Raw genomic sequence first — 72089 nt, forward strand, 5'->3', positions numbered from 1 at the left:
TTCCTACTGAAATGGGCCTTTGTTCCTGAAAAAGGCTCCTCAAGGCATGGGATCCACAGAACAATGTTGACTCTAATTTGTTCACTCCACCCACACATACACTTAACATACACATCCTTAACACACTTGCAGATACTGATACAGGATGATATATGAAAGAAAGTTATTAGAACTTAATGCTATTAGTGTGAGTAAGGGGGAGAAACCAGAAAAGGATGGAGGGGGGAAAGAAAGAAAAGCAAAAGTTAAATGGGTGTCTTTTACTCTGTAGTACATTGTAATGCACATTTGCCAAGTGAAGGAGGTGATAGGGAAGAGTGGGTTTTCAAGTCATTGCTACTTTTCAGCAGAATCCCTTGTTTCCCAGGGGCAGGCCAGAGGCAGCAACCCAGCTGTGTTCAAGCACTGGATAGAGCAGTCCATGGGAAACATGGCTCGGCACTGACTTGATGAGTCCAGCATTGGAGATGTTCTGTCAACTGTGCTCCTTGCAATAGACAAAATGAAAGGCTCATTCCCTCAACCAACATGCACACATTGCTCCAATTGTGATTTAGGCTCCTATTTAGAGTCATATTATATAAAATAAAACTTGCTTTAGAAGTGTTTTGTCATGATTATGCAACTCTACAATTACTGTCAACAGAAATATTTTGTACTCTTACTTTCCCATTGGTCCACAAAGCAGATGAATCTATCTATGGACTGAGTCAAATGACACAAGCAGGAAATGATAACTACGCTTCCTGCTAAAACTCCTCCAGAGCTTTAGCTCACCATCCTGAATGGATCTTTAATTAGGGATCATACTTCTGTGGAGGCAAACCTCACTTGTAGTGCACAAGCCTTTAGCATAAAATTTAGCATAAAATTTGCCTTTAGCATAAAATTTGAGAAATTTTGACAATTATCATGTCAAACCAACATCTCACCTCCAGAATCAGACCAGTTCAGGAAGTTTCTTCATGCTTCCTTTCAATTACTTAATCTTCCAATAAGGTTAAATAAGTCTGGCTTTTGTTTTTTAACAAGACAGTATTTCTGAGATTCACCCATGTTACTGTAAATGTGGTCAGTATTACATTTTTATACCTGAATAGTATTATATTATAAGGATATATTCCAATTTGTTTACTCATTCGCTCATTGATAATCTTTTGAATTTTTTTTACCAATTTGAGAATACTGCGAATAAAACTGCTCTGAACATTCATGTACACATTTTGGTGTGGCTATATGTGCTCCTTTTGTTAGATCAATGTAAATTATAAAGTATCCTTGTAAGGGAAGAGGTTTCCAGTATTTGTATCATTGCATATTCCATAATTGCTGGACTTTTATATCAGGTAATGTTAATTATTTTCTCAAATCACCACTTTTAAGTAAAAGATTAACCCTGGCACTACAAAGAAAAATAAATAATTCAATTATCTTTTTCTTGCAGCCAAAGCATTAAGATGCTCTAATGCCTCACATTTCTGGTAGGAAATCAGAGTTCAATAAATAATGAAAACTGTGGTCATTTTTGCATAACTTTCAATTGCTCTTTGGGGTGCCTGCATTCCATGTAAGAGCTCTTGGGTTAAAGTCCTGGCTCCCCTCACAATTTCAGTTACTGCTGCTTTGTATCCTGGGAGGCAGCAGCTCAATCTTTCAATCTTTCTTTCTTCCTAACATTCCAGCTCAGTACCAGGTTCTCTATACCCACATCAGAGACCCAAACTGAGTTCCTGTCTTCTAGCTTTGAACTGATCAAGGACCATCTTTTACAGGCATCTGGGAAGCAAAGAAGCAGATGGATGATTCTAATTCTCCTCTCTCTCTATCTCTCCCCCATTTAATTAATTTAAAATAAATAATTTTTTAGCATTTCTCAGTCAAACCTCTGATAATTACCATCAGGATTCAAACTCAGGTCTACTTTTTCTATTGCAAAACCAATGGCCTTTCCTCTAAACCAACTTTCAATACACAGCACTCACACTGAAGTAACTCTAGCTTTACCCAATCACAAGAGGCCAGAGGCTAAGACAGGAAATGCATAACACAATTCCAATCTCTTCCCTATTTCCCACAGAAAGAAAGGCTGAAGCCACTTGATTTCCCTTACAGAACCTTTCAAGGCCTATTCTCCAATCACGTCCACATTTTGTTAATCAGTCACTCCTTAGCTACCTTCCTGGGAAAACTGAAAGGTGTTTTCTATTTCCTGATTCTTCCCTTTTCCTGGTCCTGACTCCAAGAGATCATTATTATTATTATTACTATAGTTGTTGTTACTAATTGAAAGATGAGGAAGTAGCATAGGTCACACAATTTTCTCAGAATCACACAAATGAGTAAGTATTTTCATCCTTTACTTTTAAGCTCCTTGGAAACATAGACTGCCATTGTTCTACTTCAATATCTTTGCTGTCAAGTACATCACAGACTAATGACTCAGCAAACAGCTGGCAGTGAATGACTAAGTGAATGAATCCCAACCGCATCTTATGGCTTCAAGTTCAGAGGTCTTTTCATTAAGCAGTATATTCTAGATTATTACATTCCTCATTTTTAAAGTTAAAAGGCTAGACAAGATGACCTCCAAGATGTTCAATTCAGAAACGCTAACATTCCACGTGTCTGCACTTGGTAAGAGCCTAGAAAGAAATGAAATAGGATTTTTTTTCTCTGACAGTGCCTTAAATTACCAAAGAGAGAGAGGGAGAGATCTGAGTCCTTGAATGCAGAATGGGAATCTTCTGTGACTAATGAGTAAAAGGTCCCATGGGATGAAGTCTGTCAAGGAACTAAGAGCTAATCAAAAGGTGACTTTGAACACATTCTCCTTCTCAAATAGCACAGGCTTGAAAAACATATTTCTTCGTAGAGAAATGGTTAAAAGTTCATAAAAATTATAAGCAATTTATAATCATACATGACAACAGAATTCTAGGAAGAACAGAAGATAAAAATACACATTTGCTTATAGAACAGGAAGAGAAAAAACTATGTACCACATATATATAATATATGCTCTGAGTAAGAAAGGGCAGTCATTGCTTGGTAGACGATGCAATTCCCACGTCCTCCTAACAGGACCAGGCTCTCCCCTCTCATTATTTGCCAATCTCATCACTACAATGTTCTTGCTTTAAAAAAAATCCAAGGTTCTGGTGCCTTAAGATGATAATATTCAACAGGCAATCCTCATGACAGCTAGTTGGCTCAAGATGTCATTTAATCTTGGAGCTGGCATTGGGGAACAATGGGATAAGCTACCGCCTGTGACATCAGCTTCCTTTGAGCATCAGTTTCAGTACCAGCTACTCCATTTCCAATACAGATCTCTGCTAATGAGCCTTGGAAAAGCAGCAGAAGATGTCTAGAGGAAAGAAGCTCCTGTTACAGGGCTCGGTGCAGCAGCGTAGCAGCTAAAGTCCTCACCTTGAACGCCCGGGATCCCATATATGCACTGGTTCTACTCCCGATGGCCCCGCTTCCCATCCAACTCCCTGCTTGTAGCCTGGGAAAGCAGTCAAGAACAGCCCAAAGCTTTGGGTTCCTGCACCCACGTGGGAGACCCGGATGAAGCTCCAGGCTCCTGGCTTCAGATTGGCTCAGCTCTGGCCACTGCAACCACTTGAGGAGTGAATCAACGGACAGAAGATCTTCCCCTCTGTCTCTCCTCCTCTCTGTATATCTGACTTTCCAATAAACATTAATAAGTCTTAAAAAAAAAAAGAAGAAGAAGAAGTTCCTGGCACTCACGTGAGAGACCTAGATATGGATGCAGGCACTTGTCTTTGCTCTGATCCAATCTTGACCATTGTGGCTAATTAGCGGATAGACCAGCAGAGAGAAGATCTCTGTCTCTGCCCCTCTTTCCTCATTCCCTTTCCTTTATCTATATCTGTGCTTTTCCAGCAAATAAAATAAATATTTCAAAAAGTTTTTTAAAAGTATTATGCACTATAAATGCATGCTAGGATGCTATTAAACAAAAATGAGCAAATCTATAGGCAGCATTGTGATGCATGGAGCCAAGGATTTCCTGCCTCCTTTTCTGAGTTACCATTAAAGTAATTGTTTTGAGCTTCACATATCATATTAATACTACACCTGGAGGTGTTGCTTCTGACTTGGTTACACTGCCTTACTTCCTTCTGAAATATCCATGTCCTATACATTCAGTATTTTCACACCAAAAAGAAAATATAAAGTCAAAAAGGTAAGATTTCAGGGGCAAGCAGAGAATATAAGACATGATTTGTGTTTTTCACAGAGAATCACTCCTTGTAGATTATTTTCTACTCTTCAGTAAAACAGATTAGACCTAGCCTACCTAGGCTCCTCAGGTCCGCTTCCCTTCCAGCTCCCTGCCTGTGGCCCGGGAAAGCAGTCAAGGACGGCCCAAAGCTTTGGGACCCTGCACCCGCGTGGGAGACCCGGAAGAGGCTCCTGGCTTCGGATCGGCATAGCATTGGCCGTTGCGCTCACTTGGGGAGTGAATCATCGGACGGAAGATCTTCCTCTCTGTCTCTCCTCCCTGTATATCTGCCTTTCCAATAAAAATAAAATAAAATCTTTAAAAAAAAAAAGCAAAGAGGGAATTTACTGGTCCTAAATAAGAAGAGAAGTAAGAGCAAAGTATGGCTTCCTTCACAGGTTTCTAAATGCTTCATTTCAATTCCCAAGCTTGGAGCAACAATAGTGCTGAAAACATTTTTGAATATGAGATTGAGATTTTGTTTAAAAGAAAGGATCTTGTATTTTCGAACAAATAATCGAGCTAAACATTGGGGGGTCTTGATATAGAATCACCAAACCAATATTGATATGAGTTCTCCACTGCCCAACAAAGTAGTGGGTTCCTTTTTTCTTCTCTTCTTTTAGACCAACATTGATTTGATTTCACTGTAAATCCTGGAAGTATTCTCCTCCATTGTTTTTACTCAGAGAAACATTTCTTTATATGTTACAATTACCCATACTCGGGAAATTTCTGTCAAAAGGGCTTTTTAATGTTGTTTATGTAGATTCTATTTTAAAGCTTTGAATTTTTTGAATCAATATGCGTTTTGAACACTGTGTGCCAGAGATGCATTACTGATCACCAAACACCTATATATTTCATCTCATGGAGTGGGAAAGATAATATTTATCCAAAAAATCATATATTTATTAAAATTATTACTTTGATAATTATAACAAAGAACCCATCTTAAAGTGAGATTGGGTATGTGAGCTAAGCATTTAATCATGGAGTTGAAATCTAAAGGAAGAATGGAGCATCCTGAAGCAGGCAGAGGATGATGTGTATGTGAAGGCGGAGGTGAGGATAGGTATCAGCGTGTCAGAGGTCCCTATGGAAGCTGGAAGCAAGGCCTATCACTGCAATGTGACCCCGGGCAGTCAGAGAAAGTGTGTAAGTCCCACAAAGCTAGGAGGGGAGAGTGAGAGGCCCTTGAGAGGAGATGCTGACGAGCTCATGAGGTAGCCAGGGGCGGGGCAACAGCCTTTGTGTTTTTGTTGCTTTAATTCTAACAATTGTGAAAATACATTGGCATAATTAATAAGGGGATTTGGAGGTGGAGGATCCATTTTAAATGGTGTGATTTCTCTTTGGCTTATTTTCTCAGTTCAAGTTAATACTTGTTAGAAAATTAACTGTAAGATTTCCTATTATTACATACAATGCAGCACACTAAAGCGCTCCAAGGAGAACTATCACAGACATAAAAATAGGGTCAATTTTTCTCTCCATGGGAGCAAAAGTGTTCTCTTTTCAGAAACAACAGGATTCTGAATTGAACAATGAATGCACAATTTGTACCTACTGAAACCTTCCTCAGAGCAGAAATAAAAACAGCTTATTCCAAAGATATTAATTACTCACCTAAAGGACCTTTGAGGTCTTTTCTTCATCATCTTGTATAAGAGCATTCACCTTGATGTGGTATCTAAGAAAACACTTTTAAGATGGTAATACTATATTCCCAGTGGATTGAGAGCTGCAGTTTCCATTAAATTATGTAAAATGACTTATCAGATAAGCTGACTGTTCAGGCTGATCTGTATCCATAGATTAAATTTTATGGGCTTTTGTGCAATAGAGTAAAGGGATAAAATAATGAATCACTGATATTTTACACATGAAGAAAGCTAAGCTGGAAATTTATGTCTAAGCTGGAAATATAAATATGGATTGAAAACTCAGGATTGGCATGATTTTTATTTTATGAGAAAGTGGAAAGTTTTACTTATTTGAGTGTGTCTTTAAAAAATATATATTTTGATTGTATTAGGAACAGCCATCCTCTTTAATGACTGATGAGATACAAAACACAGTTGCTAATGCTCAGAAGCACTGGGGTAGGAAATGGGGAAGGAAGCTTGCGGGATAGGACAAACTGCTGCTTGGGACACACTTCCCATGTAGAGGGCTGGTTTCAGTTCTAGCTGCTCTGTTCTCTCTCTCTCTCTCTCTCTCACTCTGTCTCCCTCTCTCATTTTTTCTCTCACTCTCTCTCTCCCTCTCTCTTTGTCTCTCTCTCTCCCTTTATCCTTCTCCTTCTCCCTCTCCGATTCTGGAATGATTTAATCAAATCTAGAAGTGAATCTTGAATTTAGTACACTTCACGGAATACAAAAGGTTGAGCAATAAAAGTAAATAGTTTAAAAAGGTTGAGAATTTTGAAATATATATGAACAAAATCTTACTTGGTAATCATAAACACTGTCTAAAGATTTCTACCCAGAAATGTTCATATGGCAAGCTTTCATTCTCTTATGATTTGAATGCATCTTATTTTCATTTTCCAAGTTCTGCTGTTCCTTTTCTGTGGTTTATTACTTGCAGTAGACTATTGTGATAAACAACTCACAGATTGCAGTAGTTTAAAGTAACAACAGCATCTTTCTGTGCAGGTCACAATCAATACAGATGATGCAGGTGGAGGGATGATCTATTTCATCTGGTTGCTGAAAGGCCACACATCCTACAACCAGTGGCCCTGCTGAGCTCTATGGAGTTCTTCATTACAGCAGATTTGGATCTGTTAAAGAACTGTATCTACAAGACTGCCAGACCTTCATAAGACAGATACTGATCATTCTAGAATTTGACAGGTGCTCCTTTAATCCACATCCTATCAGCCAAAACTTGGTCACATGCAAGGAATTTGGGATACTAAAAAAAAAAAAATCCTATGAAAGAAAATTTGAAATAGCTAGCCAGTTTCTGTCACAATGGTCACGTGTCATGGCCTGATGCTGGGCCATTGTGAGACATTACCTTTTTCATAAAGAATATCATATTTAATCTCCGTTTGTGAAATTTCTGAAAACCGAATCTACTTATAAGTATATTTTCATTCTTAAGATTATTTTCTCTAATCAGTGAATTCTGTAAAATGCTTGCTACCAGCTACTTAATAATCAGAAATGTCTCCTCTAATTCATCCTCTGCTGTGAGCTTATACCTGGTGCTTTCCCATTCTGCTCTGAGTACAGGATGCTTGAAACACACCCTTAGCAGAAAGGGAGCCAAATACGGCCTGTGTCCCCACTGAGTAGAAAAATCTATCTCAACTATATCCTCAATCAGAACAATCACAAGTATGCCCTCCTAATCCTTTTATCCTTGTCCTACAACTATTAACGATTATTTACATGTTGGTTTACTTTTCTCTAAGACATCATAGGAACCCTTTACTTACATCTAAAGCATGATTCTTCTTTCCTGGTTTCCCAGGCTCCATAGAATGATCTGAAATGAACCTGTTTTTCCCAGATAAATTGCTCCAGCATCTTGAAAAAGTCCCCTCACATTTATGTGTATTCAGCTTTGGGAGGGTGGTTAACTGAAAACTGTACTTTTTTCCAACCAGAGAAATAAGAAAAGAATTGAACTTTAATTTCATTTCAATGATAAGAAAATGAAAGTTGTTTTATGTTAAAAACCCTAATACAGCCTGGAAATCTCAACATTTCTTTTTATCATCTGAAATGACTGTAATGGATATTCTCTAGTATTCCATTATTACACATCCATTTTGTTTTATTGAGGTCAAACTGCATTCCCTTTTGTCTCGGTCCCTAGGAGAAGGAAATTAAGTAAAAATTAGCTCACTGTGGTTGTATTTGCTTTATATTGATGCATAAAAGAGAGTGCTAACTACAAGTCAAGTTAGTACCTTGCAAAGATCAAGCAATTTGTTTTAGGTTGAAGTGCTGTGAAGTAAGGAGAATGATAAGAAAGTAGTAAAAACTATCTGTAAACAAAAGAGTCAGCGAACTATGGAAAGTAGAGGCTACTGTCCTCTGGAAACTTTTCTATAATAATTGGCATATGATTTAGGTATAACTATATTAGTTATTAAACTACACAGTCAATTTAAATAACTAATTTCCTCACAATCTTTTTTAGTGAAAAGTAGTACCTACTACAATGTGATTGCTATTTTTCTAAGAGATTTAAGCTCACCTTACAATTTTAGTTGTAATTTCATTACATTCTGCAATAGAGTATATACATATAGCACAATTTTTATTTATATGGTACAAATAAATCAATGATGCATAGAATGGTAGAAATATATAAACAAACATGCACAAGCACTATTCAAGTACACAGGATACTAGAAGTTAATTTTCTCAAGCTCCAGCCTACACTCACCAAAGGTGGAGGGACTCCAAGGCTTAAATACATGCATTTAGACTCCTTTGACTCTAAGTTTCTTTAGGCAAATTAGATAATGCCCATTGGAGGTACCTGAGCAAGATTTGGTAAACAAAGCAATAAAGACAATCCTTTTCTTTTAATTAGTCTCTATGATATACAACATCCTGGAAATGGACATTGCTATTGCCAATGATCTGCAGTGATCCAGATCTATTTGTTAGCTACCTAGGGGTTAGGAGATGATAGTGTCAGCTTCTGTCTTTTGACTTTTTGATCTTTGAATCACAGTAACAGATCCATTTTCAGAAGTCTTAAAGATGCGAGAAAGGCCCTTGCTTCATCTTAGATGGACCACAGTGGTAGGGTATGTCCTTAAGCTCACAGCAGCACCACTTGCAGTGTCAGAGGAACACATATTTTTTTTTCTTCTAAGTTTTAAGAACCACCCTTCATGTATCGGATTCATGCCTAACTGAAAGATATGAATGTTTTGCTTCTTGAACACTAACGGATGTGATAGCTGACATGTTACATAAGTTTTCACTGTATTCAACTGTTCTCTATGTGGCCCTTTTGTCTATATCTAGGCTGACTGCCTCAGGTGAGTCCTTACAGCCTCCTAAGGTTCTGCTTGCATTTTTCCTGAGGGTAATTCATTTGCCCTTGAATCTTCTACAACCAATGTTCTCTTGTCTAAAGTTTTTAATGGTGTGTTTGGTAAAGGGCTTGTTTTCCTGCATTTTTGTAATTTGAATTTAGACTCACATATTGCTAGATCATTCTCCAAAGCCAGGAGTCTGGAACTCCATCCATGTCTCCTTCATGGATTCAAGTTTTCAGACCATCAGCCATTGCTTTCCCAGGAACTTGACTAGGGAGCTGAATCAGAAGAGGAGCATCTGGGACTGGACACTCCAAAATGGAATGTCAGTATTGCCAGTGGTGTCTTAACTCACTGTGCCACAATGCTAGCCCCTAGATTCCTTCTTACATCCCTTTTCTGTATCAACACCACTTTGATGCTCAAGATATTTAGTGGTACAGGTTTTTGGCATTGTTAATAAGGCTGTATTTTCCCTCTTTGATGATGACCGAATACAAAATTTACAGTAAATTCTTCTGCTTTAGATTTATGAAGAAAGAACAGTAACAACAAGCATCAAAATCAGAGTTCTTCAATATGATCTATATTTCCTACTGGGATAAAATAATCTATCAATTTGGTAAAGCAATGATCCAGAATTAGATCCATGAAAATCTAAAAAAGGGAGGAAGTTGCATTTGTATTTTCGTACTTGGGATGTTTTCAATGGTGCCAACACATGAGCTGAGAATCTTAGGGCAAGGAAAGCTTCTGGCACCTCATATCCCAGGCACAAAAAGCAGAGCTCTCAGCCTGGCGACCCTCAAAGAACACAAAATCTATCTCCCAGGAGCAATGATGGGGTAGAGGTGCATTACTGTTGTCCCCCTGTCATTTTTGGTAAGTATCTATTTTTCTTATTGTGGAGAAAATACTCCTTTCTTTAAGGAACTGTCTTCCCATTATATAGTAACCTGTTGGCAGTATCATTGACAATATTCCAACATAGCCAATTAACAAGATTATCTTTCATTTAAGTTAAACCAGTCACCATCTCTCTTCCAAGTGTGGCGTGGAGACCCACTGGGACTGAACAGATACAAATTGGGACATCCACGTCAGGACTCATCAAGCTCATATGTGTCTCTGTACTTTCTTCTAGAGCTGGTTGTTTTGTGAATATTTCCTTGTGAGCCCCCTAATATGTGTTTAACAAACTCCCTTTTGTTTGAGCCAACTGAATTGTATTTCTGTTCAATTACAGGACCTTAACTATGTTTTCCTTCCTCTAACTCATTATTCATGACCTGTGTTCTTTGCATTTCAGTTTGTTTTTTTGTTGACAAGCAGCCAGGTAATGTTAAATATATAAAAACATCCTAAATGTATTCATTCAACAAATGTAGACTGAGATTTTATTAATTCCCTGAGCAAGGTAGATTTTTGGTAATGCATAAAACAATACCAAGATTTAAGGAAAAATTATCAGAGGAAGGAATTTTACCAGGTGCTAATAAAGCAGGAAATGCAGTCCAGGAAAAGAAAGAGACTTGGATAAGAGTAACTTTGGGTATACTAGACAAGTATAGGATTCCAGATTAAATTGGAAAGTGACAGGAAATGGGACAGAAATGGGAAAAGGAGTTAAACTGTGAAGGCCACATTATTTTCTCAGAAACCTAAGGAGAGATAAAAACAAACACTGCTTGGTATCTTCTCCCCATATTCCTTCTGCTTTCTGATAGCCTAAGCATTTGCAATTTTAAACCAAATACATGAATAAGTAGAATAAAAAGATGCATTCTCAGCTTCTCTTAAAAGCTAGATGTAGCCATGTGACCAAATTATGGCCACCTGTGAATACATTGAAACCTTACATAAAATGTCATACATCATATCCACCAGTGTTCAGGGAAAAAAAAAAACAAAGAAAAATCCATACATTTTAGTTAAGCAGAGATCTAGTACATGAGATTTGGGGTTTATACATTATTAGAAGAAAAGAAGATGTGAGATCTAGCATATTTTTAGATCTAACATACCTCAAGAAGCATCTACCTTTGACACTGTAAGTGGCCTTATTAGTTTAAAGCATATCCTATAACTGCGATCTCAAGATTAAAGAAACATCAGGGAGTGGTAGTATTCTAAAGCTGTTTAGACAGTGCAATTAATATAACTGCGACATGTCATTCCCATCAGAGTTGTTGATGTGATGGTAGAATATAAAATATCACTTTCCCAAAAAGCCTGTGTGTATGATAAACTGCTATGTTAGAATAATTACTCCTTTCAAAGCTGACACTGTCAATTCTCTATTAGGAATTCACCAATGAACATTCAAATCCATTATTCTATTAGGTCCTCCAAGCTTTACCAATATTTATGCTCATCCTTGATGTTTAAATTCAGACTTGATCCTTGGCAGAAACCTCCCCTACTTTATGTGACGGAGTTTCTGAAATACCCCCACCCTTCTCACACATAAGTGGCTGAATAGCTGACACTCATCTGCAAAAAGCTTTGTCAGTGGCATTTGTATTTTAGACTTCAAGAAATTGTTCCTTCCTTCACATTTAATATTAATTGCCAGAAATATTTGATATCTATGGGAAACCAGAACCACATGAAAATTAAGTTTATCAACATATATGTCCTTCTACTCTTTTATGAACAACATGAAAATCAGTACACAAATTGACATTTTGGGGATTGGTGTTGCGGTGCAGCATGTTAAGCCTCACCACTTTGATTATTAGCTGCTGTGCTTCCAATCCAGCTCTCTGCTAATGCATCTGGGAAAGCAAGCACAAGCAGTTGAGTTATGGTCACCCCTGTGGGAGACCCAGACGGAGTTCCAGGCTCTTGGCTTCAGTCCAACCTACTCAGTTCCAGCTATTGGTGAGTAACCGGTGGATGGAAGATCTTTTCTTCCTTTTTCCTATCACTTTACCTTTCAAGTACATTTTAAAAAATCATTTTAAAAAGGAATTGGTATTTTTATCCTGCCATTTGAGATCAGTCTGTAAGATACCATATTAAGACCTGCTAATTAATGGTAAAATAAAAACCACAAGCCTTTCCCCTGCCTATTGCGGCTCTGATGTGTGATTTACACCCACATGACTTTGAAATTGGAATAGAATAGTGTTTAAAGCTCACCTGAGACGGTGTGTACATTACTGCCAGTTGCTCATCATTTACTCATCCATGAGACAGCTTTTAGGACATTCCTATCATGTTCCAAGAGGGTCTGTCAGACACCGGCAATACCAGAGAGAGAGTGCTTCTTTTCTTAGAGAGGATATGGTTTAGTGAGGGATCCAATAAGCAGAATGTTATAGAACAGGGCATGGCGTGCTGAGCTATGGAATTGGGCAGTGGATAAAGAGGAAAGAAACACTGAGATCAGACTTGGGGAGGTGGGAGAAGGACTCAAGTTGAAGGTAACATCTAAACTGAAGATTGGAATCCAAGTAAGAGCGATATGATAGTAAGAAGTGTGAGGAAGGGGAAAACACAGTCACTGATAGAGAAGAGAGTCAGAACGAATAGTCGTGTATCACAGTGTAGTGTGGTTGTAGCATACCATTGGATGAGATGGGTCACTCTTCCATCTTCTTCCCCATTATCTTCCAAAAAAGGTGCTATTTTTTGCAGTTGTTGCCTTTGGTTTAGCACACTCTTCCAGCTTCCATATATCCTAGCATTCTAATAAATCAAAGCCACGTCAAACAGCTGAAAATTAAAATGTGATGAGAGTATGTGTAGATAAGTCACATGGACTGAGGGTTCCTAGTAATATTCAGGACCTCTGTTTCCTGACTCTTTCCTTGTGAGACACCAGTTCATGTGTCTAGTTTTCCCTGATATATCCACTCCTACTTATTGCCTGTTCAGTCACTGTCTGTCACTGGCACTAAACAATATCACACTGGCATACCCAAACTAGCACTACTTGGGGTAGACAGGAAATTAGTTTCCTGACCTCTCTAGCCTGTTGTATGCACCATAACAAGTGGAGAGAAGAAACAAATTTGAAATTGTTTCATCGTTATTATTCATGCTATAAGCAGGGGTATTTTATCCTGACTTTTTGATAAAACTATGCCTTGAATTTTCCCTTGGAACTAAGTGGCTCTCTCCATAAGCCATATATCCAGGGTTTGACTTCTATAATACAGAAGGAAATTTAAATCATCATTTTTTTAAATTAGTAAGCCATAGTAATAGGAAACTAACCTAGTTTATTTAATCACATTTCCGATGCTGTATCCAACTTGAAAGAAAAACATTACATCACAGTTACAAACATTTTGTTTGACCCTTTTTCCTTTATTGTAACATTTAAATATTCTGCTTCCTTCTCCTACCTATGGTACAATGATATGTATTGTTCCTGAATGATATTTTCCAAAACAAGCAGAGGAAAAAACATAAATTAAGAATTTCCTCACCAAGAATTCAAAAGTAACAGAACATTTACTGAAAATTGGTTCATGTTTATAAGTACCCTGGCAAGCTTAATTTTGGAAGCTATTCACAGCATGAGAAATAATGCTGCTGACTTTTTGTTGAACTTTCTCAGCAGCCACCAATTAAATACCATTTTCATTTGATGGATAGGTGAGCTCAGACCTCAGTGAGTTGATGTGGAAAAGAACAGAGCTTCCTTCTCTTAATAGTTTGAGACAACCTAGGTGTAACTAATCAAAACAAATATTCATGAAACTTTCAAGTGGCATCTTTATTTGAGAGTACCAAGGTGACTCACAGTGGAGAATGAATATAAATGTATTCATTCCTACATGGGAAGAATTAGAATCCAACTGAGCTACCAACCAAAAAAGGGTGGGAGTGATTAAATATAGGTATTGCTAAGTTAGTAAACACAAAATTTGCAATTACTTTGAGATCATTGATCTGAACGTAAAACTGAGAGGGTAGTCCTCATTTGTCAATAAAAATAACCTAAATGGCATCTTCCACATGTCGCCTTCTACTCATAAAACCAAACACAAGGTTTGGGACACACTGCATGTCTCTTAAATAAACAGAAAGTAAGTATAGCAAAAGCATATTAAAACACTTGTGTGATTTTAGTAGATAAATTATAATGCTTTATAAAACTGACACTCCACAAGTCAATCAATTTAGATTTAGATGAGAATAATAATTACATACATTCATTTTGCTATGAAAAGAAAAAATACAAGTACAGTTAAAGGCACATACACACACACGGAGTCATGATCCCATAACTGTGATATTTTAAAATAAAAACTAAACACATTCCAGAAATAGAAACTTTTTAGCAGAAGGACAAATCAGGATTTTAGGATATTTTAATTAATGTGTTTTCATTTGTTTTAGGTACAACAGGATATTTTTTATAGTATACTATGTATTTAAAATTATTAAAATTTGATGTTTTATAAGCAGTGCTAATAAGATGCTTAAAATTACAATAACATAAGTCATTTGTTGAATCTGTATTGTAAATTATTATGAATAACAATTTCCTTAATATGTTTTTGTAGATTATAAGCCCATCTATTTGTATGGATATTTATAGTGTTCAAACGCTTTCACCTACATGTTCTCACTTAATTCTCACATTAATGCTGTGAGACATTTAATTTTCTCTCATTTTTACAGAAACAAAAACAGAGACCAGTATTTAAGAAGCTAGCCTAAGGCCACACACACAGAGAAAAGTGACAGAATCAATATAAAAATCCATTTCTTCTTAATATATAACCCTTTCACTAATGAAACAAAGTATTAGCTCAGTTGGGAACAAAGTTATCACCAATTCTCAATTAGCTGAATGAGGTAATGAGGTTTCACTGGATCATTCACAATTTATGAATGCCTCTCTAAAGCACACAGAAAAATGACACGCTATAGCCATGGTAATACATGCCGAGTACATTCTTGATTTAGAATCTGGAAGTTTACTCTTATTTTAAGAAAAGTATAACATTTTGAAAATCTGGTTGAATTATAAGACCTCCAAACACTTCAGAAGTGATAAACCTAACTCAGTGACTTGGATTCTAGTAATTTCTATCTTCATTACACACTCCTGCTGGAAGCATGAAAATTGTAACTCTTAGGCATTTCTAATTGAGGCATTCTGCTCTTCAGTTAAACATTTCTAACCTCTCCCATTTGTTGTTCAGTTATTTCTACTATGATCCTTTAACCCTCCTTCGGCTTTCAGTCATTTTCATGTTTTCCTTCCTTTATCTGAGCATTACTGGAGAAAATTATTCAGCAGAGCAATATGTACCTGCCTAACATCACAATTACCATTTTCAAATTGACGTCAATACTGCCTGAAATTGTTTTGATTTTTCTAGGTATACTACTCATCTCCACTCATCCGCAAACCTAGAAATATCAGTGATTTTCCTTCCATTGTTCTCAGGAGATGACCTTCCTTTTCCCTTGGAGGAAAAAATAGAATCTAGCAGAAGAAACACTTTCTACCTCCTTCTTTCAAATGCCTGCAAACATTCCTGAAGTCTTTCCTTCTGCACATTTCCAGAATGCTACCACCCCCCAGGTACTATCTGCAAAACAAAAATTATAATTGTGAACATGAAAATGTCCTTCTGTCCCTAAGGTGACCTGCAGGTAAACAAAATAAGATCATTTTATAGAGGTAAAAGTGCTATGAAGAACAAGACATAATGGGCTGGGCAGTGACAGAAGATGACAACAAACTGAGACTCAAGGAAACTCTCAGGAGGTGATCTTGGAGTCAAGGCTTAGCTATGACAAGCTCAATAGAGAAACCAAAAATTGAGGTCTTGAAGAACAAGATTTCTAGGTGTTAAAGGAACTGAACATAAATAAAAGTTAAATATTGCTGGTGCACACAGATCAAGAGAAGAGCCATATGAAATACAGTTCACTCAGGCCTGAAGATGCAGGAGCAAAGTTGATCTGAATGCAGTCTTTCCATGTGGGCTTTGTCACTTAAGTCCTTTGCTTTTCCAAGAACACAATCACTTCTGATTAAAGAGGTTATGTTTGTCTCCTGCTTATTCTTATTTGGTCAGGTCACTGTTTAAAACATGCTCTTCAAACATCTCTATTTTCTGTGACAGATTTAAACTTAAAAAGGCGTTGTTTACACTTACTCCCTTTTTTTCTCATCACTCCTCAATACACTCCAATCTGTTTTCATCTCAATCTTTGACTTTCCCTAGAATGACTTTAACATCAAAATGATTCTAATTCACTGGATTCCCCACAACTATTTATTGCTGACCTTGAACTTCTCCCAGCTCTAATGACCTCACAGACTCTTGGTTTTTCTTTTACCATCTGATAGGTGGCTCAATCTTAATATCATTAGAGATGTGTCCTTCCCACCACTATCAGTGATTATCAGATGTCTGTGTGCTTTGGAAATACCCCAAGAATTTTTGTCAGGCATGTTACTGAGCCCCAGTAGTGGAGTTTCTGATACAGTAAGTTTATTGGAACTGCAACAGGTTCCAGTTGATTCTCATGCTGCCAGACTGAGAGACTGGTTATACAGTATTATGAATATCATTGTAATATATATTATACTTCCTCATGGCTTACTCAGAGCTATCTTTTTCTACTGTTTCCACTGAAACATGTTAACCTAACACTTTTGGTTAGCAGCTTTTATTTCAGTAACACACAAAGTTACTTATCTGTATCAGCCATACTTCTTGTCTTGAATCCAGGCAAACTAGAGTCAAAGACCTTCATTCATGAGCATCAAAGTGACGTCAGACTCAATGTGTGAACCAAAGTAAATTTGCAATAAACCAGTTATTTCTCCAAGATTTGTTGTCCAAGGGAATCATTGCTCATCTGCCTTTTAACAGAAGTTAGAACCTAGGAGTCACACTTTCCACTTATTTACCCCATCTAAAGCTTGATTAATTCCTGGATATTTTATACTTCAAGTATCTCCCCATGAACTGTTCATGATCTTTTTGCAAATTATTATTATCCCTGGCTAAAATGGCATCATCTTTCCCACATCACTTGTGAGGAGTGACTCAAACACTAGCCCTGAAGACCTGTGTCATTTTGGACTTGGTACTATTTTAAATATCTGCTTCCCCTAGGTCTTGGCTTCCTCAAGACTCACATGTCCTTTAGGTTCACATTTTGTTGTTTGCCAGTCCGCTATAACCTCATAAGCCCTTCCCCATCAATGTGCTGTAACCTCATGGTGCCAACCCCTCATGGCTCTTCCCTCTAATCCCCGCCAACTGCCACACCCACCAAATCCCCTGAAGCTCCAACAATCCCATCCACCAATTCCTCACAGCCTGTGACACCTGCCCCCAACCACCACAAAACAAGCACACTCCCACGGCATGCTCCCCTTCCAGTGCTGACCCTTCCCTCACCCTCCATTGGCCTGGCTCCCCCTTCCCTGGGAGCTCTCCTGTCATCTCCCTTTCTCTGTCTGCCATCTCCACTCCCATCCTGTGGCCTCTACCTTGCTGGAATAAAGGACCTCCTATGTGTCTTTCTGCCACTGGTGTTTTGGCTTGTTGTAGCAATCTTATCCCAAAGAGAACTTAGTTACACTGAAAAGACCTAACATCACTGGCTATAGCAATCTTGTTGTTTTTTTCTGATTGATTATTTATACATTACCCAGAACAATTGCTTCAACGTGCTATGACATGGCTGTGCTAAAAATTCAATGGCTTCCCATTATTTACAGAGTATAAAAAAAAAAGAATCTTAGGAACTGCATGATCTGGTGTCTGTTTCTGCTTCTGTTTTCACATCTAGATCCTTATACTCCAAATGTTCTGGAATGTTAGCTTCTTAAAGCACTAAGATCCTTTCCCTACTAACACAAGTTCTCTTGCATTCTGCAAAAATTCCTTGGCTTTGCTCAAGTTCCTGATCTCCCTCTCTGGTCAAATTTAGTTTGGTCTGATAAATGCTTTTACGTTTCCACTTCAAAGCAGTTCTCATAGTTTGCACACATACATTTAGTCATATGGATGTTTCATTATAATCTATCTTCTCTGGTTTTTAAACTCCATAAGGTAAAGAATATGCTTGTATTTTCTTACTAGTACATCTCTAGGGCCCATCCACAGACAGCATAAAGGAAGTCCTCAATGCATATGTGTGGAATGAATAATTAAATACAATTGACTGTTTACTTTTAAAACAAGGACTGTATCCCTGCTTTTCCTAGAAAGTACTGTTCAGAGCCTTGGGGGTCCTTCTTCAGCATCAGAACTTCATTAACTGGTATCAGCATCTTGGTTATTGTTATGCAAAGATTACTAAGTACGTATCCCTAAAGGCAGTCTTTTGCTTAGTCTTTCCTAGGAAATGCCAGTGTGTGGGTGCACAGGCTGTGAGTGTTTAATATTAACTGACTTCCTACTGTGTTCTGAAAGTAACTTCAGATTTGTCACAACTTTAATTTTCTTACCAATATTGTATCATGACTCCTGAATCCTCAATGGGTTTAGAGCAGCTATTAGGGAATATAAGAAATAAAATTTGATTGTGCATGGAAAATTGACTTGCTTATAAGACAAATAGCTTTGGTTTCTTTTCTCAATTTACCTTACTACAATTAGCTGAAATCTCAGTCGCATTGGGTTCCAAGAATCTGCAGCAGCTTTAATTAATGTGTTAGTCACTGCTCGTATTGGTTATTGCAAATGTCTGTATGTCTCTCCAAATATTGCTTCTGAGGGTTCTGGATACTTCAAAGAACGTCCACTGTTGCCACAAGAGACAGCTTATTAAAACCGCCCTAGTGAACCATTCCCTTCACTCTTCTTTCTCCTGGTTTAATATCAATAAGATCCATGTCAGTTTCAGATCCCATCCCTGACTCTGATTTGGAGAACTAGTGTTTTCTCTGATTTATCTTTGGGTTTTCTAGTGATCGGTTTAAATTTCATTCATGAACATATGGCTTAAGTGGCACATGCATTTCTACATGTACAGCCTAGAGAATACCAGTTCAAAATTTTCTAAGACACAGCATAGATTACAAATAAAATCTCAGTAAGATTGAGGGTCTACATTTTGCAAAATAAAAATTGAGGCTATTTTAAAAAATCTCTACTTTTACTTTAGTTCATGCCGAACTATTTAAGAAGAATATATGAGATCCATAAAATGCTTGATTCTAATTTCCAGGTCATCTGTAGCAACCCTTTTTCAGTCTAATTAGGACCAATAGATTGTGAAATGCCTAAAGCAAATCCATTAACAGTTAATTGCTTCTCTTCTGGATCTATACTGCACTGACTGACAGAAGAGACAATCACCACATATTTGATGGAAGCTAACGATTTGATAATGTATTCCTTGTGTCACATGCCAGGCATGCTGTATGACTGTGGAAAACCATAAAGGACAAAAGCAGTAGCAACATTTGACAATGTGTTTCTCTGTCCCCCATGATAGTGTTATAGCAGAGCCATTTCCACTTAATGCAGGTGGAGACAGAAGAGAGACGCTGAAGGATGGAGGGCTTCTTTGAACTGATTTCTATCAAGTCTGTAGTCATGAGGACTCTTGTTCATCTGCTTTGTGAGTGGGGATGTGTGTGAGCATAAACTTTGTACTTACTGGGGCTGCCATGGTGACACAACAGGCTAATCCTCCATCCTGTGGAGCCGGCATCACATATGGGCGCCATTATGTATACTAGCTGCTCTACTTCTGACCAAGCCATCTGTTTATGGCCTGGAAAGGCAGTGAAAATGGCCCAAATCCTTGGAACCCTGCACCCACATGAGACTCAGAAGCTCCTGACTCTAGCTTCAGATCAGCCCAGTTCCCTTTGGAGAATGAAGCAGCAGATGGCAAACCTCTGTCTTTACTTCTCTCTGAAATTTGCCTTTCAAATAAAAAGAAACAAACCCTAAAAACATTTTTTGTTTTTCAGCCACATCATCATCTTTGTCTGGTTAGGTGATGAGGTATTTTTGAAAAAAGAAAGGAAGTGACTGCATGCCTTCTCACAGCAGTCAGATAGGGTGTTCTCAGGCCATGAAAGAAAGAAGACAATCAAAGTGAATGGGAAGCATCTTAGGATAGGCCGTTGATGCTGCTTCTCACTTCAATCAGAGGCACAATCAATTATTTATGAGAACCAAGATAGATGGCATTAGAATAGTAAAAATGGAGTAGAACTGCCTGGCAACTGAGACATAGAAGTTTAAAAGTCTCCCTCACCATCCCTCACTCCAAATCACACCCATACACACAAACACCCGTTTTGTTCCTCTAAATTATTGGGATTTAGCTGTGTTACTTAACCTTATAATATTTTTTTAAGATTTATTTTTTTTTTATTACAAAATCAGACATACAGAGAAGAGGAGAGGCATAGAGGAAGATCTTTTGTCCGATGATTCACTCCTCAAGCGGCCGTAACATCTGGAGCTGAGCTGATCTGAAGTCAGGAGCCAGGACTCCCCTCTGAGTCGCCCATGTGGGTGCAGCGTACCAAGGCTGTGGGCTGTCCTCCACTGCTTTCCCAGGCCACAAGCAGGGAGCTGAATAGGAAGTGGGGTTGCCGGGATTAGAACCGGTGCCCATAAGGGATCCTGGTGAGTTCAAGGCAAATGCTTTAGCTGCTAGGCTACTGCGCTGGGCCCAGCCTTATAATTTTTTAAATGGAAATTACAAAGCAACAACTATTATGAGCTATGACTACAAAGTACTATGATGAAACACATATAAACATCATATAAACAGACTGCTCTCTTCAAGAGATGACATTAGACATTTATTCCAAGGATTCTATTTGGCTAGTCTTTGCAAACTCTCATATTGGTTTGATCTTCAGAATTTGTAGTTTATTCTTTTGAGTATTATCTAGAGTGGCAAACTACCCTTTCTTCTGGGTCAATTTGATTTAGAGAAACAGACAAAATTCATGTAGTCCTATGTTCATTGAATGAAGTTTTGTGCAAAAAAAAAAAAAAATGGGCAATGAAAGCTGGGATCCAAAGTGCTGAGTCATTTTGAAGCAGTGTGCCTGATTTTCCTAGACTGCCTACTTTGCCAGCCATTTGTTCACCTAAGGTGCCTTATTTGTGTCTACAGCTTTTATGTAGTAATATTCACCTACTCTCAGTTTGCTTCAATTTTACAATATTTCTTAATTTTATCTTCTATTTATCGTACTAGAAATTCATAGATCTTAGACCGAGAATTTTATTGTACCTCTGATTCTTTGAACAACATGCTACTAATGGATTCCCTAATGTTTGAATGACTGATTTTTCCCAGTTTACTCTAGCTTAAATATTTTACCTTTGGAGGCATTGTTTATTAAAAAACAAACAAACAAAAAATCTTTACTTTGTTCTCTGAAATAAACAAACTAGCACATGTATGGTCCACAACCTGTGAATTCCATTGTAATCAGCATAATTGCAATAGGTGTATTTCAGAAGCCAGTTTATTAGCATTGCAATAATTATATAATAAATATGAAACCTTTCAAGATGACTGCTTTAAAGGGTAATATTCCCTTGAATGAGCATATTCCGACATAAGTGCTTCACTTTTTCCTACAATTAAATATGGGAGATTTAAAACATTTTTTTTTTGCTTCAACAACTATAATTTTTTGTTCTTCACTAGCCTCTCAAAAATATCTTGGAGTATCTTAAAGCATATTCCAGATGCCCTGCTACTTGTACTTATCTCTAACAGATAAGGATTGTTTAAAAAGCAAAATCAGTATTCTGTTATTTACAAAAATTTTTAAAGCTTCTAAAATTGTCCATAATCAATTTTCTCAATCATCTTTAAAATGTCCTTATAGACCTATTAGAATCGGAATCCAAATGAAGTCTATACATCACATTTATTATTCTCTAAAGGCCTCTTTAATTTTAGCCTATAGTCCTACTTGAAGTAATAAAATACATAGAATTACACGCCTTGCTGTCATAAATTTGTCTTTCATACTTAAAGGGTGACAAGCAGCATTGGTTTGTTCATATGTAATAATTTCATGGTCCGGTCAACATGGTGGCATAGCAAGCAATTCCTTCATCTTCAGTGCTGGTATCCCATATTGGATTCTGGAAGTCCCAGCTATTTACGGCCTGGGAAAGCAGCAGAGGAAGGCCTAAGACATTGGGCCATTTGGGAGACCCAGCAGAAGCTCCTGGCTCCTGGCTTTGGATCAGCTCAGCTCTGGCCATTACACTATTTGGGAAGGGAACCAGAGGATGAAAAATCTCTCCTTGTCTTTTTCTCTCTGTCTCTCTATCTCCCTTTCTCTCTGTCTCTCTCTGTAAAATCTGCTTTTGAAATGAAAATAATTTTAATTAAATAAATTAATTTACTTTGAATATTAATTAATATGTTGATTACTTAATTTCCTTTCTTCAGGGAAGTAAGAAGCATACTAAATAAGCTTATTCCTGAAAACTTTGACAAACTGTGCCTTGAACTCCTTAATATGGGTGTACGGTTTAAATTCATCCTTAAAGGGTGACAAGCAGCATTGGTTTGTTCGTATGTGATCATTTCATGGTGGGGCCAGAATGGTGGCATAGCAAGCAATTCCTTTATCTGCAGTGCTGGCATCCTCTGCTGATTGTGGACAAAGCCCTAGAAGAGCCACATACAGCTTATTGCATGCTCAGCTATGTCTGCAATTGGCAGAAGATACACCAAACTTTGATGATCCAGCAGCAGAGGGTCAACCAGGACAGAAACAGAGCACAACTTTCAGATGCCTACTAATTTCCAAATTACAGGATGAATTTTAAACATCAAACCAGAAATTGTGATGTCTATGATATGCATGAAAACCCGCTCCTTCCCAAGGAAGAGAAACAAAGAGTCATTGCTAAGATCAAGATATCGAGGAATATCAAATTCATTGGAGAACTTGGCAAGTTTGATCTTCCTCATGTATCTATTCTTCATTAAGTGCATCAAAACACTTTTGGGAAAGAAGAAGAGAGTCCAGCTCAAATAAAAATAAATAATTCTAAAAAAATATCATGGTTGTACTGAGTACCAAATTCCTAAATAAAACACTGAATTTCTTCCATCAGAAATGAAAGAAAGAAATTGGTGCTCCAATCATGCAAGTAGGAGGTAGCAGTCTTGAGTTTGATGACTCTAGATTTTTCTTTTGACTTTTAACTCTACAAAAACGAAAAATGATCATTTCCAGAATAAGTTTAGTCTTAAACATGTTTATATCGCTGTGTCTCATATTTTACAATGTGAATTCACAAAATGAAAATTTATTCTAATTGCATTATTTTTCCAGCTTTATTGCTTCATAAATTGGTCAACCAAATATATAATGTGTTATATAAAATGAACTTCTCAAAATAAAAGTGATATGCAAATTCTAAAGAACTAGCCAAATAAGAATATACTATATATTTTAAAATAAAATCACAAGAAAATCCTGATCTCTTATTGTTGCATTAGGTTTATTGTTTTAAGAATACATAAATTATGTTAACTTCTTATATCTCCAATTGCAGAGTCCCACTTCAGAGTTTTTACATTAAACTCATTTTGTTTTCTGTTTAGTGGGGTTTACAATTTGCAAGTTGATTGTTGAGTCATTTGAAGCTAGTGTATAAAATATACCAATGCAGCTCCAAACGACAGGCTAACAGTCTTGCTTTAGATGCAACTAATTCTATGTTCATGTTATTTGCTATAATGGAAGAGAACTGAAGAGTGCAATTGAGCATTTAGAATAGAAAAAGGAAAACTGATATATGCAGGGGTAGAAACTGAAGCAAATAACATTCCACAACATTAGCTTCTATTTATGCAGTCTTGCATTGAATTGTTATGCCTTAGCTTTTAAGGTAAACACCTTCCTTTGGTTTGAAAACAGATTTGAACTTGGATTTAGGAAATCTTCCTGCCAGGAATCTGTCAATACTGAAGAGCATTCAAAATTTCATGGAGAGCAAATAATGTGAGAAAACCATGCAGATTTCAAAAACTTTTCACATGATAGTTTACACGTTTTGCTTCCATTTTTCTACTGAGTCTTTCCTAAAACTTGTGTATAACAGTAATTCACATCCCCACATGTATACTCCATTAAATTCAGTGTTAAACCTCTCATCCATTTATTATGAAACTGAGGAAATGTAACATTATTATTTCACCTCCCGATAACAGCATGTGTTTTTATAACACAGCCCACAAGCACAAAAAAAGATATTTTTTTACAGCTTGGCCTGTGATATTCTGCAACAGTAACACAAGAGTAATCACTCATTATTCTGAAGATTCCTTCTTTTCATGTTATAAGCCAGTAAATCATGCCACCAAAAAGCCTTAATAACTGCCTTTCTCAACAGAAAAAAATCATCCTTTGCTTGTAATGAAAGCAATTCAATAGAGGAATGTACATTAATATTTAATGTCTGGATTAAAATTCTAACTCAAGATCTCAGTGCCAAAAAACAACAATTTTGAGGATTTTCTCAATTATGATCAAAACTACCTCATAAATATGCTCAGAGAAAACTCAACTTATTTGTTTTCTCAATGAGTCTTCCCCAAAATTCAGTCCAGATATGTTACAGCAGTCCTTTGTGTTTTAGTGCACATGAAGGATTGATTTTTGCAGGGATCCCAGGGTAATTCCTTTTGAAAACAAAAAGCAAAAGAAAGCCCTCCCTGGTGCACTTAATGATCTGTGAGACTGCCTTGGGAGTTTCAGGCTTTGTAGTGCAGCTTTTCCTCAAAGACACTACATGTACAGTGCTCAGTACATGTATTCACATAGATAATGAATTCTGCAGATTATTTAAAATAGTTGGACTACTGTAGTCTTTCCACCTGAGACCACAGCAGGTTCCTAAGTGATGACAGCCAGGTAAAGTGCCAACCAAGGCCCCAGCTGACAAACACCAGAAATAAAGAGCCTTGGTGTTTTGAGCAGGTCCCTTACCACTTCCCAAAGGCCAACGGCACTTACTTTTGCAGTGCCTGTTGTCATGACAGATGTAGTCTAACTTACCCCTTTCCACAACCTTTATAAATAATATTTATAAAAGAGAGTAAGCAGTACTGGTGATGTAGTTTTTTTCTTTAGTTGAATTATTAGGCTTTAAACATTTAAGGTATAATGCTAAAATATAACAATGTAATATTTTAAGACACTTATGGCAGATGTGATTAACTGCTTTTGGAAAACAATAAAATAAAACTGGTTCAAGAGTTTTTTTTTTAACACTGGTAGTTAGGATTTAGGTGTGAGGTTTTTTTTTTTTTTTTTGAAAATTCATCATATTGTTCAGAAAGACTATTAAAAGTCTCAGGCTTTCACAAAATAATCTCTTCAGCAGCTAGACAATAACAACACAAATTGATTCCAATTGTTTTCTACCACAGTGTGGACAGGATCATGCCATTTCTCCTATAACTTCAACTTCAAAATTTGTTTGTTTTAATTTCCCAGGATTTATAGAAGAAGACCTTAAGCATGTAAGGTTCTTTGACATGACATTTGCACTTAAAGGGAACAGTTTCACAGAAAGGCCTGAAATCTTCACTAATTTCTTAACCACACAGACTTTCATGGGGAAGGAAAAAAGATGGAAATTATTTACACTTCCATTATTCATCTCGGAATCAAGGATGTTATAAGTTTATACACTAATTGATATATAATATATACATATTTAATCCTTACTACTTATTTGAGAGATAGAGAGACAGAGATAGAAAAAACAGATTACTCCTATCTGCTGGTTCACTGCCTAAATGCCTGCAACAGCTGGGTCTGAGACAGGCCAAAGCCAGGAGTAGAAACTCAATCCTGGTCTTCCACATGGGTGGCAGAGGCTCAACAACTTGAGCCATTACCTTCTGCCTCCCAAGATGTGCCTTAGCAGAAAGCTAGAAGCAGGAGCTAAACTGGGACTTTAACTCAGGCACACCAGCCAGGGACATGGAGTTTAAAGTTGCAACGTCTCAAGGAATGCATGACCTGCTAGAACAAACTCCCTCCTCATGCAGTAAACTATGTTAAAAGGTCGCTGGCAGAATGTTAACAACTAATAACCACACATGAAAAAGAAAATCTTCATTGCAGAATTCTGAAGCCAGGATTAAGTAGGGCATAGCATACAAAATGGTTGTTGTTTTTATTGCTCAAAGATGCAAAACACATAATTGATGACTAAAATATCTAAGGAAAACTCTCCTCAATAAAAAATTGCCTCTCTACAGTTGGTATCACTTCTTTCCTACTGACAGATGGTTAGGCTTTAAGCCTTCCTGGTGGGGTGGCGCTAGCCTGTCCAACATTTTAAAAAAGACACAATATTATTTTGACTATAAAGACTCACACCAGAACATTTACTTTTTCTATATATAATATAGGAATAAAAAATACATGTAGACATACACAGGAACTGACTATTCCTATATATACTATCAAAGCTGTATTCTTAGAGGTGCTATTCTAGGAGGTCCTTAGAGCCAGTGTTTCTTGCTGTTCTACTGAAGTGTGTAGGAGATCAGACACAGGCAGTTTCCATAGCTATGCCTCAACATGACCAGGCATAAAGCAACCAAGGAAGACCCATTATCCAGAAAGCATGATATCATGGGGATCAAATGTTACCTCCTCAATTTTACTACATCTCTCATTTACCAAGTGTTTGCATGAAAGCAATATTCTTCCATTATGTTACAAGAAATAGTCTTGCATGTGTAGGAATAAGTTTGGTTTTTATTATTTATTTATAAGACTATAGATTAATAATATCTCTTTTTTGTGTCTGCTATGTTTGAAAGGCAGAGATAGGGATAGAGTGAGAGATGAAAAGAAAATCTGCCATCCACTGCTACTCTTCCTGACTCCATAACCCAAGTCCCTTCAAGTGCCAAGACTGGACCAGGATGAAAGCCTAAGTTAGGAGTGAGAAACTCACTCACAAGTTTCCCTTCTAGGAGCCATCACCTGCTGACTCGCAGGACTCGTGCTGGCAGGAAACCAGAATTGGGAAACCATGATAGGCCTCAAATAAAGACCCACCAATGTATAGCTTGTGTGTCTTCGATTGCAGCCTAACTGATAGCTAAATGCCCACCCTGACTTTACTTCTCAATTCTGCTCAAGAAAAATAAAGTGAAATGTTGATTTGGGAGAAAAGAGTTGAGTGTTTTATATGGTATTACACAAGACAAAATTTCCCACAAATGTCCCCACAGGATAATTGAACATGTAGGTAATCCTGCCATTTTGAAATGCTACTAAAAGTCAGACTTCTGCAAAATCCAAGGAGATAATTTCCTGTTATAAATTAGATTTTCCTCATCTGACATTTGTCTCCAATTAAATTTAAAGTGCTCAGAAAACCACCCATGGCACATATTGCACCTTTTTTGCAAAAAAACAAACAAAAAAAATGTGAATACATACAACATGAAAAAAGAAAACAAAAAAACACCAAAAAGATTGCTGATGATCATTTTGTTTCCATAATCAGAGATAAATATTCACTGCAAAGTCAGTAAAATCACAATAGAACAAATCTGTGGGGCCCAGCGCGGTGGCGCAAGTGGTTAAAGGTCCTCGCCTTGCACGCCCGGGATCCCATATGGGCGCCGGTTCTAGTCCTGGCAGCCCCGCTTCCCTTCCAGCTCCCTGCCTGTGGCCCGGGAAAGCAGTCAAGGACGGCCCAAAGCCTTGGGACCCTGCACCCGCGTGGGAGACCCGGAAGAGGCTCCTGGCTTCGGATCGGCATAGTATCGCCGGCCCGTTGCGCTCACTTGGGGAGTGAATCATCGGCCGGAAGATCTTCTTCTCTGTCTCTCCTCTCTGTATATCCGCCTTTCCAATGAAAAAATAATAAAAATAAATCTTAAAAAAAAAAAAATCTGTGACCTGAACCTGATATGCCACCAGAAAAGGGCAGGCCTATCTTCCAGGAAGTAGATATTTTTCTATCCTCTGTCTTTCCCTTGTTGAGAAAAGAAGTTTATACCAAGCAGAAAGCTATCAAATGGGTACACAAGGGAAGTCAAAGTTGAACAAAGTTGAAAATAAAGTTCTTGTTTCCAATGTTGAATTCCATATGCAAGTTGAAACTGCAAATAAAAAATACAGAGGAGAAAGATGTGGGCAGAGGCCAAATATGGCTATGATCATAAGAATCAAAAGATCTGAAAAACATTAACCCCTGCAACGGTAGTAAAATGATTTTAAATAAACAGTTTAAGTTAGTCACCATGTAAAGAACAAATCTGGCTGCAAGAGTTTAAATACCATCTATGGAACTTTATGCTTGTGAAATACTGATTTTATAAGGACAACTTGAGATTTAAGCCTTAGATTACATAAACAAATAGGGGAATGAGAGCAATTGCTCAAGGCCCAAACTCAGAAATGTCTTTGGTTTTTCTTTTCCCCATATTTGCCTTGTGAATCAAGCTATCGGAACACTATCGACTCCACATATCTAAAAGATATATATATATATATAGAGATATATATAGAGATATATATATATATATATATGGAACACCAGGGCATCTTTCCATCACTTCTGGATTACTTCAGGAGGTCTGCTGAACAATTTCCCTATATCTTGCTTTGTGCCTTTTATACCCATTTCTCCACACTTTAGTCAATGTAGTTCTTTAGACAATATAAGTCAGATGTTGTCAGGTGCTTTTTCCATATGTTAAATTTCTTTCCCATTTCAAAATTCAAAATCCTACAGTGGCCACAAGACTGACTCTACTTCTATCTCAGTCTCATTTGCTACTTCTGCCCACACTCACTGTGTCTTGCACTTGCCAGTCTGGGGTCTACTCCAGACTCCAGGATCTTGTGAGTGATGCATTTTCACCTAAAATATTCTTACTCTAAATATTCACAGAGGTTTCCTCCATAACCACTGAGAGTAGGAGTGCAACTGTTCACATAAACCATAGGGATGACAGTGCTTAAAGACAAGGATCAGGGCCCGGCGCGGTGGCGCAAGTGGTTAAAGGTCCTCGCCTTGCACGCCCCGGGATCCCATATGGGCGCCGGTTCTAATCCCGGCAGCCCCGCTTCCCTTCCAGCTCCCTGCCTGTGGCCTGGGAAAGCAGTCGAGGACAGCCCAAAGCTTTGGGAACCTGCACCCGCGTGGGAGACCCGGAAGAGGCTCCTGGCTTCAGATCGGCATAGTATCAGCCCGTTGCGCTCACTTGGGGAGTGAATCATCGGACGGAAGACCTTCCTCTCTGTCTCTCCTCTCTGTATATCCGCCTTTCCAATGAAAAAATAATAAAAAAATAAATCTTTAAAGACAAGGATCATGCAACCCGCACAACTGCACACAATGGTCCAAATCACTCGCCCATCTCCTTCAGGGCTCTGCCTGAATGCCACTTGCTCAGGAAAGCATCCCTTGTTGACCTTGTTTGAAAATGTAACACCCCTTCAGAAATCTCCACCTCCCTCTCTGCTTTGTTTTTCTCCACAGCATTTATCACCATGTGACATACTGTAATATTTCATTTACAGTAAATGTAGGTAATCATAAATCTCAGCATCTAAAAAATATTCCACCAAAAACGGACATGGTCAATTAAATGACAATGTATCATCAGTTGTAAGAGTCAGCCTGCTTCAAAGATGGAATATTGTTGGGGAATATACATTTCTTTAAGTGAAGCAAATTTTGTCATTTATTTATTTTTTATTTCTATTTTCCCCATTAGGACTATGCTCCAGGAATACAATCCATCATTTTTGCAAGCTGAACAACACCTAGTGAAACATTGTTAGTAATCAGTAATTGGTCCTGGGTGCCAACTTTTGGCCTAACAGTAGTCATTGGTTACCTTGTACACATTCCAAGCATTTCGGTCACTCCCCAAGTGAGAGCTCCAGAGTGAATTCCCAGATCCTAGATTCAATCTGACCTACTTCTGACTATTGTGAACGTTTGGAAAAGAACTAGACAATGGATTTCTCCCTTGTATGTGTGTGTAGAGAGAGGGGCGGGGATCTGTATGTGGGTGTCTCTCACACATTAGACTTATCTGAAATTATTCATTTTATCAAAGGAAAGTTTATTTGAATAAAAATGCATTCAAATTTTTTGAAAGGGAGAGAGAGAGATCATCTGTGCATTGGTTCACTTCTCAAATTGCTGCAACACTCAGGGCTGGGCCAATTGAAAGTTGAAAGCCAATATCTCAATCGCAGCCTCCCAAATGGGTGGAAGGGACCCAAATACTTGCTTGAGCTATCACTTGTTGCCTCCCATGGTGTACACTAGCAAAAATCTGGAATAGGAAGTATAAACAGGATTTGAACTTAGGCACTCTAGGTGGGATGTAGACATCCCAAATCGTACCTTAACTGTTGGATCAAATGCTCACCTAGCAAACCATTGTTTAACAGATAAAAAAAAAAGTAACAAGGCAACAATGACAAAAACAAATAAAAATATGTGAGATACAGCTATATACAAGATAAAACTACATATAAGTAGTTTGAATCTCTATGTTAAAAAGATAGATTCAGATATTTTTGTATCTATAACAATACATTCATCATTATACATTCCAATTTGCATGACCGTTTCCTTAAATCAGAGAGAACATAAGGTATTTGTCCTTTTGGGATTGAAGTATTTCACTGAGCGTAATGCTCTCTAGCTTGGATCATTTAGTTGCAAATGGTAAAATTTCATTCTTTTTAATGGCTGAGTAACATTTGAGTAATATTCCATGAAGTTGATGTACCACAGTTTCTTTAACCATTCCTCTCCAGATGGGCATCTGGATTGCGTCCATGTCTTTGCCATTGTAGATTTTGCTTCTGTAAATATAGGATTACAAATCTTCTTATATGCAGTCTTCATTGCTTTCGGGTATATTCCTAGGTGTCGAAAAGCTGGGTCATATGGCAGGATTCTTTGCAATTCTCCAAGCACTCTCCACATTGATTTCCATAGTGGTTGTACTAGACTGCATTCCCACCAGCAGTGAAGAAGGGTACCTCTCTCCCCACATCCATGCCAGCAGGTGTTGTTGAATGAGTTCTGAATGTAGGCGAATTTCATTAGAGTTAGGTGGTACCTCAACGTGGTTTTCATTTTCAACCAGTTATTTTAAGCCCTCTTGGCATCCTTGATGAGATCATCCAGGCATGCTGAAATCTTGGCCACACCTTCATGTGGGTGGTATAAGTATTACTCACTCATTTCCTAACTGGTTAATTAAGAGACCACCATTGGGAAATCCTTTACCTGTAGGTTCCCACCCAACAAGGAAAGGTAAAAGAACCCTTAAAATCCCAAGACTCTTCCTCAAACCTTTTGTGTCTCTCCCTCTCTCCTTTTGAGAGGCACCCCACCTCCAGGCTTTCTCTCGGAAGTGCTTTCCCCTTCCCTCTTCTTTCCCTGCTCACCTGCTCCCTTCACAAATAAACTTCTCTGTCTGCAACCGGTTCCAAGCTTTCTATTTCTATATTAAGCTGAGGAAAGAAACCACTGAGATTTTCTGGTAACACTCACAGGCAAGTTTCAAACTTGGGGACTTTGGTAATTCCAGTGATAAATCTTGGAAATGTCAAAGGATTTATCTCTCATTTTGCAGAGATAACAACTGATTAGGGTATTTGGATTATATTAAAAATACTGTCAGGATGCAAAGTAATGTAAAATTTTATTATAATATCAAAATACTACATTTATAAATATCCAAAGGTTACAGAAGCCATGACTTTTTTGTTATCAGTTATAATTATTATCATAATTCAAAAACGCCCAGAGGTCTAGAAGTTACATCTTTCTATAAAATCTTACATGTGCTTCCTGAAATATCATAAGGGACAAACAGGTGCCTCTTCTTGTCAATTAATGAATTTTATGGTCCCAGCCACAACTGCTTGAAATCTACCTGAAATCTTTTTCTTAGTCTACAATTTTGTATTCTCCTCTACCTATATTTGTAAACCATCTGAATAAAAAGATGGCAACTTTGTATTACTAAGAACAGGAAAGAATTCTAAAACATTTAAAGATTTTACACTGTTACTGGAACTGACTCATTGTTCTGTCCTGAACTGAGATCACTAAATGAACACAAAAATCTCTGATTCACAAGACTAAAATCTCTGATAGGTTGTTTTTAAAATATTCACCTATCAAACAAGTTACTCATGTTACATTTTCATTACTCTCTCTAACATACAATTTATTTTCTAGAGTTTTTCATCAAAAATCATAAGTACTTTGGCTTTTTAGTTTAAGTACAATTTAAGTTGGTGGTTATAAACTTGTACTTCCATCTCAAATTTGTAGCAGGTGTTAGAACGTTGGGTGAATGTCTTCTAAAGCTGTTATTTCACAGTTTTCACTTGATACTGTTATTGTCGATCAGCAAGCTGGTGGTTCTGACTCTTGCTGATTGTCTACTCTACCCCCAAGACTCTGAAGGATTCACAAGATGCAGTTTGATCCTCAGACCTTATAAAACCAATGGCTAATTTTTTTTGTAATAATGCCTAGCCACATATAAAATATTAAGTAGCCTAATTATTTCCTCACGGACATTGCCATATCTCATGGTAAAAATTCCGAGAATGTGGGCCCAGCATGATAGCATAGCGGTTAAAGTCCTTGCCTTGAATGCCCCGGGATCCCATATGGGTGCCGGTTCTAATCCCAGCAGCCCTGCTTCCCAACTAGCTCCCTGCTTGTGGCCTAGGAAAGCAGTCAAGAGCAGCCCAAAGCTTTGGGACCCTGCACCTGTATGGGAGACCTGAAAGAGTTCCTGGCTCCTGGTTTCAGATTGGCTCAGCTCCAGCCATTGCAGCTGCTTGGGGAGTGAATCATCGGACAGGAGATCTTCCCCTCTGTCTCTCCTCCTCTCTGTATATCTGCCTTTCCAATAAAAATAAATAAATCTTTTTAAAAAATTCTGAGAACGTGCCTGTAACTACAGATTTCTAGTTTGGTTCATTAGCAATTTAGAGATAGAATTGAGCATCTCCTTAGCTGAAATCCCAAAGGCTGTCTCTGTGGTCTACTACATACCTCCTCCAGATCTGAAATTCAAGTATGAAGACTTGTAAAACCTCAGAAATGTTTCTGTTAGCTAGTGCTGCAACATCCCTGAGGCCACCTTCTACTAGAGCCCTGGCCTGAGATCAAGCCCATTATTTACTCATTCAACTGGGAAAAGGCAGAAGTCACTGTGACTCCTGACAACAGCCAGAGGAGAGTTTCCACAGAGGGAGGAGGTATGGGAGTCCAGATCTAGAAGCAGGCCACACTAACTCCATTCCATAGCATCTTGCTAGCATAAGCTTATTAAACAAATCAGGAACATTTTCTTTGTCACAAACATGCATATTGTTTTGTTCCTTCTTTTTACACACTGTTTCACAAGGCTTCACTAGTAAATAATTTTTTTTAAGATTTATTTTACTTTTACTGGAAAAACATGCTTACAGAGAGGAGAGAGAGAGAGATCTTCCATTCACTAGTTCACTCTCCCAAGTGACCACATCAGCCAAAATAGCTCTCTGAAGCAAGGGGCCAGTAGCATCTTCTTATTGGCAATGTAGGTGCAGAATCCCAAGGCTTTGGACCACCATCTATTGTCTTCCCAGGCCACAAACAGGGAGCTGGATGGGAAGTGGTGCAGCTGGGATATGAATCAACATTCACATGGGATCTAAGCACACGCAAAGTGAGGATTTAGCCACTGAACCTTTATGCCAGGCCCTACCAGTCAATCTTTCAACCAACTCTTCCTAGGCCAATGCAAGCCTCTGCCTACTAATGCTCCAGCCAAACACTACTCGTGATGCTCCCACTCAGCCCTCAGCAGCCAGAGACAAACATTGCCCACCAATACAATAAAACCAAAGGCTGGAATGTTAAATTGGGTAGAGCAGAAGAGACTCCTCACCCTGCTGAAGCCAAGTCAAGACTCCCCTCCAGGAATTTTTGAAATGCCAAATCACACTTGCTTTGACATATATGCAAAATGTTAATATCTACCATGGTGAGTACGCCATGCTACAGATCACTTGCTTTCATAAACTGAGGAACTGCTGCTTTCTCCCATCCCCTGTGCCCAAGATGTATAAAAGCCCAATGCTGTATAACCTGGGTGGTTGTGAATCAAGAAACCAATTACTTGAGCCATCATCATCTTTTTCCAGCTTCTGCATTAGGAGGAAGTTGGAGTCAGGAACCAGAGCTAGTTAACAAACCGAAACACTCCTAAATAAGACATGCTTTTTGTTTTTGTTGTTGTTTCTCAGAACTCTTTTTTTATTATTATTATTAATTACATTGCATTATGTGACACAGTTTTATAGGTACTGAGATTCCCCCCACCGCTCCCCTAAACCTCCCCCCATGGTGGATTCCTCCACCTTGTTGCATTACCACAGTTCAAGTTCAGTTGAGATTCTTTCATTGCAAGCATATACCAAGGATAGAGTCTGGCATCTTATTGTCCAGATAAGTTCAATGGCTTGTTGAGGAGACCTTTTCTGGTCTGAAGGTAGAGCTGGCAGAATATCATCCCAATCAATTAAAAGCCTCAGCATAACATCATCAACAATTTATAACATTATGGAATTAATTGACATAGTATTGAGTAACCAATATGTTAAAGAAAAAAATGCAAATTCTTAACCACATCCTGTGACTACTTCATTGCCATTACAATTTTGGTTTATATACAATCAGGTTCTATACATCTTAAAATGGCTATAGGTTACTGTTCAGCTGTCTCGTGTCTATTTTCATTATAATATTTGGCATTTTATAGCGTAGAAGCATAATTTTGCTGAACCTGGCTTTTTCTGGGTTAGTCTAGACTGCCGTTTAACTCTAACAAGACATATGTCAACAGTTTAGGTGTAAAACAGTTTTAGGAGGGGTGTGCAGAAAAATCCTCGATATCCTAGTGAGGAGTAACTAATCTTTGTGTCCCACCTAGTAAGGTATATGTGAATCCATGCCGACCATTTCCTGTCTGATTGTAAGCTTTCCTTGTTGTTCTCTATCTATTCTAGATTTTTTGTTTGCTTGTTTGATTAATTGTTTGTTTTGCAGGGTGTCCAGAGTGGACCTGATGGACATTGCAAGATAGGGTGGGGACAATAAGACATGCTTTTATTAACTGCTAATCTAGACAAGCATCCCTACATTTTTCATAGACTATGTTATTACATTTTATGTTTTAAATGTCCTATATGAGGAAACATTTATTTTAGAATTCAGGAAAAAAAACCACATAATGTAATAAAATTGTTTCAGAATTCAGAGAAAAGAAAAAGTAGACTTTGATGATTGACCATTGGCCGGCTCAATGATATCCCCTTTCTTTTGGGTTCTTACATCTTTAGGGGATACTCTCCCTCCCTCCACTCAGTCTGTTTGAGTAGAATTGACTATCATCCCCAGTGCATACACTATCAAATCCTCTTTGCCACAGGCTGAACATCATTCAGAGACCATCAAAGAATCTCCCAAAAATTTTTCTGGAATAATCATTACACAAAGAGATAGTTTTGCTGAAACTGGAATGCCAACCTGGAACCATTGTAAGTCATTTTGTATCATAAAGGGACAATCCTCCTGAAAATGGAGCCAATACAAGGAGAAGAGCTAAGACATAGACAAAACGTTAGTAGCACTTGACTCCCTGGATACTGTTGGATTTAAATAAGAACATGTCTGAGTAGGTCATATGTATGTCAATAAAGTCTATTGTATTCCTTAAAACAGAAAATGGTGGGTTGGTTTTCTGTCATGGGGCTTCTATTCAACCAGTGCACACCTACACAGGCATGCCATTTGTTCACAGGCAATTTCAATGGCTTGTTGTCCATTCTGGCAACCATTCTGGTTGGTTACTACTCATGTTTATGATTGTTAAATACATTAAACACCACCATTGCTTTGGATCAAAGCAGTTTTGTAGGGAAACGGACACACTTGTCCACACGTCAAGTGATCAGTTAGTTTGCATACATCACATTGAGGAAAATCTTGGTTCAATTCTCAGTTCCAGCTCCTAATACCAGCTTCCTGCTAATGCAGATCCTAAGAAGTAATGGGTCATGGACAAAGTAGTTGGTTTCCTATTACTCATGTGATACTCATGTGAGAGACCTGACTGGGTCTCCAGATCCTAGTTTTCATCCCCCAGCTGTTTCAGGCATTTTGGAAGAGGACCAACAACAGAGAGCTTTCTAATTACATCTGTATTTCTTTCCCAAACAAGTAATTCTTTTAAGAAAAGAGTTTAATAAAGTAGTATGTGGAAGCATAAATATGTCAAGCAAAAGGATAACATTTTGTTGAGAAAACATGGAGCCAGGACAAAAAAGTCAAATATATTCACAAAACAATAGATTTTTACCATCTCATTATAAGATACCAACCTATCTTCTTAACATGAGAAAATCATCTGCTGTATTGAAGTGTTATCTCTTTCACCAAATGTACATTAAAAATGCTGCCCTCCCTATCTTATTATATAATAAGTATTAAACAGAGCAATGCCTATAAAAATATTCTGTGGAAGCCATCTATTTGAGGAAATAATATTAAAAGCAGAGAAATGATTCATAAACATATTTTACTCCAAATAACATCTTGGATCTAACGTTAAGTTATTTGTATTTCATATTGTTTTCAAAACACAGTATCAACTCAATATCTATGCTAAAAAAGAGATACGTTATCAGTATTGATTGTAATAGTATTTCCACAATTACTATCCTTAAAATAATTTCTACTGTATTTTTATTTTCTTATTTTGCTGCAAATATACCTATAACATCATCTCCCATTACAAAAAATCAAATTCTCTGAATCATAATATGTATCAATAATATTAGGTAAAATGAACAAAGAATATATTTGATTATAGTTTAAAATTTCATAGATTCTTGGTTATTATTTCATTAAAATGAATATGTATGTTTTTATTATTTAAAATGTGACTCACTTTTGCAGAAGCTTTTAAGTATAGCATAAAATACACAAAAATATTTATGATCTTCATACCCAAAAGTAATGACTAATATCTTCTAAAAACTTAGACATTGCACAGCATGTATTATAAATTACAGTTCACACTTAACCATTCTTTCATATCATCATTAAAGGGAGTCTATGAATCATACCTTTTAAGAAAAGATTTATTTTACTTAAAAGAGTTACAGAGAGAGAGGGAAAAACAGAAAGTGAGAGACAGTTACATTCCATGCACTGTTCACTCACTGAATGGTCGCAACAGCCAGAAATGGTCTGATCCAAAGGCATCAACCAGGGACTTCTTTTGCGTCTTCCACATGGGAATAGGGCCTAAGATTTTGAGCCATCCTCCTTTGCTTTCCTAGGCCATAAGCAGGGAGGTATATTGGAAGAGGACCAACCAGGACTCAACTTTGCAGTCATGGGATTCTAGAGTCACAGGCTTAAAATTAGCCTGCGATGCTATGGTACTGACCTTATGAGTCATATTTTGATGTAGCACTTTTTGTCATCATTTTCCTCTCAGGAATTATCTGTCTAGCAGACCCCCAAAGCCACCAAGAGGGTGAGATGATGGTGTTCTTCAGCACGAACCACCAGAGACAAGCTGATTAAGCATGTCCATTTATTGTAAAGCAAGCACAAATGAATATAGACTAAGAAAGGGTTAGGGAAGAGCAGAAGGGCAGCTCCCAAGAATTCTCCCACCCAACAAAGACACCGTAATTAGCTAGAAGGCATGTCTATCACTCAGGACCTTCTAACCATGTAACAGATCACATACAACACACATGGCTGTCAGGAATACCAAAGGTCAAGTTCACCACATGTGGCTCTGGGACAGCTGAAGGTCACACATACCACATGTGGCTGTCAGGCAACATAGGACCACATCAACTTCTTGGAATTGCTTACCAAGCAAGTCCCAGCACAGCTAGTCCAAGGACAGAAAAGAGAGATGGGGGTGTTACCCATTGTTCTCACCTCTGTGGCCAGTGATTAGGCCAAGTTGAGGTCTCAGTTAGCCAAGACCATTGTCAGCAGAGTTCTCCCTGGGAAGTAGTATGTTGCATGTCTATGACCTCCCACATAGGCCAAGCATGCAAAGATCCAGGGTGATCTCCCACTGCTTCCACTCAACCCAGAATACTTACTATCAGAAAAAAACAGACCAGCTCTCATACTAAAGATTCCATAACACTAGAAATTTCTTAAGTCTTCACCAATGCTTTTTATATAAAATACAAAGAGTAACAATGTAGGAAAAAGGTACTGAATGCTTATATTTTGACAACTCACTACAAAAGAGGATTAAAAATATTCCCCCAAAGAAAAGGCAAACAAAAAGTATTCAAGTTGGCTTTTCTAAGGTACTGTTATTTCTATTACTTCATCTAGTGATAAATGTCAGAAAATCTGAATATCATTAACTATATGTTGTGTTTACACTTGAATCAGAAATATAAAGTACAATGTTTGGGATTTTTGATAAAGCTTGGTGGAATAAGTCTAAAATCCTTCCTGCCTATGTTTTTCAAATCTATTTAAATGTTGTCTGGCCATTATATCTTTCAAATATAATATTCATTATTTTAATTCAAGTGAATCATTGGAACTCATTCTACTAATGCAGTGCAATTTACTTATATTTTGAGTCAGAGATCTTTAATGACTTCCAGGGTACTGCTGATGATATCCATGTGTAAATTACTACTTATTCTTATTGGATGTTTATATTGATTCACTTTCTAAACGACACAGTCAAAGTACCTGTTGGTTCTACTTCAGATAGAATATGTCTCCAGCAAGGCCAGTAGAAGCTAACAAGTGCTAGTCAACTGCATGAAAGGTTTCCACAGAGGCTGAAGTTTGTTCAGTGAAAGCTTTCTCAGCAAATTGATCTTAAATCCTTTTCAATTTTTAAAGCATTATCAACTTCAGTCTTTAAAAGGTACTAGGTCATATATTTAATCTATTTATGATATAGGCACACAAAAAAAAAACTAGACAGTGTAAGAAGGATTTTCCTTAGTAGCCAATTAGTTATTGAACCACTTTGAATTTTTGTCACCTCCTTGTTTAGACATGAGAGATATTACCTTTCCTGCAACATGAAAAGTAAGTGAACTGCACTGCAAGATGCTACAGTTATGCAAATGGCACTGATGATAACTGCGGTCTAACAGGCACATTGGCACAGCAAACTCTTCCTTCCATTTCTTAACATGTTCTCAGAAAACTAGTAACTTGCCTATAAATAGGTAAACATGAAATAAGGTAAAATTAAATGTGTCCTTGGGTCAAGAAATACATTAATAAGTAGGAGATATAGACATTTAAAAACCACATACTAATAATAAATATGTGATCAGGTAGATTAAAGTTATGTAAATTTTCATGTCTGCCTTTTCTATTTCATTCAGTTCAGACTTGGTCTTTCAAGAGACAATACCACAATAAAAGAAGATACTTTGATCAGTTTACAGAATCCTCTCCAACAGGAAAAAAAGAGATAGAAACTTCAAAAATACAGTTATTTTACAATTTATCACATGTGAAAGCTTTAGGAAACATTTGCTTTATAAATATTATCCCTATATTTGATCTAGAACTCAGACTTTCTTTAGTATACATCATGTGAACTTATGCAATGTTTTCTTACTTTGGCCTAATTCCTCTTCTGTCAGTTCATGAGAGGATAAAAATACTCCCTTCCAGCTTTATAATGAACACAAACCTGTGACACAATTACCAAGTGTCTTTAAGTAGAGATGAGTCACACCACTGAATATCAATCCTTTTCATTTTCAGTGGTCCCTTGTTACTCAACAATACTAATATGCATGTTTCAGTATATCCTACACAGTGATTATCATGAAGCCTCACTAGTCTTAATGCCCCATCCAACCCTTCCATTTACATTAGGCAAATGTGAATCCAAACTAACGTGTCTAGTGTGTGATCCAACTTCTGGCAGCCGATTTACAAGGAACAAGCAGCATCATGGTGCTCTCTCAAGATGGTTTTGGTAGTCACCTCATTCATACTGAGAATGATGTAATTTTTTCTCACAATAGTTTCTTTTTATACAAGTAAAGATCAAAACTTGGAAATATTCAGAAATGACACTTTTTTTAAAAGTTGATAGTGCAAACACAGGATACATGCTAGCATTTATTCCTATAGGAAGATGTTGGACACTCTTTTTCACCACCCTAACATTACAGTGATACCTTTGTTACTAGCTTGTTAACTTCACAGGGATGAAGGTTCACTATTTTTTCCTCCCTGTGGTGGACTGTACCTAAGGGGATGCATAATGAAAATGTAGTGGAAATAAATACGTCCATAGGTAGAAACAGAGAAGTATACCCTCATGCTTAGAGTACAGGATGGACTCACAACGAAATGGCTGATAATCTCCTACACTGTTGGGAGCCACCTCGGTGGTGGCATGATGACTTGTGAAAACTCACAAAAGACACCCATTCTAAAGACTGGAGGGGAGAGCAGGGAGCAGGGGAAGGAACTTAGGGAGGTGGAAGGGAGACCCCAGTGCCTATTAAAACGTGTCATAAAAAGTTGATAGTATAACTAGTATGCTAATTCCATCCTCTTCTTTTGCTTGTCTAAGAATTTGCTAAATGACCTAATTGTAAAATTAAATGTTTGGTCCTGAAAACATGACCATTTCACAGCATCATGAAATAGAATATGTTAAAATTAGAATAAGTTTAAGAAAGAATTGGAGTCTTTGACCAAGGTGGGAAAATCAGCTGAAGTATCCGCCAAAGGAGAATGAAAAGTTCTTTTAAGACACCAGCTGTCTCTGTGGGTTCCAAATTTGGAATCCTCTGTCGCCTTTTAAATCTTCCCTAAGAAGTATCAAACTTCACAATGCATGTGGTTTGGCATATGGGTTGCTATTTTGCATTTCTAGACTCTGAGTCTGCCTTTTCAATCAGTATCTATTTTGTTCAAATCTATGGCATCTTAGAATATATGGACTTCAATAAAATGAATCAAAGAAAAAAATGACATGTTATCTTGGTCTTCCTTTTGGTATAAACATCTGCCAGAAAAGATGCAAAGCCTGAGGAAGTATAGCTGATGCTTTCCTTTTCTGACTGTAGGTCTTTTGGAGTGTTTGGTTTCTCTGTGGATGAATAGGAGACACCAAAGTTACCACCTATTAAAAGAGCTTTATTTTGAAAAAAAATAATAAAGATTTACCTGAAAGAGTTAACAGAGACAGAGGAAGAGACAAAAAGGAAGAGAGATCTTTTATTTACTGGTTCACTCCTCAAGATAGCTGCGCCAGTCAGGGCTGGGGCAACATAAAGCCAAGTTTCATTAGAGTCAGGGAATGGCAGGGACCTAAGTACTTGGGACATCCTCTTGTGTTCTTCTCAGGACATTAGCAGGAAATTAGATTGGAAGTAGAGCAGATGGGACTTGAACAGAGGCCATGTAGGATCTCAGCATCGCAGGCCACAGCTTTACTTGGTATGCCTCAACACTAGTCCCAAAGAGCTTTATTTTATTTTAAATGCTAACCTAAATCGGTCGCAGTTTCAAAGCATTAATTTTCATCAAATATTTTTCCTTCATCTTGGATGGCAGGAATATTCAGGATTATTCACCAAATTAAATATATTATGTTAATGGCAATTAAATCAATTGTTAAAATATAAATAAATACTAGATGAATAGTTTTATATCTTCCAACATGCTAGTCATGTTGTAGTCTAAAAAATAAGTTTCTTCTATGACTGTAGACATTGCCAGATAAACCTAAGTTTTACAAACATAGTAAAATTCTATTTCCAAAATAGTGATAAGCCTTTTGGAAAAAATTACTTCTACAATGAAAAAATCAATTCTGTTAGAATATGAATTAGACATCAAGTATTGAATGGTAGAAACAAAATCTAGATGTCTCATGTAACAAACATATTTTTCTCTCTCTTTTATTTTGTTCCCAGATAGAAGTAACAATCAGAGAGTCAGAAAAAAAAGAATAGTCATATGCTGGAGCTGGCACATCAACTTAAAAATAGCAAAAAAAAAAAAGTATAGAAATATGATGTTATGAGTCATGTATGACAATCTACAGAATAATTCAAATTTCTTGATGAGAAACAGCCTGCCTTTCTCTGTGATTTGATACTTAGGAGGTTTCCCAATTGCAGGGTTAAAACCAAAGGTTAGGCAGAATGCACGTTATGAAGTCTCTGACTGTTGAACTCAAGAATAGAAAGATATTACAGAAGGGTTCCCAGAATGGGAAACTAGCCAACCTAGTTGTTCAGCAGCCCTTGTTCAGCAGTCTACCCTCATTCTCTTGCCAAGGAATAATAATCCTGCAGAGGAAAGAAGGAGTGTGTCAAATGCAAAAAAAGGATGGCTCTAACTGCTGTCTCAAGCAATCACAGCAATACTATTCTCCTTTGCTAGTTAGTTGTTTCTGCCAATATTTCTTTCAGATGTGGAGAAGACCATGTGACCTTTTCATGAGGAAACAAAGGGAAGTTTACTAAAGATCTCAGGGGAAAGATTGGATTTCTGACATGAAAAAAATGCCTTTCTTCCAGCCTGTTCTCTGCATCAAACATGATGTTACAGGCCAGAAAACTTTCTCAGCAGCCATCTTGTAATTTAAGGACACAGAAACCCTGAAGATACGAGAGCAGAAAGAAAAGTCTTAGTTCGTTGATATGAACCCCAGGCTTCGTCATCAAACCCCAAATCATCTACTCCCAAACTTTTTACGCCATAAGCAAATGAAGTCTCTGATTGTTAAGAATTGTGTTACTTGCTGCTGTGTGAATCCTAATTGTAAAGACTCAGTAGAAACCAGAGGAGCTCCTTTTCCCATGGTCATCTACAGATCACTTTCCAATGGCCACCATGAAGGAAAAATAAAGATAAAAAAAATGAGTTTGTGCTGATACAAAGGAACAGGAATCTACTGTCAAGAGTGTATCACCATGGTATCTATCTTTGAGAATGAAGCTTTCCATAATCAATGCGGGCATGCACATGTTCTTCATTAATAGAAGCAAAATCAGAATAAAACCACTAGCAAAACGGTCAACCAACTTCTCAGTTTTGTGTCTCCCTGTGATATTTTGTTTCATTTGGCTTTTATATCAATCAGTCTATTAGAAACAGACATTTTATTTCTAAGACACACCAGGGAATTCAGTAATGCCTACAAATTTTCCATTTGACAATGTATGTATATAGAACCTCACATATGTTTTATGGTTTCACTTAAATATGTGTTCATTTATCCACAAACAAGGGAGATTATACTTAAATATAAAGTTAAATATTAGATTCCCTTTAGATTATACATTTCTCAGACCAAGCAAGAGTCTACAATGGAACATACTCACTGGAGGACTAATATTAACCAACCAAAACAGCAATTTATGCTTAATGAAATAAGCCAATCCGAGAAGACAAATACCATGTTTTCCCTGATCTTTGGTGTCTAAATGTGGAATAGAAAACACATTCAATCTACATAAACAAAACTAATATTTTATGTATTGATTATTATTTATATCCCTTAGAATTCAAGGAACAGTGCTTTTTTTATCTACTTGTTATTTGTTAAATTCTTAAGCTAAGGAAGCATTAAGTCTATGATTGCGAAGCCAACTGAAATCATGTCATTGCAAAAATTGTAAAAAGCAGAGTAGAGGGGGATAGCTTGCGGCACCAGCAGGGGTTGGTCTAAGTGTGTGTGTTACTGTGGTCCAGGATCTGAATTGTAAAATATATGAAATCTGTTCAACCTTACATAAAAAAATTTTTAAACACATTAAATAATAAAAAATTCAATAAATACCTTATATTATAGACATATTATACAATGTAGGTATCACATTAACTTCCTGTTCTATATTCAGTATAAATTTTTTCATAAATGTTTGAAGAAGCAAAGGTGTAAATATAAATGCAGAAAAAACATGGTTCTCCGCTTCCCTTGAAGCTTTGTTTCATCATCAATCTTCCATTCCTAGTTTTGACTGTGCTACTGACCTGGACTATGTATGATATTAGCTCTTTCTGTGTCTGCCAAGGCTACACTGAAGGCCAGTTTTGGCCCTTATCCTTTGTCATTTGTATGTACAAAAAAAAAAAAAAAGGAAGAAAAAAGGCTGCTGTATATTTTTAGAGCAATAAAAAAATGAATTCACACTTGCATAACTCATACAGTTGAAATGATCTGAAATCAACTGTCCCCAGAAAAGCATCTTTGAAAAGACACCAAGCCTGAAATTCAGTAGCTGCAAAGAAATACTTTGAAAAGAATGGTAAGGCAAAGTTTCTGTGAAATTGTACAGAGAGATAAAAATATCTATAGTGAGATATGGAAACTTAATAGTTTTAAAAGTTTTATGTATTTAAGCTTTTTGCATGTTTCTTGTATCACCAAAATTTCAGGGGGATTACAGAAGTGTGAAACTCTGAAATTAGTTGTGTGACTTCTGATATGAAAAATTAGATTTCCAGAATCATTTTATAACTGAATGAAATGATAGGATCTGTAGATAACAGAAGAAATGAGCAAAGATTAGGTCCCCCAAAAGGAGTAAAAGAAAAGTCTGGAGATAGATACAAATTAAGAGCAGGGACATAAACAAATATAAAGGACAGATCAAGGCAACAGAGGTGATTTGGGGAAAATGAAATCCAGAAAGGGATTTCTCCCTCAAAATAGCATGTGGTGGTGCAGTTAGGTCAACTTAGTTCTCTCTGTGTCTCCCTATCTCTTACACAGAGAGAGAGAGAGAGGGAGAGAGAGAGAGAGAGAGAGAAAGAGAGAGATCATTTCCTTTAGTTCTTTAGGATCTAACAGAACAAGATCTGGCCTTTCAGTGTCTGTGTGTGGGCAGACAAGAGGAGCCAGGATTTGTGTTAAGTGAGCATTCCCAAAAAAGCATAGTTAGTTTCATATGTTCCCCTGGGACGAGGCCTTGGGCTTGTCACTGGAAACTGGCAGTTATCTCTTTCACATTCCCACACAATGCTCTCTAGAGCTGTGGGAATTTCACTTTCCCTTTTTCTCTCCTTCCCATCTGGAAAATATTGCAATGTCTTGGTTTACTTCCTATGGCTTCTCCCATCCTGGGTAGGTTTGGTAACTCTGTATTTAACACAGGAAGGTATATTCTCACCTCCCCTCCTTCCCTCTGCTGATAGATGCATATGACATCGAACACCTGTTTTAAATTATTTGAAAACAACTTTGTTGCCTGAATTTCATATGAGATCGAATGCAGCATCATATAAACCTCTGAGTTTTTGCCACCCAGGTTTTGTAAAATTTCAGTGTGCTCAGCGCAGAATATAAACCAGATGATCATCAAATATTTGAGAGAAGTTAAGCTTGATTCTTGGAGTCTGGGAATGCAGGGATGGTCCCTATCTCTGCCTGTGTTGCATCAATAAAGACTTGTGCTTGAAAGGAATTCTGTCTAATTTCAAAATAAAGAAATGTGCTGGAAAGACATGAGGGTAGGATTAAAGCAGTTACAGAATTGAGTGAAGGTCAATCTATACGCCTCTACGTTGCTCTGTGCAGGCTGAGAAAGTTTGAAGGCTGAGAGAGAAACTTGAGCAGCAGCATCACATCATGTATAGTCACATCATCATGCCACTGCAGTGAATAAATGCCAGAGATCACTCCTGTGTTTAATTTGATTACTTGGATTCTAAGGACCAGTAAATAAACACCCGATGGAATGAAGTTGCCTGCATTCTCTGAGCCTCTAGGCCTGTTGAGCTCTACAGTGAGAGGTGCACATCTGGATTTTTCTGTCCTGCAGAACTGTACCACTCATGGAGATGGTTCTTCAAATTACAATGCTGTTGATATATCTAAAGCAAAAGTGGGAAGTCAGTTACTACACAAGTAAACTGTACAGAGGTCCCTGTTTCATAAGGCTGCATGATGTTTTAAACATGAGAAGTTCTCAATAAATATTTGCTGAATGTTGACTCAATGGAATACCACAGCCTTCCATAGATCGTAGTGATATAGAAGCAAAGTATCTAAGCAATTACTACATCTCAGAATCAATCCTGCTTAGGACCATAGAGTTATGCCAGACCAATTTTTAATGGCAAGAAGGTGTGTGATGTCATATAATTTTAAGCATAAAATAGGGAGAGATGGGATCAAGACTGCTCAGTAATATTCTCTTTCTCAATAGTATGCAATGTTCTGTTTGTACTATTGCTTGTCTTTAAGACAGAAAAAAGTCCTATTATTATTTACATTGAACAATTTAATAGTCTGCATATTAAAAAGATCAGAATATAATTGTTATTAAAGAACTGAAAAAGAAATATTCACATTATCAAAAAATTCATTTGGAAGATACAATTTATTTGATCAGTAAAGATCGGCAAAATAAATTTTCATTAATACCCTTCAAAATATGTTTCTTATCCTTAATTGAAACAAAAATATCATGAGAATTGAAAATATTTAAAGCAAGCTTTGTGAATCTAGCATTTCTGTAATTTCATATATCCTCATAACTTTCAATGATATTCTTCTATTAATTAATAAAGAATCAATCAAACATTTTGGAATATAACCTTTTCTGTAAGAGTAGTTGTAATAAAAAAAACTTTTCCATTTAGTTGGGTACTCTTGATCATGAATTATAGGATATATTTTGCAATTCACATAGAAATTAATTAGAATTATTATTCAGTATTATTTTCACATTACTTTTTCCTCCAACTATTTTTTATAGATGCTGACAAACATGGGTAAGAGAAATTTTGTTACCAACAATCAATACCAGGCATCTCTGACACGTAGGCAACACTATAACCACCAGGAATGGCGGATAAAAAAGCAATGTGAAAACATAATGACTGCATTTTTCCATTAGTAATAAATGCTTAATTCTAACACAATTTAGAGAATTACTTTAACTTCAAGTATGATAAAAATTCATCCATATAAACTGATTAAAATAAAGACCATGAATTGGCTACTTTAATCTCAATGCCACCTTAATTTTATTAATATCTCTGTATACTTCAGAAGTAACTTCATTTTCATCCTAAAACAGTTGGAGACGCCAACATACTACATGAAGTAAGATATTGTCAAAACCAGGTATAAAATTCTGTCTTCAAAAACAAAAGGAGCTGTGGAGAAGAATCAATATATGTTTCCTTAATTGACCAATATGCTATAAAACATATAAATCCAATCTTATGTTGAATGGCTGGAAAACACCTGAAGTTAGAAATTATTTGGTGAGAGTCAGGATTGTAGCACTGCCAAGTAAGCTGTCACTAGCAATACCAGTCTCCCATGTCAAACTGTTGGTTTGAGTCCTGGATATCTTGCTTCCCATCCTGGGAGTGTAATGCAATATGATCCAAGTGCTGATTCTTCTCAACTGTTTTTCTCATTTATAATAACACTTTCAGTAAACTGAAAATACATTATTAGTCTATACTCATTTATAATGAGGAACCTGGAGCCCTTGAAAGTGATTGAATGGACTGGTGTTGTAGCATAGCAATTTAAGCCTCTGCCTGCAGCTCCAGAATCAAATATGGGCACTGGTTGAATAGCTGGCTGCAAAACTTTCAACCCAGCTCTCTGCCAATGTACCTGGGAAAGCAGTGGAGGAAGGTCCAAGCGTTTGGACTTCTGTAAGAGACCTGGAGGAGATTCTGGCTCCTGACTCCTGGCTTCAGTTTGGCCCAGACCCAGCTGTTGTAGTCAACTGGGCAGTGAACCAGTAGATGGAAGACCTCTTTTCCTGTTTCTCTCTCTTTCTCTCTGTGTAATTCTGCCTTTCCAATAAATAACATAAATCTGTTATTTAAAAATACAGTAATTGAAAAGGCTCAGTGTTACTACAAGGCCCAAATGGGATAAAACATTGGAATGATTGCAGGGCATCTCTCTCTCTCTCTCTCTCTCTCTCTCTCTCTCTCTCTTTCTCTCTTTCTGGTTGACAATTTCTGTAGACTACAGGGCAAGGCAATACAGATAACTTCAAAACCAAGTATATACTTAGCCATGTGTGTGTTGTGCATCACCTTCCTTTTCTATACTAGCGAATTGTTCAAAATACAAAAAATGATGCAACTCATTCGAGTAGCAATCTATATGAGGCAACTGAATGGTAAACAGAAAAGGAGGTTGAGAGAGATAGAGAGAAATTTGGAAACTAGTGTATATAATAAATATAATATAATTTATAGACTCCTTGGAAAAAGATCTCTAGACAAAAAGCACTGAGTAGCACACATTCACAATAAAATAAGCACATAAATATTAATCATTTTATAAGATCAAAAGGCTATATAAATATTGTTCTTACTTTGGTGTTTTATTTTGTATCCATGCTCACCATCCACCAACATATACATATATATTTATGTAGCCATTTTTCATATACCAATAACTAAGAAACAAGAGAGTGATTGTCTCATTGGAGATCATGTGCAACAGTAGATCACCCTAACTTTACCGAGCATAGGGCCAGAGGAAACAAAGAGGTTTAATAACAACGTCTGGAAGGCTGGTACTGAGAGTTTGAGAGGCTATCATCATCTTTTTTATTGAGGTCAAGAAATACAGGCTTCCCTAAGAAGGCATAGTAATAAGGAAAAGAAAACCCTGGCTTATAATAATTGATGACAACATGTCAAAACTCTCCTTTCAATCCACGTCATTGTTTGAGTATAACAGCAACTCTGGAGGGATAATTTCCTACTCTCCTTGAACTGCTACAGCATGCATGCTGAAAAAAGGGGAGAATCTTTGGATTATTTATTTTATTAACAACAAATACAGTTCTTGGATATAAAAAACCAGAGGCCATAAAGATTAACATTAAGAACAAAACTTTAGAAGAAAAAGTAGTATTTTTCTGTAACCTGCCTCTTGAAAAAAAAAGGCTTTAAAACAATTTAAAAACAAAAAAAAGCAGTACAAAGTATAAAGTGTGGACAACAGATTATTAACGGTTAAAGGCTAATTCTAATATGATTGACACTTGCTTTGTTGAAATGATAGTGTATAACAGGCAACCTTGAGATCTCTTAACGAATGAATTGAAGGCTGAGTTACCAATGCAACAGCACAATACATGTTCTGGCAAGTTAGATTAAACCAGTAGGAAAGGGTAGTTTAAAAACAAATATTGCCAAGGATAGATACTGCTCAACATCATAATTGTATATGGTGAGCCCCTTATCTTTTAAAATAAGAGTCTCACACTCAAGCAGAAATGATAAAATATCTAAGATGAAACATGTGCATTCTAGAATTACATATTTGGAAAATAGGAAAGAAATTGCTTAAAATGTATACTTTATCCCTGTCTTAAGATCAAATGAAGTCTCCTTAGCTTTAAGTATCTTTCCCAAGGTTATGAAAATTGTAGATATCATTTTATCCAACATTTTGATCAAAGAGCTATACTTCCCATGCCAAGTTGGTTCCATCTAGACCTGGCCTGAAACCAAGGCCAAAGACACCTCTGTGAATGGACCGCAGCCTACTTTTCGTTTTGGTGACTGAAGTTCAGGCTTAGCAATTCTGTTTCTAAGCCTTCTTTGCTAATGTTGCATGGTTGAGTATGGACTAAGTAGCTCAAGAGAAAGCTCTGGGGCTTTAGAAACAGACTTGGGAAATAATCTATCACAAATAATGGACTAAATCATAAGATCTAGATGTGCCAAAGAGCATTAAACTATGAAAACCAAAGAACTAATATCATCTTGTGAAATATAAATGGATAAGAAGGAAAAAATCCAAGTAGAAAAAACTTAAGGATCTAGGAAAAAACTCAAGAAGGAAAAATTTTAGTGGTAGGAGGAAATCCAGGAGCAGGTGGTTTTACAGAATTCCAAGGAGAAAAATTCAAAACAGGAAGTATTCAATTCTGCAAAGCATTTGAAAAGCTCAATACAATTGGACAATATTTATAAGATAAAATCCAAGCTCATAAACCATCCTAAATTTCACATGAAATAGCTTACACTATAAAACTCAATGCTAGGACCTATTGCAGTAGTCGCCTAACGGTTAAGGTCCTCACCTTAGGCACACCAGGATCCCATGTTGACACCAGTTCTGGTCCCATAAGCCCTGTTTCCCATTCAGCTTCCTGCTTGTGGCCTGGGGAAGCAGTGAAGGATGGCCCAAGGTGTTGGGATCCTGCACACATGTGGGAGAACTGGAGGAGGCTCCAGACTCCTGGCTTCAGATTTGTTTAGCTCTGGCCATTGTGGCCACTTGGAGAGTGGACCATCAGACAGAGGCTCTTTGTCTTTGTTTCTCCTCCTCTCTGTATGTCTGACTTCCCAATAAAAATAAATAAATCTGAAAAAAAAATCCTAGTAAGTCCAGAGGTAATATATACCCCATGATAAGACCATTCCATATTAACACTTATAATAAAACCAACACAACCCTGATTCGGGTCACAATTTTTGTGCAAAGGAAATTAAATTTCACATGTGTTTTCAGCTTCCCATATTATAACATAAGATGCAAGATTTACAACTTCCCTCAAATCTTTCTTTGATTAGCATATGAAGTCCCTAACAGCTTGTCTCATCTGATTTCTCCACAAGTCATCCTTTCATTTCACATGCGGCATGTTAATTTCTTCCTCCTTTGCTTAATAGTTCTATACTAATGTCTTATCAAACTAACAGTAATAATAACTCCCATTCATTATTATATGTCAAGTATTATATAATGTCAAGTACTTCTCCAATATTTATTGAAAGGCAGAGTGACAAAGACAGGGAGAGACAAAGAGATGCCCTATCTGCTACATCATTCTCCAGACAACTACAATAGATGTGGCTGGGCCAGACCAGGATCTTCTTCCAGGTCTCCCATGTGGGTGCAGGGTCCCAAGGCTTTGGGCCTTTGGACATCTACTGCTTTCCCAGGGCACAAGCAGGGAGCTGAATACACCCCCACATGTCTTATTTTTAAACTTCAGAACAATGAAGGGTAAGAGAGATAAATGAAGCCTCCCAACATCCTTTGTCAGAAACGAAAAGAACCAGGATTCCAATTAGGTCTGTTTGGCTTCCCAGCCTGAGCTCTGGAACCCTGCAGACCTAGAAGCCACTGTAAAGCACATCATGGTGAACTCTACTCGCAGGTGACAGCACAATCACTATGAACACTTTATTTGTGACCTCCCTGTTTTAAACTAGGTGACACTGCATTATTCTCATTTCTATATACAGATGAAAAGCACCCTCAACAAAGGCATTGTTTCATTCATGAATAGTAATTGTACATGATACTCTCACATCCCATCAACAGCATTGTAAGGGACACAGTTCTCCAAGTGTCGGTCATCAACCTATGAATTATGGATCTGATGAGCCAGCCCCAATAGGCCCATGAATTTGTGTAGATATGTTTTGAGTTCAAAAGCAAACACAGCTAAGGCTCAAACTAAAATTCCTGATATATAATATGTTTGAAGTCTAGTTTGTTGGTTCAGAAATGCTGAGCTGCAATGAAACTTAAGTTTTATGAAACAAAGTTGGAAAGCACAATTATAAAAGAAGCAAAAAGCCTTGTGTCTACTAGAGAGATACATGTTATAAGGGTGTAACAGCCACATCGAGAAAACCTGAGAAGGGTCCTCTTTGATAAAGACAGGTTCAAATTGTATGTATCAGAAGGAATTGGTTAAAAGGGCAAATTTAAGGATGTGTAAAGGGAAAGGTAAATTACACTTGTTCAGCACAAAGATTGAGCCAATCAAAATTTACAATTTGCAAACACTTCAATTTACAACTTAAACTGTGGCAGTCCCTTTGTTTTCTCCAAGAATTGTGTAGCAGAGCTGTTTCGCTTTACCTGCTTTTAAGTTTCAAACCAAACTTAAGACATTAGCATTTGACCATTGTATTATGTTAAACCTTTGAAACAATTTTTCATTATAGATTAACAATGGTAGAAGATGAAAAGATAATAGGTAATAGATTCACAGATAAAAGATTGATAGATGGATATAGAATAAATATATATAATATATAAAAATATATGTTAAAATATAGGCTATCCATCTATCAGTATATAAAAGAGTTTAAGAAGCTAATGAACTCCTGACTGTTATATTACTGGTGGTTGGATTAAGTTGGATATACCTCCTGAAGAGTAGATAAGGGGAGAGAATCCAGTTTGTAAATGTTGAATAAGAAAGATCTAGAAATGTACAGGAGGTAAAATAATGAAGTTGAAAGCTTGGAGAAAAACTTTGAGCTAGAAATACAATATTTACAGTGCTTTTAAAATTTTTTTAACCTCAGTACAAACAAAATGACATAATATGAGAATGATTGCTAAGACCTTTTCCTGGATTTAGCATAATAAGGATAAAACAATACAAGGCCAGAAGTCCTGTAAACATGCACCAGAAAGGAAGACAATCTAGGAAATAGGAAAAAGGTTCTGAATAGAATCAGGAAAGCAAACGGTTTCAAAAATGCAGAAATTGGCATGTCAAGTAAAATAGGAAAGTCCAGAAAGAAAACTATTAAAAAGTATGGGTCATTAAAAAGTATGTGTGACTTTCAGAGGAGCAGTTTCAATAATACTACACAGGAGAAGCTACCCTTTAAAGAGGAAACGAGACTAAAGAGATGTAAAAGACAGAAACACCTATAGAACTCACAAGAGCTTTCCAAGGAAAGTTAACATCACAGGAGACAAATGTTTGTCTTTCAGGGTCGATGTCTAAGTAGAGAGCTACAGTTAAGGGCTTAGAAGGAGCAGAAGAAAGTAACCAGCTGTTCCACTAGAGACCAGTCCTTGCAGAGCCCACATAATCTAACACAGCCCAGAGTAACTAGCTTAGAGTTCCCATCTATGATCCCCAAATGGTTCACAAAGGTACTAAGAGAGCCTATAAACAAGAGTGGTCTTGGGATAGGAATGAAAAGACCACAGCACATAAAAATGGTATCTATGGTAAACACCTCTACTTGGTGTGACCATCAGGACATACATTCCAAGAGACCAGGTAGGATTAGCTGCACCCCAATCAATCAATGCCCAGTGGTAGGATAGGTTTATTACCCACACTGCATTCAAAATCGACAATGATGCAAGGAATGTTCAGACCAGGAGCTCCTGACTTGGAGCCACAGTCACTCCAACTCTTTTGAGAAAGGGGAGAGAGAACACCACATTAAAAAGAAAACAGGCTATTCTGATAAGAAGCAAAACTTTGCCTTGAATGATCACTCATCCAAGCAATGAATCTTTTTAAAGAGTATTTGATTATATTTACTTGAAAATAGAGAGACACAGACAGAGAAAGGTCTTCATCTATTACCTTACTGTCCAAATGCTTGAACAGCCAGAGCTGGATCAGGCTGAACCCAGAAGCCATGGCTCAATCCATATGGATGGTAAGAAACCAAGCACTACAGCCATTACATATTGCCAACTCTTACCATAAAGCATGAATTTGCAGAAACATGGAATTGAAAGTAGAGCCTGGACTTGAACCCACATATTCTGATACCAGATGCAAGCAACCCAAGTAGTATCTTAATTACTATGCCAAACATTCATTTCCTAAATGATGACGCTTTCTTAGATTTAAAAAAATTAACATTTTTTGATACATTTCCTTAGGCTCTGGGATTTCCCATACCTCCTTCCCAAGTTCCCTTCCCCCACCACTGATTTTCCCTATATTATTACAATAGTACGGTTCCTTGTAACAATTATAAATCCTATTTTTGTGCACATAAACTGTGGCAACATAAATCTTCACCCTTCTGCACTGGCAAACAAAATGCCCTAGTGAACAATGATAAAACTACATTGAAGAGCATGATGGTGAGACAGTTGTTCACTTTTTAACTAACCCCTGGCATGAATCAATCATAAAAGTAGATGATAAATTAAGGAGGAAAAGAGAATGTCACCTAGATGGAAGAATCTTCATAACAGCATGAAGGTGGAAGACTATTCTAATTATAGATAGCACTTTAGTAGAGAAGGCAGAAGACTGACACCATCTTTCATCTCCGCAGTGCCCTGTATATAAGTAGAAAAGGAGAAACAATGTGTTATTCATGGAGAAGATGCTTTTTGTTCGGGTAGAGAAGTAACAAGAGCCTTCTGTAAGGAAAAGGAAGATATAAATGAGCTAATTACAGAATGAAGTTTGGAGAGGGGAACAGTGAAATTCAGGTTAGCCTTTATAATGGAAGACAAAATGTATGACATTAAGCAAGAGATAACCACTGAAATGAATGTCCTGGTCCATGAGTAATGAACTGAGATTTAAGGTAAATGCTCAGGTACGTGGCTTCAGTATGATTATCAGTGGAAGATCCAGCTACAGTTAAAGACCTTCTCAAGTCAACAATGTTTGAATCAATCAAGTTTGCAGTAACCTTGTCTTTGTTTTTCGGGAATCAATTCTGGTGGAGAGCCCTGGCTAGGCACTGACATAGACCCTGAATAGAAATTTCAATCTAGGCAGCACTCCTCCCTGCCCTGAGCAGAGAGCTGAAGCTATCTCCAACTTTTATTACCTGATGTTCACTGTCTTCATTGCTGACCAAAGTGAATACATTTTCTAAATCACCAGCCCTTTTACCACCCAGGACAAGGTTCTTTTTGCTTTCTTTCCCTATCAGATCTTATTTTGTACAGTATGATCTACTTTTAAGAGGAAAATGTTTTTCCTCTTTTGAGGGGAAAAGAAGCATTTAAGATGTGGGAAAGATATCAAACTGTTAAATAGTCAATTCTAGAAAAGTTCTGTAGATCAGCCAGAACAAAATACAGAAAACAGTATTTTGCTCCTGGTTATCCTAACCTGAAAATAATGATGCTGTACTACAGAAAATGCCAAGTAAGAATTAGATAACAAACAGAGATGGTTACAGTCAGCCCCCTGGAATGGCAGTTTCTTTCCCCGGCAAATTCCAGCAAGTGTAGTGAAAAGAACATGTGTCTGCACTGAATATATGCCAACTCCTCATCTTGCCATTATTTCCTAAACAGCCCAGTATAATAACTGTTTACATACAATTAATAATGTATTAGGGATTAAAATCACCTAGAGAGGTGTCTACATAGGTAATATGCAAATAGTACACCAGTTTATACAAGGGACCAAGCACCTTAGGATTTTAGTGTTGTGGGGTGTTCTGGAATCAATGCCTTGCAAATACCAGGCATTGATTACTTATTGATCTCAAACTTCAGACTTAAGAAGTCTGGGGCAACAGCAGGTACACCTGTCTGTGCACTGGAATCACCTGGGAAACTGGAAGAAAAAAAAAAGATGCATCCAGTATTAGAATCACCTATAGGAGCTTATAAAATCGTGAAATTACTAGTCTTAAAAGTCTTCTGAGAACAATTGTCCCAGAGATGAAGAATGTTGCCCTTAAGGGAAAGAACATGATGTTAATACTTAATCTTATACACATTTGACTTTCTAAGTTCTGTGGGTTTCATTTCTTTCATTGGTCATGATCAAGTAGCAAGTCAGGCAGTTGCCTATCACTCTGATTCTACTAATGAACACAGCAGTACTGAGTAAAAGCAAACCAGAGAACATTGGAATGGGAAATGGAAGCTACTCATTTTCTTATCCTCTCTGTGTGGGGGAAACTGGGCTGCTGCTCCTCTCTCCAAAGGCCTAGGGCCATTTTATGTAAGAGATACAGCTGCAAGTCTGCATATTTCATGGGCAACTACTAATTCACTCACGGATTTTGGTATGAGGATGTATTTGTTTATGACAAAATAACAATCACTGCAATGGAAAGGTGAAGAATTGGGTTATATTGATACACACTGAAGTCATATAAAACAGTCAAAAACAATGTTGTGTTACAGTTGAAAATTAAGCCAAGAATAAAAAGCAAAGTACTTTGCTGATATGGCTTTGACTCTGATGAATAAGGAAATTTTTTAGGTTATTAAAATGATGAGAATAATTCTGTAGCACCAGTCATTCACATAAAGATACTGGAGACCTAAACAACCCATAGAAGGAACGCTAGGTCTTAGATGAGATAATATCATGCACAACATAGCAAAAGACCAACTGGCTTAGTTTAATGCAGACTCAGGATGTTGCAAAATAACAATGTTTGGCAACGTTTCCAAAGTTCTTTCATTTTATGACTTCGTTTCTTATTTGTTTATAGCTTGCTATTAATCCTTACCCTTGCAGTGTGACTGGTTATGTTATGTCAGATGTGTCCTTCTCTGCATGGAAGAAGATAATTAACTGTGAAGACGTCCCTGACACCATATCTAAATCCTACTGGACTAAATTTTCAAATATTCCAGATGAGACTAACTATTAAGCAAATGTTACACATTAGAGGACTTAGGAAATCTATACATGCTTCAAAAATAGCAATATAAGCTATTTATATGAACCCTCATTTTATCTGAGAAGACAATTTAATCCCTCAAAGAGCTGATATATGAGTAGCTAACCAGCCTTGTGCCTTGTGTAAAGTTGACAATCATGTTCATCAAATATGAATCTGAGTATGATTCTTATAAGGAAGTAATGGACTTTGTTCTGGGCCATTACAATTGAAAAGTGAGACCACTTAGGAAAAAATGTACATTTCCAAATTAGAAATGCCCAAACAATGGATATTCATGTAGCCTAGTGTTTCAGATGGTGGTCAAGATGCCCACGTCACACATTTCAATGCCCAAGTTCAAGTTCTAATGATTCCAACTAATGTTTATACTGACCTTGGGAGGCAGCAGGTGGTGCCTCAAGCAATCAGATTCTTGTCCCTCACCCTGATTTGGCCCTGGTCCAGTCCTAACCATTGAATGTATTTGTGCAATGAGTAAGTGGATGGAATCATCTAAAACTGAAAACAAAAGCATGAATGGTAGGTTTATCTAATGCGATTTACCCACTTCAGTAACAGTTTAAAAGAAATTTTCCCAAAAAACTATTCTGCAGATTGGTTTTTAAACAGGCTTCATCTCAGAAGCCTTATTCTGATCCTCCTACAATTGCTTATTCATTTTTTGATTATTCTTACTTCTCCTCTTGGATAAGACTCTCTAACTCAAGATACTCCTGTTCTCCAAACTCATTTTCAACACCCCCCCACAATGTGTGCAGAAAACTTCATGATCATCGTATTTAAAAGTACCTTAGCATCTCAGCCTTGAGAAACAGCATTAGTAAAGCCTCACTTCATAAGTAATAATTATAATATAACTTTCACAGTACTAGGCCAACTTCAGACAATCATTCTAGACATCAAACAGAAATTTTCTTGAATTATAAAAAGAGATAGTGATGTCCCACACCAACTACAAAACTAATGACAGGTCAAAGGGAATGGGTAGATTTTAAAAATAAAAATGTATTAATAAATTGAAAGATTACTTTTCCTCTTCTCTTCCCAACCATTAAATATATAACATCCTGGGCTGGCACTATGGCTCAACTGGCTAATCTTCTGCCTTCAAGCACCAAGATCCCATATAGGCACCTTTTCATGTTCCAGACACTCCACTTCCCATCCTGCTCTGTGCTTATGGCCTGGGAAAACAGTGAAAGTTGGCCCAAGGCCTTGGGACCCTTTACCCACATGGAAGATCTATAAGAAACTCCTGGCTCCTAGCTTCAGATGGGCTCAGCTCCATCCATTCTGGCCATTTTGGGAGTGAGCCAGCAGACTGAAGATCTTTTTCTCTGACCCTCTTTCTCTCTGTCAATCTGCCTTCACAATTAAAATAAACCAAGCTTTTAAAAATATATGTAACATCCTTTTATGATAAGAAACTTTAAGAGAATGAACATAGAAGAAACATACCTAGACATAATAAAGGCAATATATAAAAAACTCACATACAGCATTTTATTGAATGGGAAAGGCTGGAAGCATCTCTACTATTATTGTTAATCAAATACGAATGCCCACTCTTACTATTACTATTCAATATAGTTCTGGAAGTTTTGACAGAGCCAGTAGGCAAGAAAGAGAAATTAAAGGGATATAAATGGGAAAGGAGGAAGTCAAATTATCTCTATTTATAGATGACATGATCCTGTATAGCACAAACAAAATGCTCTGCTTTCAAAATATTGAAATTTTATAAGAGAGTTTTGCAAAGTTGTAGGATGTAAAATTAATGCACAAAATTCTGAAACAGGCAGAAACTGCTTTGAAAAGAAACTCTGCTAGAGTACTCTGCCTACAGCAAATCAGCCAAAAGCTGAAGCCCTCAAAAGCAGGTTTTGTTCTGAAAATAGTAGGTTCAGATGCCTGAGGACATTAAGAAGAAAGTTTAGCAAAGGAAGGACAGAGACAAACTAGTAGCAAATATCCAAGAATGCAATCTGTGGAGATGATATTGCATTGGCAAGGCCAGCTTCTCAGGCAGCACACATTCCTCAGCTAACTAGTCACATGTTCTGCTTTCTTCTTACCCTTGGGTATGAAAGGATTCCCCCTGAAGACCTCCAAGCTGGAATGGTGATTAGTCAGCACACAGAAGTCTGTGAAGTAAATCAAATCAACACAACGTTTGGTTCCCCAAGTGAATAAATTCATAGGGACAAACGCTGCAGTGAAATTATTCATAGAAAGGGGACTCCTATGGCTGCTCTGCTTTCAAAACACTCTGTCTTTTCTTTTCTTATTATGTGTCATCCCCTTTTTAAGACCCTATTTATATTATGCTTTCCACAGGAAGCACCAGTATCATACATAAGGAATGTCATTGCTGAAAAAAAAAACTTGTAATATCAGTCATATTCACAATAACTACAAAAAATTTAAATATCTTGGAATAAATATAACCAAATATGTAAAATATCTCCACAACAAAATAATAAGGCGTTAAGGAAAGAAATCGGAGACACACCCAAAAGAGCAGGTGAAAAATCCTTGATGCATATTAATTATAGAATTTATTGGGCCCAGCGCCGTGGCGCAGTGGTTAAGGTCCTTGCCTTGCACGCCCGGGATCCCATATGGGCACCGGTTCTAATCCCAGCAGCCCCGCTTCCCTTCCAGCTCCCTGCCTGTGGCCCGGAAAAGCAGTTGAGGACGGCCCAAAGCTTTGGGACCCTGCACCCGCGTGGGAGACCCGGAAGAGGCTCCTGGCTTCGGATCGGCATGGCGTTGACGGTTGCGCTCACTTGGGGAATGAATCATCGAATGGAAGATCTTCCTCTCTGTCTCTCCTCTCTGTATATCTGCCTTTCCAATAAAAATAATAATAATAATAATAATAATAATAGAATTTATTTCATCGCAATGTTAATACTGCTAAAAGTAATTCACAGATTCAATGCAATTTGAATCAAAATGCCAAGGACATTTTTAAATCTAGAAAAGTTGATCCCAAAATTCATGTGGAATCACAAGAGATCCTGAATAGCTAAAGCAATTTAAATAATAAAATCGAAGACAGAGGCATTGAAGTATCAGTTTTGAAAACATTACAGGGCAATCATATTCAAAGCAGTTTCGTACTGGCACAAAAATAGACATGTAGACCAATGATACAGAATTAAAACTCCAAATAATATTCCATGCACCTACAACCAACTAACCCTAAATAAACACTAAAATCACTCCCTGGAGAGAAGACAGTCTCTGACAGATAGTGTTGGGATAATAAGATCTCCATTTGCAGAAGTATGAAACAAGATGCCTACTTTACATACAACACAAGATCAATTACCATGGATCAAGAATTTAACTCTGTGACCTGATATCAGCAAATTTATAGAGGAAAATACTGGAGCAACTGTTTAAGACATTGTGATAGGTGAAGACTTCTTAGAAAAGACTCCATAAGTGCAGACAATAGCAGTCAAAACACACTTGATCTTAGCCAAAGGCTAAGAAGCAATAGCAGTCAAAATAGACACATGAGATTATACGAAGCTAAGAAACTTCTGCACAGCAAAGAAAACAGCAAGTTAAAGGGACAACCAACATAACAGAAGGAAATGTTTGCAAAGGACTATTATCCAGATTATAAAGGGAGTCAAGAACCTCAAAGCTCAACATAACAAACAATCCAGTTTAAAAATGGGCTAAGGACATGATGAAGTAGTTTCCAAAGGATGAAACACAAATGGCCAACAGAGTCATGAAAAATACTTAGGATTAACAGCTGTCAGGAAAATGCAAATAAAAACTACAATGAGGTTACATCTCACCCCAGTTAAGAATTATCATCCAAAAGATAAAAAATAATGAAGATGTGGAGAAAGATACCATAATGTATTGCTCATAGGAATGTAAGGTAGTACATTCATTATGGAAGACAGTATGGAGATACCTCAGTTTTTAAAAACTGGGATGACAAAACTTAGCCATCACATTGCAGTGAAAATGCCCAAAGGATATTAATATATGAAAGGGTCATCCATACCCACATTTACAATAGCTAAGTTAAAGAATTAACCCAGATATCCATCAACTACTCCTTAGATAAAGAAAATGTGGTACATATATATAATAGACTACAACTCAGTCAAAAAGGAATGAAATCCTATCATTTGTGATAAAATTGATGTACTTGAAGACTATTATGCTTAGTGAAATATGTCAGACACAAGAAGAGAAATATCATGTGTTTTCTCTGATTTGTAATAGTTAATATTTAGATAATAATAAAATGAATGTATAAGTGAAATCAACATGATTTAATTACCATTTGGAACTTTTGGATACCTTCCTGTGTTACAGTGATCTTTCTACTTTTTATTTGTTGTATAATATATTTAGTAGACTTCCAAGTCTGTGATTATATAGTAAACTGAAAGTATGTTATTGCACATACTAAAGAAGAAAGGAAGGAATTACATCTTTTAATACATGAATATCTTTCTCTTCAAATTACTAAAAATATTTTTAAAAGAATGAGAAGAATCAAAGAGGGTAAGTTCTTTGAAAGAATAAACAGCAAAGTAGATGTTTGGTGTAGCAGTTAAGATGCCATAATGGCTCATCCACATTCCTATCTGAGTTCTGAGTTTGAGTCTCCACCCTACTTCTCATCCAACTATTGGAGAAATAGCAGGCGATGGCTCAAGTGTTGGGGTTTCTGGCACCCATCTATACAGAGGTCTGTGCTCCTCGTTTCAACCTGGTCCAGCTATGGCTGTTACAGGAATTTAGGCAGTGAGTGAGCAGATAGAACTACCTACCTATTTATCCAACTACAGACCTACCTAGCTGTCTCTATCTTCTTCCTTCCCTATCTTCTTTCCTTTCTTCCTCTCCATTACTGTGCCTTCCAAATAGATAAAAATCAGTAAAACATTTTTAAAAAGATAGTATCAACAAATTCCTGTTTAAACGTCTCTATTACTTAATATGTAATTAAGCACATTAATATTCTGCTGAGGTACAAATAATTCTAATGAAAACAGTACTAGTTATTTTGGAAATATGATTTGTTGAGATAAGGGGACTAAATGGAATCCAGAAATATAGTAATATAATAAGGCACATTTAAGGCGCACCCATTTGTGAGATGTAACCATAATATAGGGTCAATGTGTTTGCTTATCCTAAAGCAAGTTTTGAAATCAGATCTGACAAATTAGAGCTGTGGATGGGTATAAAAAGTATGCTAAGAGACTAGAAAAAACCTACCACACCTTCTCCTTTTCTCTCTTTTCATGTGTGCATGATCATCAAATGCATATTTTGCCCATGAACCTAGCCCCTGGATGATCATCAACATCTGGCAGTGATTAGCATTTCTACTCCTAGTATATGAAGACAACAATGGAACATCCTCTAATTCCCCTCACGCACCATCAATCAAGTACGCAGACATCTAGTGGGTACTCCTCTGGTGCAAGACCTTACGTCATAACCAGAAGACACTTTTCTCAATGCATTCTTTCCTAGTTGCTAGAATTTCTTCTTGTTTTTTTTTAATCCACTGTTAATTTTAACTAAAAAAAAAAAAAATCTGTCCAGCATAAGCTTTATCAAAAGGCATACTTCTAAGGAGAAAATAAACTGTTTTGCAGCATAATTAAAGCTTGGAAATACTGCTTCCCTCATCTTCCTCTGAGGATATTTTTCTTCCTTTTTTGCTCTGTCATGAAGTCAGAGTACAAGCTGACTCAAGTAATTTCAGCAAATCCCGCAGACTAATGGTTATGGGACTGCTGCCAGTTACCCTGTAGACATGTGCTTCCCATTGGCTTATCTTTACTCATTATTCTGTTCTTAATATCATTGTGCAAAGAATCTCAAGATTACGAAATAACAAGGTTTTCCAATATGTTGCTGTGTTTAAACATGTGATAAATTAACAAGGGGAGAGTGCAATGAAAGCATTTGCATTTAATTTCCATTCAAGGCACAGAGCTAACACTGTGTTAGAGAGAAAGCAACTTGCTGTAGTCTCAAGAATTTGGGTGAGCACAAAATCAAATGCAACTGAACTATGCCAGGGCAAGATTTATTAAAACATCTCAACCCAAAAATTTCTCTATACAGTGTCCTTCTTCCCCTTTGCAAATCATTAGAGAACAGATGCTAGATTTCCATGAATCTAGCAAAATATTATAATGAAAAACAATTTTGCATGGCAGGGACACATGTTCAGATAAAATGACATTATAGATTAAAATGTTCTTAAAGAAAGTATTCATTTTAAAAAATTTGAATGCAAGAATCACAAAAAATTGAGATGAGAAATTTGATTTGCTAGAAGTTTTATCACTCAATTAGCTTGGTCAATTTATCTATTTTTACACAGCATTAGTTGCCTCTTGTGAAAAAACTACAACTAAAAAAACATTTTCTAATTTGCCTCATGCTAAAAATGAGTTTCCACAGGTGAGACTTAATAAAGTACATTTAATGTTTTAAAAAGCTTTTTAAAATATAATAATAAAGCCTGGCACAATAACCTGGCAGCTAAAGTCCTTGCTTGCATGCATGGAATTCCATATGGGCACTGGTTCTGTCCCGGTGGCCCCACTTCCCATGCAGTTCCTGCTTATGGCCTGACAAAGCAGTTGAGGACAGCCTAAAGCTTTGAGACCCTGCACCCACATGGAAGATCCACAAGAGGTTCTGGACTCCTGGCTTTGGATCGGCTCAGTTCTGGTCATTGTGGCCACTTGGGGAGTGAATCACCAGAGAAAGATCTTCCTCTCTCTCTCCCCACCTCTCTGTATACCTGACTTTTCAATGAGAATAAATAAATCTTTTAAAAATATATATCATAATAAAACAGATTTTGAATTATTCTACCTCAAAAACAGTATTTCTGTGGACTCTTGCTATAGGATAGTCTGGGTGGGACTAGTTGGATGGATATCATTGTTCTGATAGAATCAGGCACAGGTCCAAGAAGAGAGATCTAAATCTTAAATATGAAACAGTCCTTTGTTTAGCTTTTCTCATTCTTTGCAAATCATAGCTTGTGGCTGAAAAAATATTTACCCAAGGAATACTAAGCTTAGGAACGATAACTATGAGGTTGCCAACTTGATATTATTTGAGACATTGCCAAAAAGACCCTTGCAGAAAACATCTCCCCATTTCCTCCAGGATGCCTGAAATTTCAATAGTTGTCATTCACTTAGTCGTGCTGGTGGCCAATGTCTCTCCACAGTAACCTTTGAGATGGGGAAGAGTGTGATGGCTCAAATAACCACAATGTAATCACCATATCACTCTACAATCATTCATTCTATTGTTAGTTCTCCCTGTCGTTCACCAAGATATGCTGGTGTTTTCCAATGCTCTGCTGAAACATAGTAATAGCATGTGTTCCCAAACTTACTGAGGGGAGGAAACAAGGATTCTTAGCAAGTGCTCAGGAAAAGCCAAAGGAAGATTGGCAACTAAGGTTCTGAGCCAGCATAGAGGAAAGGAGACAATGTCACCCACTGTGTTCCCCATTCTGGGAAGAGATGTCAGACTGGTTTCAGTGAATATTCTGTTTGCTTCAAAACACTGGGTAATTTTTTTCTTAAATCTACTTTAGAACTTAATCAGACAATGCCTTGTTTCTTTGTTTGTTTGTTTGTTTGTTTTAAAAAGGACATTAGGTACACTAGCCTGGTCTAGGAAGCTAAACATCACCTGTAGCACTGGTTTGAGTCCTGGCTGCTCCATTTCTAATCCAGCCCCCTGCTAATGGCCTGTGAAAGCAGCAGAGAATGGCCCAAAGCCTTGGGCCCCTGCACCAACATGGGAGATGCAGAAAAACCCCCTGAATCCAGGGTTCAAACCCAGCCAGCTACAGCTGTTACTGCCATTGGAGGAGTAAATCAGCAGATGGAAGTACTCTGTGTCTCTCCTTCCATCTGTGAATCTGCCTTTCAAATAATAATAATAATAATAATAATAATAAATCTTTAAAAGGAGGACTCTCAGTGAAAAAGGATAGATATACCTTGACAATATGATACTAAGTTTTCTAACATTGGAATACTACAATATCAGGATGTACTCAAATAACAAAATTTTAAACTTGTAACTTACTAAAGAACTATACTGTAATAATACAGGGGGAAATGCAAGGAAGGAGAATTGTGGAGAGGGAGAAATGGGAGGGCAGCAGAGAATTTGTTATACCTATAAAAATGTATCATGGAAAATAATGTAAATAATTTTAAAAATAAACAAAAGAGGGCCCGGCGCGGTGGCGCAAGTGGTTAAAGGTCCTCGCCTTGCACGCCTGGGATCCCATATGGGCGCCGGTTCTAATCCCAGCAGCCCCGCTTCCCTTCCAGCTCCCTGCCTGTGGCCTGGGAAAGCAGTCGAGGACGGCCCAAAGCTTTGGGACCCTGCACCCGTGTGGGAGACCTGGAAGAGGCTCCTGGCTTCGGATCGGCATAGTATCGACCCGTTGCACTCACTTGGGGAGTGAATCATCGGACGGAAGATCTTCCTCTCTGTCTCTCCTCTCTGTATATCCGCCTTTCCAATAAAAAAAAAATAATAATAATAAAAATAAATCTTTAAAAAAAAATAAAAAAAATAAATAAACAAAAGACCTTATAAAAATAAGAAAATTTTAAAATAAAAGGCATTTACTCATATTAGATATTCTCTCATTCTACACATTTTTTAGTGGTTGCCTGGAAGTATAAAGAGTTATAGAAATGAACCTAAGAAGCTACTTCCGTATCCTTAAAGCATGAACATGTGAATGCATCTAACATAAGTTATTGTTTTGACTTAACCGGCCATAACTTATAACAAACTATAATTTCTGTGTCATCTTGCTTACTTTTAAATTCATTTGCTTCTTATATTAGCTTTTTATAATTAACATGAGGCAACTTTAAAAAGTTCATAGAAAATTGAATTTATTGCAAAAAATTCATGGAAACGAGAATATCAGGAAAAACTACAAATGCATTTCAGTTTTTTGCACAAAATAAACTTATCTTCCAGCTCTATTCTTTCACAAATGCTCTAAAATACACTTGTACTTTCATCAGAACTGTTTTGGGGTCAGGGCACTGGAAGAGCTCACTAAGCTTCTGCCTGCAATACCAACTTCCCTTATGGGTGCCAGTTTGTGTCCTGGTGGCTCCACTTCCCACCAACTAATGACCTGAGAAAGCAATGAGGATGGTCCAAACCCGTGAATCCTGCTCCCATGTGAAAGACCCAAGAGAAGTTTCTGGCTTTGATGACTCAGCTCTGGCCATTGCAGCCATTTGGGGGAATTGAACCAATGGATGGGAGAATCCCCACCCCCACTCTTTGTGTCTCTCCCACTTTCTCTCTGTAAAATTTGCCATTCAAATAAAAATGAATAAATATTTTTAAAGTGGTTTCTTTTTAATGCCCTTAAGCTAAAATTTTGAGAGACTTGATTCATTAACAAGCTATTAAGAAGGGAGGATTATACATGAAATTCATCTGTTCCTTAATAATTGTCATATAATTAGGATTTCCTTGCCAGGTGGTACTTAAAGAAGCTCATGAGTAAAAAAATAGAAAGTCAAGTTTCTCCTGGTGTAAAGACATTTGGAATCTATTTATACACAAGATCTTGAAAAATTCACAGAAATGCAAATTTTTGCCCCAAAATTTATTTACTTATTTATGAGAGAGAGAGAGAGAGAATGCATATGGATTCTCCCATCTACTAGTTTCCTTACTAAATGCCTGCAACAATAGGAACTGGCATAACACAGAGCTGAGAGCAAGGAATTCAATCCATTTCTCCCACAGTGGGCAACAGAGACCCGAGTACTTCTGCCCTTACCACTGTCTTTTAGGGTTTGCAATAGCAGGAAATTGGATCTGGAAGCTATAGCCAAGAACCAAATCCAGACATAACATTGTAAGATGTGGGCAACTTAACTAGACATCTTAACAGCCAAGCTACATGTCTAGCCCTGCTCCAAAATAAATCTCCCTCGTAATTCTGTGACATTTCCTAAGACATTTGTTGCTTGAACAGGAGACATGAAAGAGAAAGAACAAATTCTTAGATGTCTCACAAACAGCTGCTTCTCAGCTGGGCTGTTGTATTAACTATTTAAGTGAACTCCCTTCACTGAGACTCAATTTTCTAACCTGCAAAGTAAGCTACAATATAAAGTTTCACAGATTGCTTTAAGGTTTTAGATAATCTGTGAAGAATTCTTGCCACATATTATGCATGCAATCATGAGTAGTTGCAGTTGTTGTAATGAAATTAGTCATCTGTATTAGGATTCAGTCACAAACCTTCCCTGCTTGATTTCAGTTCCCCTGTCTCATGCTACATATGTTTGCCAACTGAATGGTTCATTGCAAAAGATCTCCTAGGACAAACCGTGACGTCAAGATAAAAGGAAAACCAAGTCCCTAAGTGTCTCCCTAAGGTGAGACAGTATGGTAAGTAGTAGCAACTGAACTGAAACTCCTGACCACAGTGCTTAAAGCTGTCAAAATTATCCCAGTGATGCTCACTAATGGGTGACAAAAAGCCTCTGAAGAAGATTTGTTTCAATTATTGGGGCAGAGAATGGCTAGAACAAAAGTACCAGATTGGGTGTTACCATACTTAAGAAGTTGGGAAAAGAAGATAAAAGAACAGCAGTTAACAGCAAAGACATCAAGGCCACACACGTGTGGCCATAAGTAGGGATGTGTAGCAGCAAGGGTATTCACAGTCCAGTGAGTCCCACCAGATGGAGCAGTAAACTTGCAAGAGCTATGTCGGGTTTCTACTATGACTGAAGGATACTGATGGGAGCAATGTTTGATTCTATGAGTCTGCTTGGCTGGACCTTCCTACATACTTGTTCAAGTATTCTAGCTGTTTCTGTGGGGTTTGGGGATTTCAGGTTTTGTTAGTTTGTTGAACAGGGCTGGGGAGAGGTTCAGGTTAATATTTAAAGCAGTGGACCTTGAGTAAAGCAGATTTTTCTCCATAATGTGAGTAAGCTTCATCCTTATGGTTGAAGACCTGATGAAAACTATAGCAACAGCACACCCAGACATCTCCCAGCTGGCTCTTCCTTTCATCACTGTACCTTTGTATCGACTCTTCATGTAATTCTCTTCAGCAAGATCTACAGGGAATTCTACCAGAAAGTACGCTCCAGACTTCAACAGCAAAATTTACTTCTCCCTAGATCTTGCTTCCGGCTCTTCCTGTCTTCAGATTTAAAATATAGATTTTGCATTTGCCAGCATCCATAATTGCAAAAGGTAATATTTAATGCAGATCTCCGTGTTTATTATACTATTTCAGAGAACCTTAAATAATACAAAGAAGAAAGGTCTAGGAAGGGGAAACATCCTGAGAACAGGACTAGGTCATTGCTCCCCTCCCCACTCTTTCCATCACCCATACAATTTAATAATACCCTTTTTTTGACTAGAGTGTTCTGTGTAAGCACTTGTTTCAGCTAGGAGGCAATCGTCTACATATTTAAGTTTTTCTATTCATTTCTATTAATTAATGTGTTTGCTATTGTTCCTCCTTATTCTTTGCCAATGAAGCAAAAGCAGAGTACTATAAAATAAAATGCCCAATAGGGCCACTAAAAACAAAACAAAACAGCTTTCTGTGGTCAAAAAACAAGCATGTAATTAAAACAGCTTTGCTTGTATCTGTGTATTGGTGCTAGCCCCAGGAAATATAACTAATACCATTCCTGAGCTCTCCTCCTTCATAAGTGCGAGGAAGACTACATCTCTCAACATTCTAATGGTTGAGCAGAGGCATGAGACTACTTTTGAAAAATGAATTTTGAGCAGAAAAAAAAGCGGTGGTACTTCCACACTTAAGTCGCACAAAGCCTGCACAACTCTACAAGGCATACATTAATTTATGGCAGTACCACATCCAGGGCCACCTGGGTCACAAAATTTGCCATCACTCTGGAGAGCTACATGACCCGTAGAGAACTAAGTAAAAAGGAAAAGATACAGCTGGACATGAACTCATTGCTATTTTGTAATTGCCTATTACACCATGAGCTTTGCCTGTGCTAAATAAAACATCACAGATGATATCTGACTTGGGAGCCCCTTTACTGATTATCCCTTGACCAGAAAAATAAGATACATGTGTACTTTTCAAGAGTAATATAGACTTTTCTGAAGCTAATTTCTTGAGAGGAATTTCCCATGCATAAGGGAAGAATGACAGTTCAGTGGAAAATATCTTTCAAAGTAATTATATAAATGATAGAAATGTTTCTTTAATATAGATTAATTCAAGCAGAACCTATACATATAGCAACATACTATAATTCCTATGGAAGTTCTCAGGTAATATGGCCCAGGTAGTACCTCCTCTATGAGAATGTGTGTATGTATGAGATTGTGTTTAGTTTCCATATCCCTGGGCTTCTGGAAAGAAAACAGAAAGCCTACTTGAAGGTGGGATAATTTGAGGAGCAATTTTATCAGGAAAGCATGTGGGGAAATCACAGGGGTTAGGGTACATCCTGGAATTTAAAGATTAAGGGAAGAAAGTGGCCATGAGAGGATGTTGTATCGTGTGCAGAGGGGAGCGTGTGGAACCTGTCTCAGTGTCCAGCAGCTTCTTACCAACGTCATTGTTCCTTGGTTTATAAATGCATGACTTCAATCTCTGCCTGTCTTTGGATAATGCTATTCCTGTATACATATCTGTCTCTATACACATTTCCTTTTTTTGTAAGGAAGTAAGTCATATTGAATTTCAGCTCCGTTAATGAAAACACTCTATTTCCAAATAAGTTTTATATACTGGGATAAAGGACTACAACATCTCTCAATGGAACATTATTCAACCGTAACACTAACTCAATTCTTACACTCATAGTTCTAAGTCAGTGTTACAGTATCACTTACGTAATGTGAATTTTACTAGGTTGAAAGGGAGATTTTCATAACATTTTTAATTTTTTGTGTGTTCTCATACTTTTAGCTTAGCAATAAAACATATCCATAAAAGTAACATTGCAATTTGTTTCTATTATTTCCAGGTTATCAAAACATTTTAAAATATTCTGAAAAGTATCATTTTCATTTTTTAAAAATTTAATTACTATTTTCTTATGCACTAAAATTTAATACTAATTCCAAATAAGGTGACTGTCATGTGTATTTTTATATCTCTGACATTTGAATGCCTCTAAATATATATATGTATGTTTAGATATATATATGTTTATGTGAAGACATTAGAAAAATTGAGATTTGCTGTCTATCATTGTTGGACCCAGATTCTTCGATAGAATCAAATTTGGACTCCAACTGTTGAAATGCTATAACTCTAGAAATCACTCTTTCTGGTACTGTTAAACTAAAACTAAAACTTGTTACTTCAAATACACTGTAAACAAGCTCACATTTAAAGTTACATATTTAATAAAAGATGACTTGAAATGATCAGTATTAGGTACTAAAATAGGTCTTATGAACTATATGTTGATTTTTTTTTTTTTTTTTTTGCTTATGCTGCTAGGATACATATCTTCAGCAGGAAATATTCTGCCAATTCTTCTCCCCAAGACATGCAGGCAATTGGGCAAGACCTTAGCTGGAAAAAGTGCCGGAAAACTTCCATCAACCCAGTATGGAATGATGAAAGATCTTACTTGAAATATTTCAGCCGTTTTAAATGAATATGCCTGTCATACTAACAAATAACAATGTCTTAAGTACCAATTTTCATATCTTATTGCAATTCTCCAAAGCAAAATCCAAGCCTGCTTACTTCTCAGAAAATAGAAGGAAAAAAAGTATATTATTTTGCCAGTCTATAACCTTGGACCATTCAACAGAGCTTCAGGGTTAGCATTTCATCTGCCATCCACCCTTCCATTCTTTCTTTTTGATTTACAAATTACATGCTGTGTGGTAGATTCTCTTCTTGCTGCAGTAACTTTTTTTAAAAAAAGTTTTAACTCATTCTCTTTAGCATTGTTCTCTTGGTCAGTCACAGGATTGACCTTTCAGGACATTTTAGTCCTTTTTTTTTTTTTAAGATTTATTTTTAGTTTTTTTTTTATTGGAAAGGCGGATATACAGAGAGGAGAGACAGAGAGGAAGATGATCCGAAGCCAGGAGCCTCTCCTGGGTCTCCCACGCGGGTGCAGGTTCCCAAAGCTTTGGGCCGTCCTCGACTGCTTTCCCAGGCCACAGGCAGGGAGCTGGAAGGGAAGCGGGGCTGCCGGGATTAGAACCGGCGCCCATATGGGATCCTGGGGCGTGCAAGGCGAGGACCTTTAACCACTTGCGCCACCGCGCCGGGCCCTTTCAGGACATTTTAAGTTGCTCTAAATTCCTTCCCCACTTCCAGCTTTCTATCTTAAAGGAACTGAGAAATATCTGGGGACTATACAAATACTAAACACCATGGCGGAATTTGGTGTAATTGTTTCTTAATTGCTTGTAAGAGATTTCAGATGATTTATGCATAAATAGCTTTGAGTGTTTTCTACAGGCTCAGTTCCAATTTTATGGGTGTTAATTTATCTTTACAGAAGAGTTCTGATAATATCAAATCTCAACTAGGAGGACATATTAGTTTTAAAAGGGATCTACGGTTGTGTTCAAAACTGCAAAGCATTCAATGTGAAATGCTAACTAATGTGCACCGTGTTAACCTTCATCCACTGATTGATTATCAATCTCTAAATCTCTCAGGAACATCCATGTAAACATTGAGTTTGTTTAATACTAACATGAAACAGCACTTTTTGGGCTCAAGAAAGATCATTTAGTGCCTACTTTTGGGTTCAGTGCTCTGCTCTGCATAACATGATGAAGTCAGAAAGCTACTTGGCAAGTTGGAGAACATAAGGAAACAAAAATGGAGTGCAAAAGCGAAGGATAGATCCTGCTGGATACATAAACCACGTTAAGAGGTTTAGATTTCTTACAAATGCGTAGGTTTTTAGATACAGCCATGAGTTCTTCTGAATTTACTTAATAAGTACTACTTGAAAATTGAGTACAAACTGGATTGTAGAAGGCAAAAACAACACCAAGAGGCCACTCTAAAGGTTATTGCAATGATCTCAGTCAGAAGCACTGATGTTTCCAATTAGGTTGGTTTCAGTGGGACTGTGAAAAAGAATGTGAACATAGAACCGATAGGATTTGATGAAGGATGAATGTATGAAGGAAGTAAAATTTTAAAAACGAGTACAATTTTTTTATTTAAGTAATTTAATTTGATGGTGAGTTCATTATCCAAAATGGAGAGTACTAAAGGAATAGATCTGGGAGAAAACAGTGATGTGTTCTACTTAGAACACACTGATATTGAAATATTAGACATCCCAGG

The sequence above is a fragment of the Ochotona curzoniae genome, unplaced genomic scaffold, assembly GCF_017591425.1.
Source record: "Ochotona curzoniae isolate NIBS_2020 unplaced genomic scaffold, NIBS_Ocur_1.0 contig_1014, whole genome shotgun sequence".
Classification (NCBI taxonomy): Eukaryota; Metazoa; Chordata; class Mammalia; order Lagomorpha; family Ochotonidae; genus Ochotona; species Ochotona curzoniae.